General features: G+C 31.2%; 1 protein-coding gene across 2 annotated transcripts; it reads right to left on the reverse strand.

Annotated features, from left to right (window-relative positions):
• Window positions 1-17,692: 17,692 nt before the first annotated feature.
• On the reverse strand, window positions 17,693-24,461 carry LOC111384560 (ER membrane protein complex subunit 10). Of its 2 annotated transcripts, XM_023008847.1 has the most exons (8): window positions 24,066-24,460; window positions 23,359-23,421; window positions 23,170-23,265; window positions 22,386-22,433; window positions 19,049-19,120; window positions 18,835-18,893; window positions 18,258-18,342; window positions 17,693-18,142 (listed from the first exon to the last, which is right to left on the reverse strand). In XM_023008847.1, the coding sequence occupies exons 1-8, from the start codon at window positions 24,399-24,401 to the stop codon at window positions 17,984-17,986; spliced, it is 918 nt and encodes a 305-aa protein (XP_022864615.1). In that variant the 5' UTR covers window positions 24,402-24,460; the 3' UTR covers window positions 17,693-17,983. The 2 variants fall into 2 exon arrangements, with proteins under 2 accessions (XP_022864615.1, XP_022864617.1); XM_023008849.1 differs by lacking the exon at window positions 22,386-22,433 and having other exon boundaries at window positions 24,066-24,461.
• Between the last annotated feature and the right edge of the window lie 33,215 nt (window positions 24,462-57,676).

The following is a 57,676-nucleotide window of genomic DNA, read 5'->3' on the forward strand; positions in this document are numbered from 1 at the left end:
ATAATTTGGTTCAGATATCGTCACAATATGCACCGGTTTTGTTAGAACTTTATAACTTGCTCGATAATTACTCGAGTTAAATTCAAAGAAAATGGTATACTATTTGGAAGATGTGTATGCTACAAGGCAATTGTAACCTTGCCAGGTAGCTTAATCTTCAGTATAAATGCGTAGGAATTTTACTTATGGTTCGTTTTAAGAGTAAACTTGTATCCATTCATCGTTAGGTTGAACATGGTGGCACTCTAACTTATCATCGATTTCATTCTGTTTTGCAGGATGAACTTTGAGAGTGCATCGACTTTTCTTTCTCTTTCGAATTGGACTATACTTTTGTACACCTCCCAACTTTATTTCTTCGTCACCGACCCAAACCCCACCTTGCCCCTGCCTACGCCCCAGTTGCCCATGAAGAAACATGTGGTGAAAATAGTATAGGTAGGTGGGTCTATCAAATTAAAGTAGTTTGACATGTGGGTTGGAGGAGTAGTTTCCATTCGAGTTCAAATCCAAACCTTCGTATAACCAAATTCCCCACACCTCCATACATAAAACTGAATGGAGTAACACATATTTATAATCTACTAGTATAATTGAGAATAATTTTATGGACGATTTTATTCAATCTATGTTTAAGAATACTTCATTGGGGTACTTTTTAATTTTTTATTTATTTGGTTAACCCGTATATTCATACATTTATTGAAGGGTTCATTGAACATTAACATTTCAGTTAGTTATCTTCTAATGAACTTTGAATCATCATCAGATGATAAATACGAGAATTTGTTATGATTCATGTAGACACGTATATTCTTACACGTGAAATCTTTGTCTAGAGATTCAGATTGTAAGGGGAGAAAAGGAACCTGATCAAAACAATGTATTTGACTAAATAACCTTCTAATGTTTGTTAGTCAAATGGCCTTCAATTACAAAATTCAATAAACAAATAATATCAATATCCAATACACCCTCTCTGTTGGAAAAGATCCTAATACCTCTATCAATTCAATTAAATTTCTCAATTCATCTCCAAAATTGCATTCCCCATGTTCTCTCATTACTATGCTTGCTACCCTAAAATATTTTTATTTATTGTATAGTTCCCCTATTTTTGGATATCTTTTGAGCATTTGAACAATAATTTGGTTTCTATTTTATCTACATTGAAATCTCTACTATATTTGAAGAAAAAGAAAGGTGCTTTTAGAAATCTTATGTACGTTGATACTTTTATTGTATTTCGTTGATACTTTTATCGTTAAATACAATATGAATAATATTTTAGGTGGCTTTATTTTTTGTATTTGGTGTATTTTTGTAATGTCAACAACTATTGGATGATAACAACAGTCCAATCGTTATCTGCAATGTAAAATTGCACTCCAGCCGTTATCGTCCATGTAAAACAACAATAAAACTATTACATGTTATGTTTTGTCCATTATTGTTAATACAATGTGGTTATTTTGATAATTTAAAATTGATAATTATTTTTTCATATATATATATATATATATATAGAGAGAGAGAGAGAGAGAGAGAGAGAGAGAGAGAGAGAGAGAGAGAGAGTAAACTATATAACCTTTTTATTTTAAAATCTACATATTATCATTTATTCACATCGTGTTTACACATGTAACGGCACCCGTGTGCCGTTTTCATCATAGTAACAGTACTTACGCCATTTTGTTATTTTTATGTTGATTAAATAATGAGTACTCTCAAATTTTGAAAGAGACATGTCATTTTACAATTTAAATGAGTTTAACTTATCGATTGTCGGGGTACGGACAAGTAGTGGCTATTTATACTGGTGTTTATAGACGGAACAACACAAAGTGTCATTTCATTATCAATAACAACACTTGTGCTGCTTTGTTGAATTCTCCAATATTTTTATTATTTTTTAAGGTAAAAGTCTAGAAAGGTTGATCACGTGACTAAGAACGTTAAATTGATATAGATTATAAGATATTGAGTTGGTGTAAGTTATTTCAATTCATTAGAAGATATAATTAATGAGCACATCTCTCAATTTTTATAGACGGCATGTCTATCTTGCAACTAAAATGAACTCAACGTATTGGTTCTCAGGGAAAGGATGTGTTGTGACTGCTTATACTAGTGTTTATAGACAGAACGGTACAAGTGTCGTTTAACGGCCCTTGTGTCATTCTGTTGATTTCTCTAATAATTTACGTCTTTTTCAATGTAATGACATCAAACATTGGATCTTCCAACTTAAGAAAGTCAGATAGTTTGATCACATAACAAATAATGGTTGAATTGATTTAAATTATATGATATCGAGTTGGTGAAATCATAAGTCATTGTATTGATCCGTTAGAAAATATAATTAATAAGCACATCTCTCTACCTTTGTAAACAGAATGTCTATCTTACTACCGAAATGAGTTCAACTTATTGATTTTCAAAATATGGATCAGTCGTGGTTGCTTATACTCGTGTTTAGAGATAAAACAACACAAGTGTCATTTAACGGCTCTTAAGTCGTTCTGTTGATTTCTCTAATATCATTTTCCTCAATAAAAAGCTATAAAATAATTAATATACCTTTCTATTTAAATAAAAAAACAAAAATAAAGAACTAATTGCAATCATAGTCCCAATTTTTAAAAAAGTTCAAAAGAGTCCCAGATTAAAAAAAAAATCTCCACCACCACCATCAATTTTCGTTAGCTGCCCTGGCCAAGCTATTTCTCTTCCACCACCTCCTCCACCACAATTTATAGCCAATTATGAATCTCTGAAGCCTAATACACTACAGATTCTCAGTTTTGCAGTAATTATTATTTCAAGCAAATTGATAAATATAGATCAAGAAAGAAAATGAGAAAATGTGACAATACCCATGAAATTTGAAGCAAAAATTGCATCAGTACAACACAAGCCCTCAATGGATACTCCTTTGGTATTACCGTGTGACGAATCCTGAGGAGTCCCACGGACGATTCATTAGTGGGTAGAACAATTTTTCCATTCCATGCTTCACCATATTTTACTTCTTCATTTGAACTAGTGGTTGTTTCAGCAAAATTGGTTGCCACGGCAGAGATATTCGCGTTGGATACTCCACAAATCCTATTTCCATAGCGAAAATTATGGGAATCACAAGATAGGTATAAAGCAAATAGATTGAAATGGCGCTTAGCGATAATGGAAGAGAAAGTAGTGTTGAAATTGGGAGAGAAATTCGAGAGCTTGGATGGAAAAGTAAAGAAACGATGCTTAGATAAAGATACTGTCATTGCTATGTTTCTGTAAAGGTTTAGTGCTTAGAAAAGTAAAGAAACGGTGCTTATAATTTGTGGTGTTATGGGGTTTTCCACCACCTCCACCACCACCACCACCACAATCACTTTTTTATTTTTTTATTTGGGACTCTTTTGAACTTTTTTAAAAATTGGGGCTATGATTGCAATTAATTCTTTGTTTTGTTTTTTTATTTAAATAGAAAGACAAATTAGTCATTTTATAGCTTTTTATTGAGACAAATGATGAAAATGATATTTTACACAAGAAAAAAAAATTAGGAATGAAATGCGTCAAAAAACGAAAGATGGGGATGTTTTTCACAAAAATCATAAAAGATAAGGACATTTTGTGCTAATTATCCAAGGAAAAACTATTCATTTCCTTGTTCACCCCACCCCACCGGAAAATTGAATAATGGCGGATACTCACCGGCGGCCACATGTGGAAATCGGCCTCATTACCAATGGGTCTCATCACAGATTAAAGCAACTAAGTTGTACAGATACAAACGCATACATCTCACCCATAAGCAGCTGAAGAATTTGCCCAAAAATACCAGGAGGAAAAGCTAAGAGACTCCACAGGAATTTTGCGTTGTCCGCCACCATAACTCAGTCGAAGCCTACTGAGGCTCTGCCCTCCGTTAACAGTGGCATTGGTTTAACTACTCAGACCATTTCCTCCAAGTGTCAGGCCCAAGAAAGGCCATCTCTGGTGTCATTTCCTCTGATACACCACAATGGACCATTCACAAGGTGTGTTGAAGGTAGAGCCAACGTAGTGAGTTCGCATAAAAACCTCAATGAAGAAAGAGGAATCGACTGAAGTGAATGAAAATTGGGGTGGGTGGCGGGGAGTGGGGTGGAGTGGAGTGGGAGATGAATAGTTTTTTTCCTTTTATTATTTTTATTTTGTTTTGATTATTTATTTTAATTATTTTATAGGGTTAAATAGCAAAGTTACCATTTTATCCTTTTAATTTGGTCAAAATTGCTCAAAGTTCAATTTTATTGGTCAACTAATGATCAAATGGACGGTTTCCATCCATTTGGATCCTAGATACATATTTCCTGAAAGGTTAGGAATATTTGCTAGCGCAAATTGAAAGATAGGGTAAAGTCTGCAAAAATTGAAAATGTTTGGGACCGCTGGTGCAATTTTCCCATTTTAATATTAAATTTTAGATTTTGACATTAAAACTGTGTTTGATTTTGAATGATTATTAGGAGCTTAATACATTTTCAGTTACTTTTATTTTATGATTTCTATTGGCAATCGAGAGAAGTAATAAAAAATTTACCATGTAATAACAAATTGTATGCAATAGGGGTTTGAGATATACTGTTATATTTTCTATGATTCTATTGAATGTTCTTGTGATTTAACGAATCTTTACATATTTGTGCCCTTCATAGGTGATAATTGAAGCTAGATTAATACTTAGTCCTTGTGAGATTGACTCTTGGGCTCACGTTCACATTATGACTTGTTTATGATACCATCGAATTGAAGAATTTTAGCCCAACACGCACATTCACTATGTTGGATTGTAAAGAATTTAATAAGATCTAAGAGGAAAAGTATTAAACATACCAAACATGTCGTATCGGATATTTGGGAGCTAACTATGCTGCTTTTATCAAGCACAATTAAATGAAAAATCAAAATTTATCTACTCTATTTCTACAATCTTGTCCAGTAATGTACAATAAATATATATGAGTTGTATAGTGGTGCAGATTTTGGCATTTACAGAGAGTATGCTCATGCCAGATATATGAATGGCAGGTGCATAATTTTGACAACTAGCTTTTACCTTCCGTTATCTGATGACAAAAAGTAACTTACCATGTATATTTACCTTGCCATTTAATTTTTCCCAAATATGGGTTTTTCTGAGGGATTGATCCTTGTATATAAAGAGGAAAGATGGTGAAACATTAGAAGACAGCTCTAAAGCTATCCACATTGTGTTTGTTTAAAGATCGACGTGACAGTATGGCATCGGAAACCAAGGAATCAGTCGAGACAAGAAACGCGCATTCACATGTGGCGCTACCAGATGATCTTATTGAGAAGTTGAAGGATATTAAGAGTTGGGACGAATGGCCTTGTCAATGGACATTCGACGAGGAGAAAATGAGCTTGGCGTCGTTAGGGTACCCTTGCATGGACCATAGGAATGTTGATTTGCAGGTTCATAGAGATGATTTATCGGTTTGCAAAGAAAACAAGAAGCTTCCTGAAAATAAAGAAGAAAAATAGGGGAGCATGTTTGGCTAAATTTAAATGTTATGTTTGGGGTTCTTCTAGCTAATTAGCTAAGTGTGACTTGAAGTTTTCTGGTAAAAGAAAGGGGATATGTTTCGCTTTTCTTTCTGGTAGAAAGACATATTTGGAAACAGCTTCAATGGAAAAATCTCTTTTCTGTTTTCTAAAATTATTAGATATATTTCTAATTTCTATCTCCAAACATGCTTTACATTGATGTGAGATCTTGACTACATCCCCTTGAAATACTACGGCCTTGTACGATTAGATCGATTCTATATCAGTCGAGTAAAGAGAAGTTAAAATCCTGTCTACTATATTGGCCGATGGTGGGTACCAAACAACTATTTGTCAAATATTACGCATGGAACGTTATACTTCAGACATATTTTGAGTTCTCTCAAGAGCTAAACAATAAAATCCTTGGACATGAGCAGGAAATTCTAAAGTGTCCTCATTTGTGATCACACGAACGAGGCCAATAAAACAAAACAATATGAGATGAACAATCTCAGATCTGTAGTGAAACTTCTTAACTACATGTTTGATTAAGCGTGCAGGAAATAATGTCTAGCAGTTACAAATGGAACAAGCTTTGAACTAGAATGGCAAGACCATCTAACTAGTCAATCTTCTGTCACTGTGTCTGTCCGAATACAAATGTAAAAGAACACTTTCCGATGTAGGCCGACCTACACCCTGGCAGCATTCATGAGTCGATCGTTCAACTCAGAGACGGTCAAGAATTACCATGTGCCCCCGTCCTTTCTTTCCATCGGTCCCTCCGAGCGAGAGATGGCTGAAGTTTTGAGAATTCAAGAGAAGGTCAATGCGACAACGCCCTCTAGTGGAACGCCAGTTACATCCAAGATGCCAACTCTGGTTCCTTTGATTGGTACCAACGGGGTCCTGTGCTCCGCCCTTTTGTTCGTAAATACATCTCTCCTACTCAGGGGCGGACCCACATGGGGTCATATGGGGTCAAATGACTCTACAAAATTTTGCCCCTTTTTTTTTATTACAATCTATTTGATCCACTCGTCGGGATGTCAAATGAAGTCAAAATATTGCATTCTTAATACCATTTCAAAGTGCACATGGCCTAGTTTTTTACTTATCAATGGCATGCGAAGTGGTCCACTATAGCAAAAGTTATGACATGTTAAAATAGGGCGTTTGAAACTAGTATTTTAAGGATTTCGATAATATCCTAATTTTAAAAATTCGTTTGCGATCATATGTTATCTGAATCCACAAATCGTTTATGCCATGTAAAAGTTTGTTTCGAAAATTACATCGTTTTCATATCGAATGGTCCAAATGGATATCGAAAATAGTTAAATATTTATCAAACATACACCTCAAAAAAGACGTCTAACTTGTTTTTTCTTTTAAAAATTTCAATTAATTATTATTTTTGCACAATAAATTTTTCAATATAATTTATATCGTTTCATTCGAAAGTCTTACATGAAATATGACGTAAATTTTTTAGGGTCGTTAAGGATTAAATGCAATTTGAATTACTTTCGAGTTATATTTGCTTTAAATTTGAATTTCATTTACTTCCTGAACTAAATTTGAATTTTATTTCAATTCAGTTAATTTCTATATTCAATTTAATTCACTCAATGTTAGCTCAACATTTGCTAATAAAATGATAAACAAAACTATACAAGTAGCAAAATTTATTTAATAATATTAATAACGATGTAATTATACGACGTTTTCAAAGTGTCAAAATACATATATACTTATTTTCATTGATATTATGTTTTTTATTAAAAAAATTATTTTTAAAATTTTGACCCCACAATACTAAAGGTTTGGGTTCGCCCTACTCCTACTCTCTGTCATCCGGACAAAGTCTCCACGGCCTTTTCACGCAATGGAAGAGTAGTTCTTCAACACTGGTGAGAGTGCAAGAAGAAGATAATCAACTTCAAACGACTGCAAAGATTGCTAAATCCAAAAGTTTTACTAGAAGACACATATCCAGTAATAAATCCGATGTCGAATGATTATAAGATCTAAAACTCCTAATTTTAATGAAGATTTTTAAGCCTTGTAGAAATTAGTAGAAAATGTAGTAAAGAACTACAAAGGAGGAAATGAGTCCTTGATGGTATCTTCACTTGATCATACGAAAAAGTTAGGATCACACGATCACCACAAATGATTGAAAAATCAAATGAATTAATGACTATAAGAAAAGATTATGCTTGTTCCAATCAAGAAATGGTTGTGAAGGCAAGATCAAGAGCTAAAAATAACTTTATTCATCGAGAAATATTTAGTTACAGACATCATTTGCAAGAACACACAAGTATTATGGGGAGTTTTTCAATTTTATCTTCCCAAGCAGTGTATAAAAACAGCGTCTTCAGGGATTTATAATGCAAATCGTCCACCAAATCTGCTCCACATCAAATGTCTATGGACGAGGCCACCACTCCCGAATAGTTATGTTCTTTAAAGTATCAACTAAGACAAGGGTGTACGGTATCGCAAATAAATAATAAAGTGGTGAGTGGGATATCATTCACTCAAGGAATATGTACTTAATAAAGGATCGATCGATTTCAACTTTAATCAAATAGCAAATTGTGTTTGAACAACTTATACTAATTAACTAATACTAACAATTCTTGTGATCAAATTTTAAAGCTTTTGTAAATTTAGATGAGAAGGTTATTAAGAACTTGAATCCACTTTATTAATATGTTTCAATGCAATTTAGTAACATGACAATATGTGCATATTCTTGCTAATCAATATTCCTAAGTTAATTAAAATCATATCTCGGTATCAATTAAATTATTGATCCCATGTGACCTTCCTATATCTTTATAAAAGATGCGAACATGAAAGCATACATTAAAAACGCTAGAACATCTATAGAAATCATGCAAAGTATAGCGGTATATCTCTATTCTCTATCGAACTTTACAATTGTTGTTATAATGTGCTATATATCCTATTGTTTCTCTCAAAATCATTCAAACTCATAATCAGTTCAATTAGTGATCGAGTAATTGAAAAGACATTAAATCCTACAACAATCATCCAAGAATAAACAAATACAGGATGTCAAATTATCAAATTTATATTAAAATGTTATAATAAAGGTTCATCAATGTCTTGGTAATTAAAACACTAGCCTAATCACAAGAAATCATAATTAATTGGACAAATGAGAACAAGAGGATGAATCTTGATGTCGTTGAATTTCTCCAACCGTATCTTGATTGATTCCTTTAATTCTTCTTCTTGTTCCCGAAAATCAAGGTTGAAACTTCAATGAATGATAATTTTTGCAATTGCCCTTAATTATCTTTTTAGAACAATGGATTGACCTCTCTTTAATTATGATTTTATATAAATAATGGTATATGAGATCTCAACTAAAAAACAGCTTTTCACCCACGGAAAATTACCAACGGATTGCATCCGTTGGTGATTAGAAACTGATTATCTGTTAGTAAAAGTAATTCACTTTTAGCTACGATAATTAGTAACGGACTTTTCGTTGGTAAAGATGATATCAGTTTACCAACCGATATTCCATGCCTAATGTAATCGTTTAATATTTAGATATTTCTCCAACGGATATTCCGTAGGTGATATATTGAATATTACCAACGGATTGCATCCGCTGGTGATTAGAATCTAATTATCTGTTGGTAAAAGTAATTCACTTTTAGCTACGATAATTAGTAACGGACTTTCCGTTGGTAAAGATGATAACTCTTTATCAACGAATATTCTGTGCCTAATATAACCGTTTAACATTTTGATCTTTTACCTATGGATATTCCTTTGGTAATTAGAAACGAATTATCCGTTAATAAAAATAATATCTCTTTACCAACGGATATTCCGTACCTAATATAACCGTTTAACATTATGATCTTTCAACAACGGATATTCCGTTGGTAAAAATAATTCACTTATCCCACACCGAAAGTTTACAACAATATCTTTGTAGTTACCCTCTATAAATTTGTAGTCCCATAAGGAGTTAAACAATATTTTGGTCTTTCAATTCAGTTGGTTAAAAATTAAAAAAAATATTATAATTATTAAATAAATAATAATAATAATAATAAATAAATAAATGACTTTTTTTACCATACGGTTATTTACAACATTAATTTTTACTAATTTTAATGGTAGACATTTACCAACAGAAAGTCGGTTGGTATTGGTTAAGACTTTTCGCAACGAAAATTTCGTTGGTAAAAGATTTACATTTTACCAACGAAAAATTTGTTGGTAAAATATTTACTCTTTACATACGGCATGATCCGTTGGTAACTGTCAACGACCCTCAAATTACCAACGGATTTGTGGTTGCAAATATTCCGTTGGTGAAGATTATTAGCAATGGATATTGAGACTTTAGGAACGAAAAATTCGTGCCTGAAACTCTATTTTTTAGTGGTGGGTGTCCTTTGATGTATGAGAATGTCGTGTATTTATATGGCTCAAAAATAGGTTGACAATCACATCAAAAATTGAATTGGAGAAGAATTCTAATCAAATTCAGAATCTGCATCAAATAGCCTAAATTTAGCATGGGCGGTCACCAAGTGTGAACCAGGGTGATCGCCCAAGCCAATAATTTCGCCCCTACTTTGGTTTTCATAGGTTGGGCGGTCGACCAAGCTTATTGTTGTGCGATCGCTTAGTGTAACTTCTTTCTCAAAATTGCACTTTAGTCCCTTAATTCTTCTTGAGTCCTTTCTTGTCCTTTTTTCTCTTGCAACTTCAATCCTTTAACTTGTAATTGCCAATTGAACCCAAAAATTCTTCAATCTTCATTTTGTTGTTGGAATCAACTATTAAAAAGTTGTAATTAGGTCATCAAACGTTAGATTTCATCATTTTTAGTCAAATTTTCGCTTCTTTCTTTCAATTTAGCTTTCAATCATCAAGTTTTACCTAATAAATAAAATATACAATAAATTAGACTATAATTAATTAAAAGAACTATCAAATGTCTATATTTTTAGTTCTACAAAATAAATTTATCAAAGGCCCTATACTTATACATTTTTTTGTCCTCAAACAAAATTATAGCCTAACTCAATAAACAAACAAATATGCAACAAAATTTTGGTTAGATAAGCTACCATTCTATCCCAAGATTATAATCATTGTATTAAATCTATAAACAGTTTCAAGGTCACAATACCAAAATCAATGTTTAAGTTCTCCAAAGCGAAACTGATATGTGTGAGTGAAGAATTAAGTGTAATATTATAAATTTGCGAGTTGTTTCAACTCTAGACCGCAATAGTCAAATGTGTCATTTCTTCACTCATAAGATTCACACATACTCAAACTTTTTTTTTTTTTATTCTTTTCTCAATATGTGATCTAAGGTTGAACTTTTTTTATTTTTTATTTTTATTTTTTGCTAATACTCATCCTCTCTAGATGAATTTCAGTGATTGCAAGTCAATATATCAACAAATAAGGAGTCTTCATATTTTTTATTACTTCAACTTCCTAGCTAGACTCAAATAAGGTAATAATACCTTGTCCAAGATCTGATTCTCTCAAACAAGAATTTTGAGCGTAATCAAGGCATGTAGTACGTAAATTTTTTAATTTATTTTTTATCTTATGTGCGGATTTCTCTCCATTAAACTTTTTAAATTACATTTTTAATGAGCGTTTAGCCGATTACTTTCAAGTCGAACGACTATAAGGCACCAAATTTTAAATATCCTTGCGGGATTAATACCTTGTCGAAGATCTAATTCTCTCAAAAAGACGTTTCAAAGTGATGCAACTTTTTTTGCCATTATTAGTACAACACACACCCTTAAAAACTTATTCTAAAAAATCAATCCCTAATTTAAGATTTTCACCTAACTTTTATCTTATAAGCATTAGACGATCTACACAAATTTACACACATGGAATTCCCATTCATATCAATATCTTCCTACAAAAGTTCAATTACCTCCAAACTACTCTAAATTTGGTCTAAGAATGTATAATGTAGTATTGTTTTGGATTTAGCATTCTACTATTTCAACCTGTCAAGCATTTGAATCAAGACATTCCTTCACCGTGCTAAACTTAATCCATGTTCTCAAAGAGTTTCAAGTTTTACATGAATAAGAATCAATTAATCTAAGTATGTAACATATTCACAATTCATAAATCAACACATAATTTCAATATATTTTTCATTGCCAACAAAGCTACGTAACTCACACAAGCAAACAAAATAAAAAAAATTATTTTTGAAATTTTTAAGATTTTTACAAATCTCTCTCTCTCTCTCTCTCTCTCTCTCTCTCTCTCTCTCTCTCTCTCTCTCTCTCTCTCTCTCACTCATATAATAAAGCAATAAGTACACAATCACATATTAATAATAAAATTAAAACTCAATATTTTTTTCGCCCCTAAACCTAAAAGTAGACATTGTTTCTCAATATCTGAAAATATAATCTAACAACATAAATGGACGGAAAGAAAGGAAGAAGGCACTTCTCGAATTTTTGTCTGATTAGACGTAGCTTGTTGGTTAAGTTTGCCTCCTGTTTGATATCCTAGTACCTTTAAAAATAGAAGAAAACACTAATATAACAGTTAGAAATAATTTAAAAGTTGTAATGTTGTGTATATGATAACCAATTTTTTTAACGTCTCTAGAGCCTTGAAAATCGTGCCATATGCTATTTTTACTATTTTTTGTACCCAAATAAAAAATGCTTTATTTGGGCTTGATGATAACCCTTTTATTGAAACAAAACAATCATAAAACTAATGAAACCTAATAAACTACATGCAATACAAATATATCAAGTATAGTAAATAATATGGTCAAAAATTGGGTTGTCTCTCAATAAACACTTAATTTAAAGTCTTTAGCTTGACTATGTAGAGGAGTTAATCATGATAATTCAAAGTAGATTTCACAAACAAAGCTTTGATCGTAGCGTTCAGCATTGCCAACCCCTTTTTTTTAATTCTCAACACTTTACGAGCTCCTTTTTCATTCTTGAGGCTCTCAATTGTTTCACCAACTCCTTTTTTATGTTGGCACTTTAAATTTTCTTTTACTTCTTCATCCTTAACCTTTCTGTTATTCTCTTCAAGTGATAGTTTCTTGATAATGGTATTGATTTTGAATTTCATCATCCACCCTCAAGGTCAGTTTGCCTGCTTCAAAGCCCATTATTGCCCGACTTGTTGATAGGAGAGATTGACCCAAGATTAGTAGTGATGCATCCCATGATTTTTCTCTATCTAAGACAACGAAGTATACTGGGAATATGAACTTGCTTACTTTAATGAGCACGTTCTCAACCACTTCTCGAGGGATTTGATCGATCTTTCCACCAGTTGAAGTGAGATAATTGTTCTCTTTAGGAGTCTCGTACATAATTTGCAACACATAAGTCTTACTTTGAGGGTAGATGTCTTTTATGCCATGAATATTCATTGTACAAAGAATATGCATTGTTACAATTTTATTAGGAAAAATCATATGGAAAAATCATAATGAAGGAAAAATAGTGCATTATTTTTTGAATATGCCACAATAGTTATCTCATTAAAAACTTTGCCATGAAAATTCAATCGGATAAAGCACATATTTATTCCTCTCACAATACCATCACTTGAACCATATGCTTCACACATACAAAATCCTTTAGGAATAAATTAATAGTGATGCCAAATGAGTTGGCTATAATTTCATTTCATAAGTTATGCATAGTCAGGATAACAAGTTATGAACTTGTGATTGCATCCACCACAATTTTTGAGATATTTATTATTTTGAGAGTCATGCATTGCATGTTACACCCTCAATTTTTCCATTTCCTTTTCGCGCGCACATTTAGAATTTTGGACCGCAGGTACAAACATTTCAAATTTCTTTAGTAAATTCAATTTTTTCTATGATTTCGTCCCCTTATTTGGCCAATCATTAATTCGATTAATATATTTCGATTCCTCGCTATTCATAATATAATGCTATACAATATGTACAAAAGTGTTGTGGACAACTTTTTTCAAATATATTTCTTCTTATAACGACATAACTAATTGAGATATCTTCCTTTCAAAATTTCGAAGACTTGTACATAATCTGGGATTTTATAATTAGTTACGTTTATATGTTCTCCAAGACTATACGCCTTCTCAATGGTACCATATTCCTTATTTGCTTAGTTTTCTTTTGAATTTTTTTTCTTAAAATCGAATGTTTTCACGCTTCAAACGTGCCAAATATATCAATATAATTTTTACAAATTTTCTTAGAAATGTCAATGTGGGTTGTAGCATTTAATGTCGGTGTAGTAAGATATTATTAAGCTCTATGATCAGTAAATGCATCTAAATAAATTATTTTACAAACTTCTAATTCAAATTATTTTTTTGCGATGATCTAGATAATATAATGATGATTTTCAACTTCTTAGTTCATCATCCTCTAATGCGAAGAAAATTGTTTAGTCAAATTGATAATCAGCAAACTATGTTGTAAAACATCACTCGTTAGAGTTTTGAGATATTGTATAAGAGTTCAAACTACGCAAGTATTATCAGTATTCTTTACTTTTTATTCAGTGTATTATAATGAATTAATTGTACACTTATTGCACTATCAAAATAATTAGATAAATAAATTATGCTCTGATCATAAGTCAAATATAATAGGAAAAACTTTGATATTGATATGATGCTGATATCATTCCATAGATAGAACTTGAAATAAATTTGTTCTCAATAAAAATGATTTAAAAATTAATTGAATACGTCTAACAAATAAAAATGTTAAATCATTTATTTTCATCCCAGCTAATACTGATTAAAATGTTGAGATTTAAACTCATTAACATTAACAAAATACACATTTTTTATTGCATAATCTGAAAAATATGTCATAATTTAAAATTTGAGCAGTAATTTTGTAAACTTCAAATTGCAAACACCATGCTATCATCTAGGAAACATATCATATCTATTAGATATAAATAATATTTAGATTGTCAACATGAAAGGTGGTTAACCCAATTTATCACCCTAATTAATTTTCAAAAACATAGGAATTTAATCCAACCTTTAGCTAGTGATGATCAATGACAAATTTATGATACAGAGAACAACCATTATATGTGAATTCAATGAATTAGAAAATCTTCTTGTTCTTCAATAAATGTTCATTTGAATTCTCATTTTGCATTAGTATTGATTGATCAAGTAAAGATATAATTGGACATGCTAAACAATAAAATATAAGAGTTATTGAACTTCTAGTTCAATGCAATGTTTGTCACAATTGTATTAGTATTAATATAATATATCAATCAGGAAACATTGTTAGAATCTTAGCGAATTTCTCTTTTTATTTAATGGAGAACAAACTACTAGCAATAGTAAGTTTGTCCCTTCATATTACACAATATTGACTCTTTTGGAGCTTGAATAAGAATTTTGCATCTTATAGAGCAACACAATATTTTTTCTAAAATATTAATTTGTATAAATTGATTCAAACAAATCTAAAATGTTTAAATATGTGGATCATGTTACCTTCAAGAACAACAACTAATTATTCTTAAAATTTATTAATTTAATATAAAAGTATGCTTCTTCCGAAGTAATAGATCAATATTCTTAGGTAATATCCTTCCAAAATAGTAAAATGTTGTGTTTCTTCGGAGCAACAACAAACTAAATATGTACAACTAATATATTTTGCATTTTGATCAATTATAACATGGAAATTGAATATGCAAAGTGCAATGATTTTAATCTATAAATAACAATCAAGTAAAGAAAATGTGGCAGTTTATCGATTGGAATTGATAGGTGAATAGGAATTGATGAGTTATGTTACGTGACGTTCCAAATATATGTTTTAACAGTAGGACCATCAACGATTTTGTTTTTTGGAAAGAATTTTGCGATAGTTACGTATAGATTTCTTACGAATGAATTGTTAAATTTTAATTTTAATTGTTGAATTTGAAAAACAATGAGTTGTAAACGTCCTGTCTAAATTTCATAACAATTGAATAATGGAAGGCTTAGGTATCAACATTTTGATTAAAGTTGCAAACGCTATCCAAATCCTGCAAATTAATGCAATGTTGATTTTGAATTTTCACTCTATTTTGAGTGAGCTTATTCGTGCTGATGAAGTGTTATAAAATTTAAAGAAACAAGAGAGAAATGTGAAAGAAGAAATAGAGAGAGTAAAAATTCAATTATGTATTTTATTGAGAATCAAAGCTCTAAGGGTGTGTTTGATACACCAAAATTTTCCATGGAATTCCATTTTCCAACTTTATGGTGTTTGATAGAGTTTTATTTATATGGAATTGCTTTTTCTTGCTTATCTCAGGAATTGATGTTTTCTTGGTTTTAAAGAAAACCAAATGGTGAGAATTGGAATTACATGTTACTGTAGCATTTTATTTTTATTTTTATTTTTTGTGTGTGTTGGTAATGAAAACAAATTCTAAGATTTATTGTAAAAAAATATTTCCTTTTAATTGACAATTTCCATGTAAAACAAAGTCAAACGAACACCCAAAAATAGATGATTTTCTTGAATTTTTTATTTTATTATTTTTTTTGGTTTTGGCAATGGAAACAAATTTCATTCCCAATACCAGTAAATTATATCCTTTTAATTGACAATTTTTATGTAAAACAAGTCAAACGGACATCAAAAAATACTTTAATTTAAACATTTTTCACGTGAAAAATTATACCAATCAAATATAATAATTTACAATTTCTAGGAAAATAATTTCCCATCAATTCAATTCTCTAAAATTCGTTTTCTTTCTACTCAAATTTCATCTTTGCAATCAAATGGACTCTAAATTTGTAAAGTTTAAAATAAGAGTTACAAAAAGAGTAGAATAGAAACTTCTAGAGTAAAGATGATTTAAATATGTATTCTGATAAGATCAAAAAATAATAATTATCTCATAGTTTTACTACAAAATAAGTTTAATATAAAATTTTGAAAAATTATGTTATGACATTTTTTTAAAATTAATTTGAATTTTTTAATGAAATAGAACAATTTTATGCTAATATATTATCAATTAATATATAGAACTTAAAATTGATGAATCTTACAATAATTTTTCGACTGCAAAAATAAATAATAAATTGAGCTAACAAAACATAGAATTTTTTATCCTTTTACATTTATATTAATTTTTTAAGTTCTTTAATTAAATAATCAATAAGGGTCCATTTTTAAAAAATAAAACTCATTTTTTTATTTTTTTAGAATTTTTATTAAAATGCTTATTTCTCATGTTTTGAGTACTTTTTGTGTTTCCAATGAAAAAAAAAATTGGAAACATGTTTTTAGTTTATGTTCTAAGTTTAATCATATTTTAAAAAATGCATTTTTCTAAAATATCAAACTAGACAACTTTTAAATGTTTTCCAAAACTAAAAACTTGAAAACAATTAACCTACGAAAATAAAAACAATTTGAAAAAAGCAAACTTAACGTTCCCTAAGTTTCTCTCATTTGAACTGGAAAATTACATTATTTGGTCCTTTTAAGTTCTGGCCCCGATAGTAAGTCTTCAACTTCTAAATCAATCAAAATATTTTGATTCTCATCCTTTTATCCGTATTGCACATATAATTCCAAACAACCAGGTTTAACTGTCCATTAAAACTTGAGTAACGAACGTTTATAACACTATTTTTCAAAGAAAGCCAGTAAAAATATGGACTATGCTAACCTGTCAAGATCATTTGCACAGATCCTAACCAAACTATGAAAGGGTGAACTTTTTTTTTGTCCTTAAAAAATGGGTGTGGGCTCCCTTGTTTGAGAGATAGTCTGGCCAAGGTCTGTGCAAATGACTCTGACAGACTATCATTTTCCTAAAAATATAGATTGACCATTTTCCTTTCTTTTTGAATTCCTTTCTTTATATTTTCTATTTAACTTTTATAAACATCAACCGGTTATTGACTTTGCCCATCAAAAAGTAACAATCACATGTTCCTTTTGGTTAAGCAGATGAATTCCACCTATTGAAAACTAACTTACTCAAAGCTTTAAAATTTGAAGACGTCCCACCAAAAATTCACTCGACGGCCAATTTGTTACATAGCAAATTGGTTGGAGACCGACAACATAATTTTCCCATAAATAACAGATATCAATGTTCAAGAAAAGATCAAATAAAAAGTAAAATAGACCCACAAGCTCAAAGTGGTACCAAGTTGTTTCCCTATGTGCCATTTCAGAATTCTAGAATAATGGTCATACTTGTATACACTTGCCCATTGCAAACCCCAAACAGGTCCATAATCGAAATCCAGGGGCGGGGTGGGGTGGCGTGGGGTGAAGAACTAAAGGATTAAAGTACATAAGATTAGATGGGTTTCGCTGAAGATACATACTCAAGAGTTATCTTCTTCGCACTGCAGCAGTCTGACCACGTTGAGCTCCTGCCACCGCCTGCTGCGTTTGAGCGCCCGGTTGCCCATTGCCCGGTTCCTCAGCCATGTTCATGGCCTGGGTGATGGCATTCATGACAATAAGCCCAAGAGGGATCAAGTACATCCACTGCGATGAATAAAATAAGATGATAAGAAATATATGATTGGCTTTTTTCATGCTTGAGCAATTTTTTCGAAGAATAGAGAGGAAAATATGATGGTAACTCTAGATTTGAACTCACGTATTTAGCCCAGAAGGACCTCTCCGGAGGCGGCAATTCACCCTCTGCATTCTCGCCAACTACTTCTTCAGTAAATACTGGAGTTCTGCTTCAAAAAATTCTACTCCAGTTAAAATATGATCAACTTGGAAACCGTATGACTGAGTAAATTCCTAAAAACTGAGGGAAGATTTATCATTGATTCTCCCACTAAAATTAAGAATATCTCCGGATAGAGAATAACTAAATCGTTTGGATTGTCAGTTGATCTAATTCCAAACCAGAAAAGAAGTCAATTCATGTCGCTTGAGTCTATGATTTATTGAATGATCGACCATAGCAACACAAGAAGCAGTTCACGACACGTTTCTAGCGGGATTTCTTTTTCTTAGTAAATAACAAAAAATCAATCAAGTTAATCTAGTTATATATGTCAGGCATGAATTTTTTTTTGGTAATTGATGCAAAAAGATGATACGAGGATCCTGTAAGGGTATAAAAACTTCCAGGGGAAAAATAAAATGACTTTAATTATCTCAAGATAAATCACATTCCACGGGAAAATGAAAGGTCAAGAAGGTAAGTAAACATAATTCACCTTGGTGCCTGTTCACTGTTCTTCAAGACTGTGTGTGACTTAAAAGACCACTTAGCTGGCTGACACGAAAACAATCAATGAACAAGTAAATAGTACATTTGTGGAGCAGCACAAGTAAAAATTGTAAACTCTCAGACGTACTATAGATATATCATCGTTCAAAAATATTATATATATATATCATCGTTCAAAAATTTTCCAAGTGCAGACATACAATTTTGAATTGTCGTGGATACGGGCATGATCCTGGAGAACCATAATTAACAGCCAAGATATTCACGCCTTCCTGCAATTCAAATGCAACAGACAATTAAAGAAAACTAGAATATGAACAAAGTGAAGCTATGCTAACTCATGTAACCAGAAAGACCACCATACACAATAGACACGGAACACCCAGAGTCGTTATGAAACCAAATACAACAAAAGCTAGGTCTTGTTCCAAATAAATTTGGGATCAGCTAGGAAAATTTAATTTTGCAACATGGTTGAGTCCATCCCAACATCTATCGGAAGATCCAATGAATTAAAATTTTGGCAACCACATCAAGCTGTATTAATGTTGATCTACTTCTCACTCTTCCAATCTATTTTAAGGTATTGTACAACAGAATCTTAATTACGTCGACCAACACATGCTCTTGTCATCGTCGTTTCATCATCCTGTCACCCTGTACATGTTCCAGTATATTCTCATTTCTCATTTCCTATATTGTCCATACAACTATCATAAATTTATCTTAACATCTTCATGACCAATACATAAATCTCATGGACTTTGTTATTTAACAAATCAACTGACACAGGATGCGAAAGTAGAATTATAGAAGGGGAAGAGAAAGGAGGTGAAAAGAGAGATTTTGAGGCAAGAGGAAATCAATTTTATTTCATATAATCAGGTTTTGAATTACATTGCATAAGACCCCCTTATTTCAAAAGATCTTATTTTAAGTAAGAAAATAATATATAATCAATCCTTAATTATGTTTTCCTAAATTAAATATCAATAACAGAAACTAAATATAATTCTCTCTCTCTCTAATATTGCATCACCAACGCTTAAAGCATCTATAAGACTCCTTATTTCTCTCACTCTCTTTATAGAACCAATCTTCATTTTACCAATTCCAACAATCTTCATTTTACCAATTCTAACAAAGTCTCTATCTTAAAAAAATTAAAGAAGATAATGGATTTGGTTCTTCAAATGTAGAGAACCAAACTCACTCCCTATATATTATTTTTAATGCTTTCACATGAGATTACACAACTTTCTATGCAATTCTTTGAAGGGAAGCATGTAAAGAAAAGGAAGAAATATGTTTGGTCATAATTATTTATAGGAATTAGCACAGAAAAAAATTAATTATAGAGAGTGTTATTGACTACTCATTCTTTATTTTTTCAGAAGTTTCAAGATGCTCTTTGTGCGTGAAAATATCCTCTTCAATATGGAGAGCATTGCTGGAGATGTTCTTCGTATTATAAAGCATAGTTGGTCAAACAATTATTGCATTACACTTTCTTTCTTTCTTTTCATTTTATAGACACCTTCAATCACATAGAATCCTTATAGCACTTTTCCACTTCAACCAACCAGCAATAATATTAAGCATTCATCCTCCACAAACATGTAATCAAGGAATAACATACACTAATTGACTTCCATCTCGGATGTAACTCTCAAGTCCCTCTCAATTGAACTGAAAAGAGACAACTTTCATACAAGCTTATTGCTGTACTAAATTCTCTACTACTATTGCCATTAAATCGTACTAAATTCTCTACTACTATTGCCACTAAATCTCGCTTGTGATTACTCCGTCACACATATCCTTTATAATACTAATACATGTCATGGAAATTCATTTTCCCCTTGCACCCACCACCATATTTTTATAGTTGAACTATACACTAATTAAATCAGGAGAGCCCTAAAAAGAATACAAATTAAAAATTTTAATTTAAAATTTAAAAAAAAATAATAAATAAAAATAAATCCTTTTTTACTATTATTTTGGGTTCAGAGCTATTGCAATGATGGCCTAAGATGTTAAACTACTGAGCCAGGTATTATTTTTATAAAAGCGCCACAGAGCCCTCGAAGGAAAGAGAGAAACGTACTTAAAGCTGATAATATAGCGTACTATTATTTATTCAAAAGAGAACATAGAACAGGAAATAACTTTGGCTCCTCAAAATCTTGTTTCAGGAATTTATGGGTCCCAGGAACAAAACTCAAATCATTTTGATAGATTTTTCGTCTTCAGAAGCTTTTTGTTAAACATTGACCAACACATTTAAATACATTTCATGTGACACGAATAAATACACAAGTAAAGCTATTCATATTCATATCTCTTAAGTAGAGTAAATGTTAATAGATAAAGTGGTAACAACTACGTAAACCCATCAAAACCTTTCCTCGTTCCACTGCTAACTAACTCCTGCAAGGAGAAAGTTTGGCAATTGTTTATTCATAAATGCCAATCAATTTTTAATACAAAAATAAAACAGTTGAGTTTCCCATTATCCTTTGAACGCAGAATGTTAGCAAAAAGAAGACGCTAGATCCTCATCAGAACCTTACCCAGGCCCGCAAAAGAAGCAAAGAGAAAACTGAAACTGCAAGGTCTTAGCAATGCTAATGTACAAAGCTCCCAGGTTCACCACATCTCCCTCTCCACATCATTTCCTATTCTTGCATTTCAATTCCTTGGTCAAACATATCATAGAGCTCCAACTCTCTACTTTTCTCAGTCAAAATTGTCCATTTTGCAGTAAGTTCTATTCAGATACTTGCTAGCTACATATTAAACCCTAGAAAAGAGATATTTACACAATTAACAGGTTACAACTTCAGCAACTCTAAGAATCTCTCTCTTGGAAGGGCAAAATGATTGACCGAGGTCTGAATCTGATGTTGGAGAAATTTTTGGTAGACAAGACGGTATAAAATCGGTTTTGATGGAAAACTTCTAGGAATGGATTTCAGAATTCCCGATAAATTTCAGTATGGATGAGAAGTGAGAACAGGAATAATGCACATGTTCTAGTCTAAGAGAGGTGAAAGTAACAGCAGCTCTAATTTTTAAACAATTCCATCAATGATTGTGGTGTATAAGGGTAGTATCAGATGAGATGTGTCCAGAGAAGCGGGGAGGTATCAGAGAGAGGATCTGATTTTGCGTCTGAAATAATGACGCTGTTTTTGCAAGGAGTCTTATTGGTTGGATATAGTGGTGGTTAGTTGGCCATAGACTGATATCATAATCTGTGTATCTTACTTTCATTTGTTTGTCTCTTTTGGGTGTGACCAAAAAGAGAGAACCAAGTACGTCGTGGATTGAAATTTTTCATGTTCAATGACAAGCAAGGTACATTTGCCCTAAAATGAGGTATCTAATAACTCTTAAGTTACAGGACTACTATAGAATATGCAGATGTCACAAGAAAAATAAAGAAAAACATAGCTTAGCCATTATATATTCAGGCTTGGAATGTGCATTACATTTTAGTACATAAAACACCATTTTTAAGGGAATTATTACCATGTGTATCATGAAATGCTCATCCAGACCATCCCTTGGAAGACATCTCTGCAAGCAGATAAACAAGAAATCGTAAAACTGTTATAACCCATTCTGCCAGTTATCACAGCATCTGACAAGACATGGTATAAAAGTATGAATGATGTTATCCATTCTGATGGCAATTAGAAAGTTATACAGAATACTTGTATCTACACTGTGTTGTTTGTATAGTTGGTTTTTGTGATGAAGCTAACCCCATTAAGCACGGTTTCACACAGAACACTTTGCAACACCAACTAAAAAGACAGAATTGAGTAAGAAGCGAGCACTTAATCCATAATTCATACTCAATAAAACCAACAGAATGTAACAGCTGCTATGTTCGGTTTAACGGAAAATAATGGAAAACAAAAGAAATTAACCTTCCAATGCTCAAAAGTCAATGAGACTTTTGTTACACAAAAATATACAATCACATTCTGAACTTAAAGAACCGCTTGAATGATATGTCAGAAATAGTGAAGTTCAAACTAATAGCAGATGAATGTAACTAGATATTAATATTTTGGAATTTATACTTTAATAAATCATATGGGTAAGACCAAATTTTCCAGATGATAAAAAGTTTTCAAACTCAACAAGCAGGTTAATATATATTTAATGATGAGTCGGCATAATTTATTCATGACACAATAGTCTTCTGCGTGCCACACCCAAAAATGCATGTATTCACATATGTTTTTAAACACATGCACATCATTTACACAAAAAACACATCTCACAGGGTTGACCCCAAACGTACCGCCTTCACTGATGAGATAATGTACTCTCTTCCAGGTGGACTTAACACGTTTGATGGTACTCTTATTCTGTAGAAGTCATCACCTTCCAATAGTTTCTGCAAGTTTATTTCAAAAGGTTTCATCAAACTCTTCTCAATATGACTCCCATATTCAAATTATATTGGTCTGCAATTGCAACAGAAAATTACTTTGAAATTCTCCTTCTCTGTCTCACTAAGGCCATTCCTCGAGAACCGAAGCTTTGTAAGTGTCTGCATGGCATCATATATTGTCCATGTTTAGAGAGAGAGGTGGGGGCACGAAATCAACCATTGATGAGCATCTTATAACTATTCGACTCAGAAGTTGGTCAATATAATGAATAGCTATATCCTTATACAATTACAACACATGGTCGAAAGCACTGAGCACCACTTGTTGTTACATAAAAAGGTCATAAACACAAAATATTATAGCACAACACTGCACTACTTGATCTAGAAGACTAGAACTTCTTCAACAGTGTTCTTTTGAACAAGTTCTTCAGCTAAAAAATTATTTATAAGGTACAACTTTAAATGCATGACATAACTGTCCATGAACATCCGTGAATTGCTTCAGTTTTTCCGCCAGAAGTAGTTTAGTAATCTATTTTGTTACTTTATATATAAAAACTCCAAACAGCCAAGATAAATTAATGGAAATCAAATAAAGCACATCTATTGAGCAGGAAGAACAACACATCGATGCACTATTTTGCCGTGGTGATAAAAAGAAATTCTCCATCTGTGTTATTCATATTATTTCGTAAATAGCAAATACAATTATACGTGTCCATTTCACCGCATATACTCCAAGACTACTACTCAAAATACTATATCTTCCTCAATCGTTGATGCATGAAGTACAACAGTACCTGACCACCATGAGACCACGTCTTAAGGCGAGCAGAGAAGGAGCCGGCTGGCGCGAAATCGGAGTCGCCGAAAGCGTGTTCAAGGGGAAACTGGATTTTGGAATCCAAATCGGAACCAAGGTCCGATGACCGCTTCCGGATCGACGGAGGTGATGAAACAGTTCGGGTCGGGAAGGCTGCGTCAGGGGATCGGCCACCTTCGATCCCGAATTCTTCGTCATCCGCAAGAAGCTCGTCCGATTGGAAAGCGAACGAATTAGAAATGAAAAGAGAGATATTCCCGAGAAGTATCGATAGGAACAAGAATTTGAGAGAAGATGAATATCCGGTCCTCATTGTTGGATGCTGAACTGAGTGAAACCTGTATTGGCTTTTCAGTTCAAAGTGGGTTGTCTTCGTGAATAAGAGTCCAAATCTGGGCCGGGTTTTCCTTCGTAGAACTTAGTCCTTTTTTTATTTTTTTATTTTTTATTTTAAATATGATCTCGCTTCACAGAAAACCTAGAACCTTTTATATATATAGAATAAAAATAAATATTCAAAGTCTTGTTTCTTCGTTTTTGTCATCTATTCCCTTTTCGAAAAAATAAGACTACATTCGTGTACATACGCCAAGAGCAGTTTCCAGTTATTGACCTTGAACTAAAATATGAAAGTGTAAAAGGATCACACCCTCTTTCTTTTCTTACCTGTCCGGATCCATCTACAGCCCCTAGATCTAGGTTGGGCATTAGCACTTTACTCTTCGGCCTTGCTAGCCATTCGCTTGCTCGAGCTGTACACATTCAAAGAGGGGAAGCTAAACGGGCTAGCAATCGTGAAATAATGCTCCTTTTTTGATATGGCTTCCGAGTTACAGGTTGGGGAGAACAAGACGAGTCTATATCTCTGGTTTTCTCTTAAAAAGGTGTATCCTCCTCTACTTCCCAAATGTATGATTCCCTCATTTAGAAGATGGTTTCCAGTCATTATCATCAATAGCTAAAGCCCTCGGTTTCTTCCATGCCACTTGTGTCTTTGCTCTTGCCCAAAAGCGAGAAGCAAGTGCGAAGATGCTACGCATCAATCAGTGCTTTAAGGAGTTAAAACTTGCTTTTAAAATCAAGTGCCTCTTTGATAACTATTAAAATATAATAAAAAATTATCAAGCAAAATTTCAATTTTTTTATCACACTTTCTCCAACAAATCACTATTTCAAAACTCATTTTCCCAAAAAAAAAAAAATTGCTTTAATGATTGTCAAACAATTTACTCCGAAGTGTTCAATCCTTTCATTGATTTTGACTATTTTTAATGTCTATCGTTTATAAGAGGTTGAAAAAGTTGGTGCTTGTTAGTTTTTTATAACACTGATTTTGGGTGAATTATTGGAAATCAGTGTTTGTTTGTTTTTTTATAGCACTAATCCATTAAAAAATAAAATAGTATAATACTATTAGTGCTAGAGTTTCTTCTATTTCTATTGTTAAAAAGGCATGATAATGTTTTTCTTAGAAGGATACATTATCATCTTATATTATTTATTGGCACTGCTTTTTAATTGCATTAAGAGCACGTTTGACACATCATATTAGATTGTATAAACATTAATTTAATCATAACTAATTCTTATCAAATTTTTGGAAATAATACCCGGATTAAATTACCCAAGGTGTTTATCCTCCTTTAATCAATAGTACAAAATTAATGCATATATGACAGGTTTAGACTGTATTATTTATAAAATGATTTATAAATAAAAACAAAGTAGTAAAATCAAATTACATAAACTTACTTGTTATTGAATAAGAGATATAAATTTCACTTATAAGTGGAAAATAACTTATAAGCAAAATCACTAATAAGCAAAAAATCGATTATAATAAAAAACCTCACTTATAAGTGAACATGAAATTTATGTAAAAACTTAATTATATGTAAAAAATTGCATATAAAAAACTTGCTTGTAATAATAATAATAATAATAATAATAATAATAATAATAATAATAATAATAATAATAATAATAATAATAATAATAATAATAATTACACAATTATAAATAGAAAAAACTAAATTTAAGGTTTAAAACTAAATTTTATATGTAGTCTTTATGTCTGCAATGATTTAGGGCTGTGTTCCATTTTTGCTATCTTTTACTATGTCCTTCCATAAAATCTTGAATACTCACTGAACAAACGGGAGATAATTATGAGTTGGCCAAAAACAAACAAAAATTTTTTTTAAGCATAAAACAAAAATTCTAATAATAATAATAATAATAATAATAATAATAATAATAATAATAATAATAATAATAATAATAATAATAATAATAATAATTACACAATTTGTATAAGTAAAACTAATTAGTTACAAGGAAAAGTTCACTTACACATATAAAAATTACTTATAGGTAAAAAATAATTATAAGTAATAAAGTAACTTATAACTACAAAATCACTTATAAGGAAAAATATACTAATGTAAAAAAAATTTCTTATGAGTAATGAAATCACTTATTAATAAATTCAAGTATAAATAAGAAAATTATTTATATCTAAAATAATTTTAATATGTTATAAATATAGTAGTATTTATAAATGATTTTTTTACCTCTACAACCCTAGTCATTATGATTATTGTATCTCTTGTAGCTCTAATTATTTTTTATAAATATGAGGCTTTGGTTATTAATAAAATACACAAATTTATTAACTTCTCTCATTTATTATCTCTTTTTCTCTAATTTATAATACTTTATTTGCACAAATTTCTAAAAATTAGAGTGAATTAGTTAGAAGGCAGTAATAATGATATTACAAAATCATTACCAATACACGTATTTGTCTTAATTGTGCGCTTGACCATTCCCAAGATGTGTAACCGCAACGTGTGAAATTTTCTTTCATGATTAATGATTGATATCCAAGGTTGTCGCCAACCAAATTTATCATTACTTCCTTCTGTACCATTTTTGGAGGTTCAGGCTCTTTGCTTAAATTTGTAATTCATCTTCTAAATCGAATAAGTTAATATCGATTTTAGAAAAAATTACAGTAGCGACTTCTAAACTTTTTAATTTTTGCAGGCAGACTCTATCCTAACATTTTATTTGTGCCAAGGATTATCCATAACTTTTCGAAAATATGCATTTAGAGTCCAAACAAATGGAATTCATCCATTTTCTATTTGTTGATCAAGAAAATAATTTTGACGTCATTATTAATTATTTACATAAGGGTAAAAAATGGTAACTTTATCTCTTTCCATATAAAAACAATTAAAATAATTATATAAAAAATATCATCTTCCACCTCTACCAAACGCAACCCCTACCTAAAATCAAACCCTACTACCCATTGTCACCCATGGCTATCCGTCCTTGTCGTCACCACCGCCACCGCCACCGCCACCAAATCCATAGCCACTAACACCTCCGCTACCATCTTTTTCACTGTTAAATGAAACCTAAATTAAAAATCGAAATATCAAAATTGAACTGTTTAAGAGAAAATATGACATTGCATATTAGATTTTGATTTTTATATAGAAGGGAAAAGTCACTGATGGTCCCATTTGGCTTAGAAATCAAGGTCAACAGCCCTCCATCTAAGAGAAACGGGTTCGTCGAGTCACCAACACAGATCGGGTCATTGTCCCGAGACTAATTAGTGAAGGTACGCTACTCAAAAGTCTCATCAATGGAGTGTGACTCCAACACCAAACCGCACTAGGAGCACACTGTATCTCCCGCCGAGTGATCAAATACCACATCCGTATTCTTCTTGTAGTCAGAACAATACGCATCTCTCATGCAAAAATTGAATTTGAGCTGAAAGTTAATTGTGAATGTAATTCAATTTCTTACAAAGCTAGGATTTTGAAATCGTGCAAGATCAAAAAGGGGAATTATGTTTTGTTTTGTTTTTCTATCAGAAGAGTCTAGTAAGTTTCATGATTGGGTGGAATTTGTCTACAAGCCTTGTTTGGTTTTGGGTAGGGATAGGGGTGGGGTTTGGTTGGGGTAGCGCAGGAGTGGAAGATGATGATGACTTTTTTTTTTTTTAAAATCTAATTATTTTAATTATTTTTATATGGAAAGAGATAATGTTACTTGATAAGTGTATTTCTACACTTCTGAATTATTGATGAAATTGAGTGGATTCATATTTATAATTGTGTAATTATGGTGTTTGTAGGCCAAAATTCCAAATTGAAGAGAAAAAGAGGTATATAAAAAAATAAAATAAAGAAAGAGAACCAAAAGTGCACAAAAACATGACTTTAGAGACTAAAGTGTAAAAGTTTTGAAAGTTTAGGGACCTAGGGTTACAATTTTTAAAGGGCTTGATTGAAAGAAAAGTCAAAATTTGAGGATCTAAAATGGATAAGATAAAAGTTAAAGGACTGGACACACAATTATCGGAGGATCGAATCTGCAACAAAAAAAAAATGTAAAGTGGCACCTAGGAGCCACTATAGCAGTGCCTAGGCACCATCTTGCAGGCACCATGACAGAGCCATGGCACCTAAGTGCCATTGTAGTAGTGCCTGGGAGGCCCATTTGTCGAGCCAGGACCTGTTCTATTATTTTTAAAAGGGCCGGACCATTTTGCAATTAATGGAAATGATATGGGCTTTTTTAAATGCATTTTGAACTCTTTTTCATTCATTCTTCATCTCTTAAAACCCTAGACTTGAGAGAAAAAGATGAGAGGGAAATAAGGAGGAAATACAAAGGAAGATTTGGGATTTCAATGTAAGATTCAAGATTTCAACCCTTCATTTCTTCAAGAATACATTCAAGGGACGAGTTTCTTCTATTATTTTGTATCTTTTCATTATCTCCCTCATTTTTGTAATGGATTTCATCTCTAAATCCATTTTCTATCTATATTTAGTAATGAGCTAAGTGTTTAAAGTTGATATTTATGATTTAGCTTGAACTAAGTTTTTCTAGTATCAATATATTTACTCTTTGATGCTAAAATTGTCATTGTTATTGTGCATTTTTTATTGTGTTTATATTTCCATCATTTTTTGGCCAATAGATTATTGGATTAGGTGGTTTGTGCAATTATTGAGAGATTGTTATACTTTTTAGACCAAAATAATCAATACCTTAGGTGGTTTTAGGAGACAGAGATATATTCCTAACTTTAGGTGACTCATTGAACTATTTTCACAAAGAATTAATGCGGTTGGTTGCGATTTTATCAATATGGAGATATAGTGGATAAAGTCAATCAACTAGAGTTATTTTTGCTCAAGAGAGATAACTAACTAAAATTGAAAAATCTTGTCTAACATTATAACTTGGTAATTTACATTTTCGATTTATTAAAATATTAATGAAATGATGGTCAAACGATATCGTAAATCCCAACCCATTTAAAATCCAAAATCTTTTTACTTTCACAATTGTTAATTTAATTAAAGTCAATAATTATTTTCTTTTCATTTCTAATTTCAAGAATTTTAATTGTGTGTATTTTTATCGTTAATTTAAATCAATTATCATGTAATTAGAAGAAACACTCTTTGAGGGATCGACTCGGACTCAACATTCACTTTATTACTTGAATGTGATCCATGCACCTGCGATTTGTACTTTCTTGGCAAACATTATCATTTTACTCTTATGGAAATAATTAAGAATGAGATCAAAATCATTTTCTTGGTCAACTAAGGGAAAAGTGGATGGATTTCATCCATTTGGACTTCAGTGCAAATTTTAGAAAGGTTAGGGACCTCTGTTGGCACAAATTGAAGGTTAAGGTAAAATCTGCAAAAATTGAAAAGGTTAAGAACCGTTTGCTACAATTTTTCCATTAATTGTGTGTGTGTGTGTGTGTGTGTGTGTGTGTGTGTGTGTAATTCTTGCAACAAAGATTCAATTTCAGATTTTGAAAATATTTTCTTGAGAGTATGGCAAAAAGTTTTGATAGAAGGATTTTGATCAGTTTTAAATTCATTTTTTCTATCAATTGTAGAAGAAATGACATTGCAGTGCTGATCTAATCTTTCAGAAAGAGATAACATATCTCGCAAAGCAGGTGAACTAGGTTGTTCTGATTCATTATCTTTTTCAGACATATAATGAGGTTTTGGAATGTTTGGTGCAAAATCAACTCCTTTGATTTTGTCAGAAGAAGTTGAAATCTCGCAGATTAAAAATGATTTCTAGATCTTGAAGAAAAGGACCTTCGAAGATTATATATATGCAGCACTTATAATTAGGTATGCATATATTATATTGTTTTGAAAGTGGTAATTATATGATTTATGCTCCTATTCTTTGATTTATTTATGATTTATGCTCCTATTCTTCAAAGATTATATATATATTTATGCTCCTATTTATAATAATTATTAAATATCCTTTATATCTTTAACTTGATTAAATATTTTAGATGTTCTATTATGGTAATATATCTCGTTGTTGCTCCCGAAGAAGCACTATTATGCAAAAAATTAATATTCTGCTCGAAAACATGCTTTTGAAGAGTTAATATTTCTAAATAATAACATTATAATGAATATTCCAAAAGAATATTACTTGCTCTTGAAGAGCATGAATCATAATTTTAAATGTTTCAGCAAAAATTGATGTTCCTAAAGGACAATTTGCTATATTAAATGAATTTCAAATACGCTAAAAATGTAGTTGACTTGTTGATTAAAAAGACTCCGTACCTCAAAAAAATATAAGAGAAAAATCAACCAGAAATTTCAGAAGATTTTATTTGCTCTGTAAGAGCACAATTAAACAAAATCTAATATAAATTATATTTTTACTTCTAAAAAGTAAATCCTTGCATAATTTATTATAATAATATTTGATTGCTTCCAAAAAGTATGAATTATAATTTTCAATATTTCAGAAGAATATTGACATATTGCTTTTGAGTGAGAAATAATAAAATATAATGTGTAGCACATGTTTCGAAGAATATATCATTTTGAATTTATGTTTATCCCTCGAAAGAAAACATATAATTCATATTATATGGACATTGATTATTATATAACTATATTATAGTTAATATATTTTCAGGAATTAACTATATCTTTTGTATGATTGAATAGTTATTCAAATTACAAACATTGTATTGACCAGAAGTTCAATAACTCTAGTATTTTATTGTATGACATGACCAATTGGACCATTATTGGATCAATAATTATGCGAAACTAAAATTCAAATTGATATTCAATGAAGAATCAGAAGATTCTTCAATCAATGAATTCTTATACGTTATTTGTTCTCTTTATCAAAAATTGGTCATTGTTAGCTAAAATCGAGATTGAATTTCTTGTATTCCTAATAGTTAATCGTGATGATAAATGGGCCCATCATCCTCCATGTTGACCATCTAAATATTATTTGTATCTAATAGATTTGATACAAAACTAGATAATTACATGATCTTCGTAATCTCAAGTTTGCAAAATTTTGTTCAAATTTGAATTTAATTTTCAGATTATAAAATCAAGACCATGTCTCGTTAAAGCTAGTAATCCTAAATCTCAAAATTTTAAGAAGTGTTAATTAGGATGTTGATAAATTGTTTAACACTATTGTTTGTTAAAGCTTCCAATTAATTTAGGCTTTGTTTAATTTCTATTTTTTTATAAATATATTTTTCTCTCTCTTCTTTTCAACCTCACATTCTTCATTAAAATAATATTACATATAAATCAAAAACTTTTTTTATTCTTCAACCACACATATTCAATCAATCTACTATTCTAAAATGCATTTTTTTCCCCCAAAAAAAGGGGCTGAAACACCCTCTTAATTGATAACAAAGTACTTCCCATTTTTGTTTAGAGAATGCCATTATGCATCAGATTAACATTACAGTTCTCCTTATTATAATTAGCTTATGGTCAGTGGCTATTTTTTCATCTAATTGTTTTGAGAATGCAGTATATGTAAAACTAATCCACCACAACAAACTAAGATAGAAAGTAAAGAATGCTGGAAATAAATGTGTAGTTTGAACCCTATCCCAAATGGGTGATATCTTATAACACTAGAAAAATGATTGTTAATTTGATTGGATAATTCTCTCTGCATTAAGGGAATGAAAGCTCGAAAGATAATTTATTTATATGCACTTGCTGACAAAAGATATCGATAATATCTCACACATCAGCTTTAAATGAACCAATTCGAATTAAAGTATTAGAAGACAATTAGTTAATACAATACTTGATGACACGACTAAAGCATGATGATATTCGATTTTAATACAAAATCTCCGAACGAAAATGGAACAATTAGCGAAGATGGTTCCATTAAGGAGAAATAAACTTTTGATGAGTATTTAAACATGACAAATATAAAAATCTAAAAGAAGTTCAGGTACCTGATTTTTTGAAAATTGAGATATCTCAATAAGTTATATCATTATAAAAAAAGAAATAGAATCGAAAAGGAAATCTGTCGACAATAATTTTACAAATGATGTATTATATCATATTATGAATAGTGAAGAATCGAAATATATCGATCGAAGTGATGATTGGACAAATAAAAGGGACACAATCCTAAATTAAATTTACGAGAGGAACGTGAAATTTCTAGATATACAGCCCGAACACTGAAATGTGTATACTTATGAGAAATGAAAATGGAAAAAATAAAATCATGATATGAAATATACGTCTCTTTACGTAATGAATTTCGCAAAGACATATATAAATAGATAAATTACTATGTGGTAAATGTAATTAGAAGTCTCTTTTTTATTAGTCTGACAATGCATAAAATTTGATATGTATATTATAAATTTGATTATAGCTAACTCATCTGGCAGGGTTATTAATGTTACCTTAAAAGATGTAATATGTCTGAAGCATATAGTTCAAGTAATATTATCATAGGAAAAATAAATATGCATTGTATTCTTTTTTCCTTGACTAAGGTTTTGTCCCATTGAATTTTCTCGACAAGATTTTTAATGAAGCAACTTTTGTAGCATACTTAAAAGAATAATGTACTCTTTTTCCTTCATTAGAATTTTTTCCAAAGGGTTTTTCCTAATAAAGTTTTAACGAGACATATTATTTTTGTAATGAATGTCCATAATCTAAAAGTCATTTACCCTCAAAATAATACTATATATAGAAATCAACAAAAGCTATTGAAGACGTTTGCATTTGGATTTTCTTGAAGACATTGACATACAAGGCATCAATATTGAAGACGTTGACATACAAGACATGGATCGCTTGATCCAAGAATTGAAATCAATGGGAGTAGCTCTACTCTTTTTCTTTCATCGAGTTTTGTCCTATTGAGTTTTCTTGACAATGTTTTAATGAGGCCCCATTTTATTACTCCAAATTATTTTTACTCTTTTTCATTTGTTGTCATTTGTTGTCTCATTGGATTTTTGCTAAATAATATTTCAATGAGATAGTCATTCTGTAAATAGTTAATCAATGGGGAGTGTTGTAAATATAGTAGTGTTTACGAATGACTTTTATACCCCTACAATCCTAATTATTATGACTATTGTATCCCATGTAGTCCAAATTCTTTCATATAAATATGGTACTTTGGTTCTTGATAAACAAACAAGTTTATTGGCTTCTTCCTTTTATTCTCTAGTTTATGACATAAAAAAGTTTTTATTTTTCCATACTTGTACTTTTTTCTAATATTGTGTAATATCAAATGACGTATTAGAACAATCAAGCTTAATCCAATCTCTTTAACCATATCCTTAAAATTCATAGCCCTCCGAATCATATCCCTGAATCCTATGGTGTACTGATGTCATATTTATGTCTTTAATTTTTTTGTATTCTTATACTCAATATTTTACTTATTAATACTAATACTATGTATTGCATTTATGTAGGTCCACATAAACACTTAATGACTTATCTTTGTCTATATTTCTTATCAGTTAAGATTTAATTGAAACGCATGCGTATATTATGGACCGTTTGGTATGCCATTTGAAAAGTCAAAATGAGCTTTTTGAAATTCAAAAGTTACTTTTGGACCAATTTGAATAATTTTATGAATGTACTTGTGAAGGTTAGAAGAGTTTATAAAGAAAATTGGTCTAATGTGCTTCTTCTAAAAGCACTTTCGGAATCCTCCAAAAATTATTTCACATAAAGTAAAAGTCATGTCAAACAGGTCCTGAATCTATAGGTAGTACCAACAAGTTTATATGTAATAAATGAATCGTGATATAAAGAAAAACATTCAACATCTCGAAACTTTTCCATGCCCAATATCTATTAAGCGCCTTACTATCATTCGATGCAAAACAAGAGTGAGAGAAAGTTTTGCCTTCTATTCTCTTCAAGGAAAAGAATTCCAACCAAAGGAAAACAAACCTACTAGCCTTCTTTAAGAAAAAATCTTAATACTTTGCTCATTGTTACCCATCAATAACTCGGCGTTGTCTCTAAACTTGTGAGGCCGAGTTTCTTGCATATTTAAATAAATCTAGAATTGTCTTAACTCCTACAAATTTTCATCTTTTATTCCAATCAAGCTCATCATATATCCAGATTATTAAGGTAAAAACTCTGTCAAAATATGCTAAGGCTTTTTTTATCCTTAGAGCATCAAATTAATGTTTAAGAATATGAACATGGATTTTTCGTTGTATTTTCTAAGCCTGAATTTCCATCGGTTTCATAAGTTTCCACACTTGAGCGTCAAATAAACACGTTTAAGAAGATGTTCCTAAGCTTGAATTTTCATCGGTTTCATAAGTGTCGACACTTGAGCATCAAAGAAACACATTTAAGAAGATGAACATGGATTTTTCGCTATATTTTGTAAACTTGAATTTTCGTCGGTTTCACAAGTGTCGACAATTCCTAAGCAAATGTTGACAATTCCTAAGCAAGTGTTGACACTCATGACCATGTTCCTGTAAGGCAAACCTTTTCGAATGGTAAATGTTGACACCTTCGTTTTCCAGTGTCTACACACTTGAGCTTGTTTCAAAAAAAAAAAAAAGAGTCATTGCATCTAAAGGATCGACAACTTGCTTTTTCCAAGTGTTAACACGTCTGCTTGTTTTGCTCTAAATATATTCCTTTGTGCATAAAGTATCGACACTCCAAGAGACACCCACTCTTATGTTCATTCTTTCAAACATGAAAAAAAAATTATTAATGCCGCTTTTATGATTATATCTTACAGCAATGATCAACTACGGTAACTTAAAGTGATCTTAGCCAACTAGATATGTTTATATGAATATATGCGACGTTCTTTAACGTTGCTTTTGTGGGTGAAAATGGTATATGGAAATATGTGAACATGTATTATAATTTTATGTAAGATACATGTTGAATATCATTCAATAATCATATTTTTGGTTCTGTTAATGAAAATGTTGTGTTTAACAAGTTGATGAAGAACGAAAATAAAATCATCAATAGGAAATCATCAAAATGAAAGGTTTGAAAATGATTATGAGTCACTGTCCTTAAACGATATTTGTCGCCACCGGAATGAGTGTATGAGACAAATAATTTGTAAGGGTAAACAAACTTTAATCCAAATTTGAATCAAGCAAACAAAATTTTAAAAAATAAACCAAAGAACAAAATTATAAAAAACAAGTTAGGCTTTAGATTTTGGATGTAATGGAATCAATAATGATTATGATATGTTTTCAATTATGAAAACTGTAAGTATTATGCCCTAGTTCCAATCAACTTTGGACATAAATACTTTTAATGTATAACTAATGCAATTTAGTGGCAGATCTATTATTTAATTAATAGACAATTAAATAAATAATAGAGTCCGTAAATTCAAATCTTCGTAATTTGTTAATCACAAGGAGTTGTGATTGTGAGATACAAATTACGTCTGATTGAATCTTAAATTGTCCATAGTCGTAAGTAATAACGAGATACGAATATCGTTATTACGGATAGACCATCACGTGTAGCATTTCTTACTTGTGAAGTAAGTAGCTGATATCACAAGCTAAAGTGTGGTGACACTTAAATGAACACGTGGATGTTTTGTTATAAAACAAAACATTGGAGACCCGTCGAGAGATTCTACATGGATAACTATCTGAGTGTCAGCGGTTAATCTCTAACGTTCGATAGTGGAATTGGTCCTTTGACCTGAGGTCATCATGGTACCTTATATGAGGACAGTCATACTTTGGCGGTGTTGGATGTTGCTCTGCAAAGGGCCGCTAATACGACATCGTTCGGGTACGTCAAGAATCATATGAAGGTTGTGATGGACCAATAAAGGATTCGTTACTCTTAGATAGTAGAAGATTATGATCTGCATTTCATTCAATTAAGTCGATGATGAAATCCTTGGCCAAGGTGTACTTATAAGTCGAAAAGGAGTTTTCGACTTGTATTGACTTAATAGTGGAGTGAAAGATATGATCGATAATCGAGATTGACACACTTCCATATCTCGTAATTGATCGGATCATATTGACGAAGGGATTATAGTTTCACGGTAAACGAATGAGTTTGGTTTTGTCATACCACGTGACATTTCCTGTCACATATATTGCCCTGACACATTACTAGATGTCAATTTGGGACGGTGAGTGTGAATTGACGATAAATTAAAAGGGTGTTTTGATTTATCAATTTTGATTTGATCAAAATAATATTTCACGTCGTTAGGCATCGTGATCGGGAACCTGATGGGTCACACACAAAAGAGAATTGAAAGATTGTAATTTGTCAATTAATTAAATTAACAATCGTTGGATAAATTAATTAATTGGATTTGTTATTTATATTCTCGAATTAATTAATTGGATTGATTAATTCACGGACCGGGTTTAATTAAATGGATTAATTAAATATTGGACCGGATCGAATCGAGCCCGTTTGGGTTTATATAAATACATGGCTAGAGTTTGAGGTCGATATGGTTTTCATTCTCATAATTATTCTTGCTGGCACAAGAGGAAAACCCTAGTAGCTGCAATCTTGTTCTCTGTATGGATCACCGTTGGACGCTGGACAATTGGACAGCTGTGGGTGGCGAATCAAGATTGCTGGAACGAAAAGAAAAGCAAAAGGTTTGCATAATTCTTCAAAGGTATAATCTTTATCACGATTTCTATCTAAACACAAAGGGATTCTCGGTGGGAATCGAAATAATTTTAATTTTTCGCTGTGCATCTATAAGTAGATTCCCAACAGTGATATCAGAATGGTTATGAATTTGCAAGTTTTCAAAATGGTTATGAATTTGAATTTGGAAATGGTTTTAAAATTAATTTTAATTGGGTTCGACCCATAATTTTGATTTTGATCCAAATTAAAATTTTATTTAAAATTGACGACATTTTATATTTTCGTTAAAATTGGATTTTGACTTAAACATTAAACTATGACCCAATTGAATTTTTATTTTATTTAGGAGTGTTATCCTAGATTAAAATATTAATTCAATTTAAATTAGAGTTTGACTCTAATTTAATACTTAATTAAAATTTGATTTTAATTAATTATTCACCCGAATATATTCTTGTAATTAGGATTGGATTCTAATTTCACATTTAATCAAAATTTGATTTTAATTAAATTGTCTCACCCAAAATTTCTTCTTGAAATTAGAGTTGGACTCTAATTTGATATTTAATTAAAATTTTGATTTTAATTAAATTAACTCGCCTTAAATTTCTTCTTGGAATTAGAGTTGGACTCTAATTTGGTATTTAATTAAAATTTTGATTTTAATTAAATTAATTCGCCCTTAATTATTGGAATTAGACTCTAAGTTTGTTATTTAATTAAAATTTGATTTTAATTAAATTTCACCGCCTTAAATTGTGAAATTAGAGTTTGACTCTAATTTGATTTTTAATTAAAATTTGATTTTAATTAAATAATCCCGTCATATAATTGTTGAATTAGAGTTGGACTCTAATTTGGTATCTAATTGAAATTTGATATGCCCGCTAATTAAATAATTGATTAATATGATTAATTAATTATTTAATTGTTCCGATCCATTTGTCTAAAGGAGTTTAGACGACTTAATTGCTAGAGAACTGGAAACTTATTTGCATATAATATTAGATATTATATATAGGTATACATTTATGTGATGAATGTGTTATTAGTGGACGATTATGTACTCGACCATATGGATGTGTTGAATGATTAATTTTTATTCTTGTTGTTTTGTGGGCCTGCGAGCTCTTAATTGTTTTGGGCCTGCGAGCTCGTTATTATAGTTATTATTTTGGGCCTGCGAGTTTTTGATCATTTTGGACCTGCGAGTCCATTATTATTATTATTACTATTGTTGTGGGTCTGCGAGTCCAATTTCATTTAGGCCTGCGTGCCAACTAGTATAGGATACATGATACAACTAGACTAATTGAAGAGACAAGGAGAGAAGGAGACCATGGAGATGGTGCATTGATACTATTCAATGCTATACCCCCTACGAATTGACCAACTAATCTTCCTTATGGCTCGGGAAGACTAGATAGTAAAAGTTTATTATCGTCCACACTATTATATTATGTTATATATATTTGTTTGCATGGTAAATGTCTAATAAAATATATAAATAAATAAATAAATATATATATATATATATATATATATATATTTGTTTTGATGAGACTTTTGAATGCAAAATCCCTCCACAAAATATTAAGTTACATTTATGATTGTCTTCCATCATTATAGTGAAAAATCAGAGTCCCAAATCGTCTCAGCTTGTTGAGTACACTCAAGACTGATCTATTAGGGATATGTTTGACACTGTGAAATATTATATATTTCTGAATGATGGGTTCGACTTAACTAAAATTTATCTTTTGTTGAGTACACTCAAGGAGATAAATTTTAAGAGTCCCATCATTATAGTGAAAAATCAGAGTCCCAAATCGTCTCAGCTTGTTGAGTACACTCAAGGAGATAAATTTTAAGAGGCATGTTAAGCTAACACATAGGATGTGTGAAAACAAAGAGTTGTCAGCTTAATGATCTGAGAGTTGTATGAAGATACAATTGATAATAGTATCTACCTAAATGTTATATTAAGGCTTGTTGAGTACACTCAATGTCTTAATATAATAGATGGGATCCCAGCCCACTGGGAGTCAAGTATGGACTCCATAAATTTATGTAAGAGGGTCATAAATTTTATTTAAACAGTGGGAGTATAATTAATTTAATAAAAGTCCCTGTTAAATTAATTGATGCATTTTATATATTATTCTTTTTCTTTTCGTCATTTATATTCATTGAATCGTGAGTAACAATGTGTATTTGAAAGGCATATTAGATGCCAACAACCAAACTAGTTTTTCTTAATTGACACCGCAATTTGAGAATTGTTCTCATGCATGAGAAAATTGGTCACGTCCTTGAGTAGCCCTTTTCAAAGACACTTGGTGATGACTCGATTAAGGAAGTGGTGGCTGCTATAATAAACGCAGTGATGACAATAGTACTGCAACGTATGTGATACTTGCAATTATGTCATTGAGTTACAAAAGCAACTTGAGAGTATAGATGTTAACACATAATTATTCATTACAAAGAGTTGTATGATAATAATCATGTGTGGAAGGATATGAGACTTCCAAACAACTATACCTGTGCAAAATGACAGAGTAATCTTCAATCGTTACTTAGACACTGAAGATGATTGACATTGAGAAATGTCTCAACTGAGTTCAATCATTAACTATGAATGTAAGTATTGACTTAGCTTTACAATCTCTGTCATAGAGTTATTCATACTAATTATGAATTATAATAAGAATAAGCTCGAATGCATACTCATTAAGTTACTTGACATGCTTAGGACTGTTAAACCCTTTATCAAAGTAGGTAGTGGGCAAATCATTGATTCCTCTAAGGGTATTAAGAGGAAGTCTAAAGGGACTTTGGGAAAGCACCCAATATGGTTAAGACAGTCTAAGTGAAGGACAATATCAAATCTAATGACCCTTGATTTCATTATAGAATGAAAGGTCATTGGAAGAAATATTGCGTGGCTTACGTCTACTTCACAAGTTTCTTAGGTATTTGATACCAGATGTAGATCTCATATTTATACAAATATGGAGAAACTAAATAGAAATAGACCACTGCGAAAGGGAGAAATTAACCTACACATTGGAGATGAGCAAAGGTTGCTGCATTGCTTGTAGGAATATACTTCTTGTCATTGCCTTTTGGTTTAGTATTGGAATTAAAGAAACGTCGCTTTATACCAACCATAGCTGGAACATTAAAATGAATTTCATGTTCCAACATGAACTATTTTAATGTTAAGGACAATAGTTGTTCTTGTTTATCTTGTTAAAGATCCTAACGGTTATGGTAAATTACAAAACGACATTTATATTTTTTTAATACTAAAGATTCTAAAATGAGTATAAAAATTATAAGACATAAATACTATAATCTAATTATTACCAAAATCTGGCATGACAGACTTTGTCATTTAGATGAAATGTAATTCCAAAGTTACATAAAGATGTATACTTGGGATTAATTGATTTTGACAAATACAAATTATGCATGTCTGGCACAATGATCAAATCTTCTTTTACTTGAAAAGAAGAAAGGTCAGCATAATTGCTGGTCTAATGCATGGTGATGCATATGGACTCGTGTCAATTAATGTCGGATAATATTTCTCTTATTTTATCAATGATCATGTATACTTGATGAAAACTCAAACATGAAACTCTTGAAAAGTTCAAGAGATTCAAACTAGAAGTAGAAAAACAAATAGGTAAAGATACCCTCACATTAATATTCGATCAAGTGAGAGTATCTTAAAGATAAAATCTAGATTATATAAGAGAGAATGAGATTCTCTTGCAGTAGACTCCTTCATATACACTGCAGCAAGGTGGTGTATCTAAAAAAAGGAATCGTTAATTATTAGATATAATACGATTAATAACAAACCATGCAAATCTTCCAAAATTGTTTTGGAGTCATGCATTGATTGCAATGTGCAATACACTAAATCATGTCCCATCTAAATTGGTTAACAGACTCCATACGAGTTATGAAAAGACAATAGTCCCAATTTATCTTATATGAAAGTTTGGGGCCATGACGCCTATTTGAAGCGTCTTGAATCAGATAAGTTTGAGACTAAATCCGATAAATACATATTTGTGGGATATTCAAAGCAGATATTTGAATATAAATTCTATTATCATGAAGAAAGTCTTTGTCTCATGATATATCATCTTCTTAGAGAAAATGTTTACTTTAGGAGAGGATAGTGGGAGCAAAATAGAAATTGAAAGAGTTCAAGAGTCCACAGATATAGTTAACCAAGTAGATAAATCTGAGTTTGATCCCAAATCTGATATGGGACATACTCTTGATCAGGAAGTAAAAACTCCTAAGGACATGACAGCTCTATATGAATCTAGTAGGATCATTTGACTTTCAAGAAGGTGCGAATCCATGATTATTAATCAGGTATTACTGATCGAGGATAATGAACCTGCTAATTGCACCAAAATAAAGTCAAGTGTTGACTTAAAAGAGACGACAAGAGGCCATGATACTCGAGATGAACTCAACGTATGTGAACAAGGTTTAGATCTTGGTCGAGCCTCCTGATGGAATAAAACCCATAAGTTTTTGTAAATAGTTTACAAGGAAAATGTCGATATGGATGGGAATATCCATATACACAAAGCAAGGCTAGAAGCAAAGGTTAAGTGTTGACCTTAGCGAAACCTTTATCCTATAGCCCCTCCATTCGGATTTTGCTTGCAACAGTTGCATACCGTGACTATAGGTTAAGAGAAGTCTCTTGGAGCTGCAATCTTCGATTTAATGGAAAGGTCAAAGTTTTTGATTTTATCAAATTTGAAGACGAATTGTGTGTTTATAAGAAGATAGTGAGAGCATTGTTGTATTGCTAACATTATAGAAAACGAAATCCCTATGTTTCAATCGTTGAAATAATGGTTGTTAAAGGACTTATTCTTGAACAATATGGGAGAAGCAACTTGATCTATAGAGATAGATCTAGAAGGTTGCTTAACTCGTCCCAATCTATATAAAATATTGAAAAGATTTTATATGGAGAAATTGGTTTACTCTTAAAAGGTATGTTGGAAAGGTTCCGAACGTGAATCAACCGTTGATTCAATAGTAGAAACCTACTACATGATTATTTCAGAAGTAGCAATGAGTTGCAATCTGGATCATGATGTTCATAAATGAACTTGGAGTAGTTCCTGATATTGTTGATCACATGTCATTGTATTGTGATAACAATAGAGCCATTACGAAAGTAAAGGAACTAAGGTCTCATCAATGATCCAAACATGTATTAAGGCGGTATAATCTCATCAAAGAGATAATACATAGAAATGACGTAAAAAAAAGAACAAATTCCCACATTTAACAATATTGCAGATCTACTGACAAAGAGTTGTCGTAGTATAAATATGATCGTTATATAGACTTATGATATTGGATACATAAGTGATTGAATTTAGTGCAAGTGGGAGTTTGTAAGTATTATGCCCTAGTTCCAATCAATTTTGGACATAAATACTTTTAATATATAATTAATACAATTTAATGGCAAGTCTATTATTTAATTAATAGACAATTAAATAAATAATAGAGTCCTTAAATTCAAATCTTCGTAATTTGTTAATCACAAGGAGTTATGATTGTGAGATACAAATTACGTCTGATTCAATCTTAAATCATCCGTGGTCGTAAGTAATAACGAGATACGGATATCGTTATTACAGATAGACCATCACGTGTGGCATTTCTTACTTGTGAAGTAAGTAGCTGATATCACAAGTTAAAATGTGGTGACACTTAAATGAACACGTGGATGTTTTGTTATAGAACAAAACATTGGAGACCCGCCGAGAGATTCCACATGGATAACTATTTGAGTGTCAGTAGTTAATCTCTAACATTAGGTAGTGGAATTGGTCCTTTGACTTGAGGTCGTCATGGTACCTTATATGAGGACAGTCATACTTTGACGGTGTTGGATGTTGCTCTGCAAAGGGCCGCTAATACGACATCGTTCGGGTACGTCAAGAATCATATGAAGGTTGTGATTGACCAATAAAGGATTTGTTACTTTTAGATAGAATGAGATTATGATCTGTGTTTCATTCAATTAAGTCGATGATGAAATCCTTGGTCAAGGTATACTTATAAGTCGAAAAGGAGTTTTCGACTTGTATTGACTTAATAGTGGAGTGAAAGATATGATCGATAATCGAGATTGACAAACTTTCATATCTCGTAATTGATCAGATCATATTGACGAAGGGATTATAGTTTGATGGTAAACGAACGAGTTTGGTTTTGTCATACCACGTGACATTTCCTGTCACATGTATTGCCCTGACACATTACTAGATGTCAATTTGGGACGGTGAGTGTGAATTGACGACAAATTAAAAGGGTGTTTTAATTTATCAATTTTGATTAGATTAAAATAATATTTCACGTCGTTAGGTATCGTGATCGGGAACCTGATGGGTCACACACAAAAGAGAATTGAAAGATTGTAATTTGTCAATTAATTAAATTAACAATCGTTGGATAAATTAATTAATTGGATTTTTTATTTATATTCTCGAATTAATTAATTGGATTAATTAATTCACGGATCGGGTTTAATTAAATGGATTAATTAAATATTGGACCGGACCGAACCGAGCCCGTTTGGGTTTATATAAATACATGGCTAGGGTTTGAGGTCGATATGGTTTTCATTCTCATAATTATTCTTACTGGCACAAGAGGAAAACCCTGGTAACTGCAATCTTGTTCTCTGTATGGATCACCGTTGGAGGCTGGACAATTGGACAGCTATGGGTGGCGAATCAAGATTGCTGGAACGAAAAGAAAAGCAAAAGGTTTGCAGAATTCTTCAAAGGTACAATTTTTATCACGATTTCTATCTAAACACAAAGGGATCCTCGGTGGAAATTGAAATAATTTTAATTTTTCACTGTGTATGTATAAATAGATTCCCAACAAAAACAACTTAAATATATAAAATTACAATCACAATGCACAAAAAAGTGCAAAAACCAAGCCAAATAGTGTCAAACACTTCAAAACAACACAAGAATTCAAAAGCCAACAGTTAGATTTTTTGTACTGGGGCCGTCCAGTACAAAATCGGGTGGCTGCCTAGTTCAGCAAAATGGCCATTGTAATTGCAACCTCGGCATTGAGCCTGGGCGGACCATTTTTTGGCCATTAGTGTTTTTGGTTCTAGTTTTGTTTTTTCTTACTTTTCTCATGGTTAACCATTTTTATCATTTTCAAAATCACTCTTGATTGTTAATTGGAATAATATCCAACAATCCTCTATTTATTCAAATATAAAATGAGTACAAACTTTAGTTCAATGACACTTATGCATAAAGTATGGATATCTTGCAATTTAAATCCAACCTTAGTATAAATCTCGCAGAGTAATCATTGAAATCCTAAGTAGCATAAAGGTTTATAACCTATTATTCCTTCTGATGATACCGGTGAAATTATAGACACAAATTTCAAGTGTTTCAAGTTTCACACAATCTCGTTTAGTGCTTTTAAGGCTTCAGACTTCTCTTATTCATGAACTTTTAAGAGCAAAACTCCAACTCTCTATTGAAGTGATACAACCTCGAAATTTATATAGGCAAAGTGCTTGCAATATTTGTCTCTTTTAAAGATATTTGATCCACCGATCTGAACTTTATTAAGAGTTATAGAAACATAACTCTTCTATTTGTCACTACCAGCACTTTTAAAATAAAAATACTTAATCTATCAACTAATTGAATGACTTGTTAATCTTTGAACTTGAAGTATATATGTTAGTATGGTCAGGTAGGGTTACAGTCATTTGTGGATTTAATTATGGAGTTTTTATCCTCATCCTACTAGTTGTTGTTCGCACTAATTTTCTTGTGAGTGGTTTAGTGAACAAATTAGCCAAATTCTCATTTAACTTCACACAAGCAAGTGAAATTATTCCATCTTTGATTAATTTCCTCACCTAATCATGTTTTAGACTCATATGTTTAGACTTAGCATTATACACTTCATTGTATGTTCTACCTAAAGTGGTTTGACTATCACTCAAGATAGATATGGAAGAATTATTGTTTTCTCCTAGTGGAATTTCATACATTAAATTCCTAAGCTATTTAAATTTTTTTCCAATTTCAGCCAATGTCACAAATTCAGATTCCATAGTTGAGTGAGTAATACATGTTTGTTTTAATCCATATAAAGATTTTATTAGCTTGCATACTTTATCCCCATTTTCGGTTAGAACAAATCCTTCTGACTATTCCATATCAACCTCTTCATCGAGATCTCTGTTCAAGAATACCATTTTAACATTCATTTGGTGTATATGCAAATCATAGATTGAAGCTAAAGCGAATATAATCTTAATTAATGTTATTTGTGCAACTGGTGCATACGTGTCAAAGTAATGTAATCCTTCTTTTTGTCGATATCATTAAGCCACTAACATAGTTTCAAAGGTATTAAGAGTATCGTATACATTGTATTTCCTTCTAAATACCCTTTGTAGCCTATGGGTTCTGATCCAGGTGGTAAATTGACTAATTTTTAAGTGTTGTTTGACATTATTGAATCAATTTCATCATTTACAGCATCCTACCAAAATATGCTATCAATAGATGACATTGCTTCTTGCTAAGTTATAGGATCGGTTTCCACTTGAAGAGCATACAGAGTAGTTCTCGTCATACTCTTCTTATTTCCCTCAACTAAATAAAAAATAATAATTTGAGAGTCTAATTCATCCGATCCCAGCACATTCTCCTTTTGAGCTCTTTTGCGTTTAAGAAGTTAACATGTTTCAATATCATCAGAATGTGTTTCTATTTGTGATTTTTTAGAGCTATGAATCTCCATTTGAAATTTATTTGAAGCAAACATATTCTCATAGAACTCTATTTGACGGGATTCAATAATAACATTGGTTTCTAAGTTTAATAAATGATATGCCTTGCTGTTTTGGGCATATCCTTAAAAAACACATTTGATCTCTTTGGGACTCAACTTAGTATTTTTAGGATCTGTGTTCTTATCATAAGCAAGCCATCCCCACATTATGAAATTAGAGATGGCTCGGCTCGACCCTTTAACCCTCGAGCCCGTTACAAACGAGCCGAGCTTCTACTTTCGCCCCATGAGCCACGAGTTTGGGCTCGCGAGCTCACCTATTTTTTTATTTTTTTCTTGCAGAAAATGATAAAACAAAAACTACGTTTTTTTTTTAACAAAAAATAAATCAATCAAGAAAAAAGATTTGATTGAAATGATTTTTTTCCTTTTTCTTTTTAAAATAGATAAAACATAAACCCTCATCCTTTATCCACGTTTGGGACCGGCTACTTAAATTTTGAGTATGCAGAGTTAAAAATGTACTCGAACAACTTGTGACGTGCATAATTTTTTTAAAATAATTAAAATAATATTATAAAATAACAAATTGTGATTAAACTGGTGTAATTAAATATCACTTAATTGACGATATGCAATTTCGACATATTTATATTGTATTCAGAAATGAACGTCCCGCCAATCCTTCATGCACATTAATACTTCTAAAATATCTTCTTTCAGTCGGCTCTTGATCTCGGATAAAACCCTCTTACCTGCACTAAAAGCGAACTCTGAAGCTACAGTGCTAATCGGAGGTATTAGTAAATCTTTTGCAATTACGAAAACTACTGGTCATCGTCGTTTTTACCTCTACCAGAATTCAATAACATCTTCGAAACTTTTTTAATTGTTTATTAGTAGGCATATTATGGTTAAAGTAATCAATTAATTCAGCAGACAAAATATTTGCCTTTCTTTCGATGTTTGAGCCGATGGAGATGCAGCAGACAAACTATTACTAGATGAAGATGAACCTATTGCATTTGAATCATACATATATGTGCAAATGCCTTGAAATAAATTACTATATTTTAACATCGTCTTCTTCAAGTTTAGCAGAAGGAGTAGGCGCAAAGGGTACTCGACTAACATTTATACACATTAGTTCAGCATATAAATCATACATTCCACTTAAAGTTTGTTCTAAATTTCTATATGTGATAGGTGTACCAAAAGTTAAAGTTTTAGAAATTTGATCGATTATATATTTAGTTCTTGGTAAGTTATATCGGGCTCCATTATGTATGCTAAAGGAAATAATATAGGTAAGTCTTCCCAGTATTTTCTAAACTTCAATTCTATAGAGTATATAATTGCAATGTATTTATGAAATACCATTGTAATTATATAAAGACATTCTAACATCATACAGTTAGTGGAAGAGTAAACTCCAGATAAAATATTTGTACTGTCTAAAAACTTGTCAAAAATCTTTTAACCTTTAAAGTTAAAACCAATCAGATTCGTTCAGAATAGTTTCGTCATCGTTTCTAATATGCCAATTGTTGTAAAACTTGGTTATTAAATATTCAAAACCTTCGTATGACTTTAACAATAAGTAAGTAAAGTTCCATTTATGACCTACACCACTAACAAATGTTTTAGAATTTGGCTCCACATATTCGACACAAAATTCCTCAAATGCTTGTTTTCTACTAGGGGAGATCGTGATATATATATTAGTGTATTCCTAATTTTTTGTATTTCATCTTTAATGTGTTTCAAACCATCTTGCACAATTAAATTTAAAATATGACACACACAACAAATATGAAACAAATAACCACTGAAATCAGGTTGCAATACCCTACACCATTTATCGATAACTACTTTATTGACACTTGCATTATCAAATTTAGAAGAACGAATTTTACTTTCGTAACAATATTCTTTAATAATAGTCATAATCACATTATATATATTATTAGCGTTATGTGGAAATTCAATAATTTTAAAAGCAATAAATTTTTTATGCATACAACAAAGTGGGTCTATGTAGTGTGCAGTTGAAGCTATATAAGCTCTTTTATTGATCCTCCCATATATCTAAAATTAAAGATATAACACCACCATATTTTTGCAAATCCAAAATTAGTTGTTGTTTTGTTTGAAGAAAATATTCTATTATGTTTGAACGAAGAGTGTCTTGACTTATCCCAACGTATCTTGGTTGCAGATATTCATTTACGTATGAGACGAAATGTTGGTTGTTTGCTATTATAAGAGGTAACTCAGCACCAGTATTAAGTTCCACCATTCCTATTCAAGCATTCTCCTCAAAATACATCCACGTGATGAGGGGCGAAGTTGTAGCCCGACTCCTAGACTACCAAATTGCGGTTTGTATTTGACCGACTTAAAGAAGTCCATATTTAGCAGCACATGCTTTATAGTAATAGTTGAGGTGGGTGGTACCAATACCTTTTTGCCATACCAATCTTTGTTGGAAGTATTTACATACTGCTTTGGTCTCCGGAACTCCATTGACAACACAGCCTATCGAAGTCAATTTAAAGTGATCTCAACATTTTGCCTTTTTTCCTTTCGCTTTCCTCTAGCATCGGGAATGTTTAATTCGTGTTCCTCCTCCTCTTGTTCCTCTTGGGCTTCGAGAACATCGATGTCATTCAAATCAATTGGATAATTTGGATTATTACTGGGGTTTGCCCCCAAATCCAAATGTGGAATATTTTCAAGAATTGATACTTCATTTAGACCAAAAAATTGATTCCAATATTGACTTTGCAGCGTCGTAGATGGTTCGCCTCCGACATTGACATTGAACAAGCCTTCAACAAATGAGCGTGGATCCATTTCAATTTGTGAATTGTGAAGATAAAATATAGAAACAATAGAAGATATAGGAAGATAATTGAATTGTAAAAATGAATTGAAATTGAAGATGATTAAATTGAAAAAAAAAAATCTATATAATATGACTATATTGTATAATTGTAGACTAATTGAGAGTTGAGAGAAAGAGTGTAGAGAATCTTGAAATAATGAGAAATAGAATTGAAAATTGAGAGAGTTTATGAAAATTTTTGGATAAATTGTTGGGCTATTTATAGAAGACGGAGGGGGGGGGGAAGGGAGAGAAAATACAAAAAAGTGACTGTTTTGGTCACTTCTATAGTTGAGACCCGCTCGTGGCTCGTCATGAACGAGCTGGGCCATGAGCCAGGCTCGTAGCTCGTGGCATATGAGCCGCTAACCAAACAAGCCGATCTACTCGGCTCGGGCTCCTTGTTATTTTACAAGCCTGAGCTGCCCACGAGCCCCGTTTTGACAAGCCGCTCAGCCCATTTGCCATTCCTATGTGAAATAACCAATGTTTGATTTTCTCATTTTCCACAATTCATATAGAGAAACCTTAAATCTTTATAAGGAATACTATTAACTATGTGACACGCACTTAATAAGGCTTCACCTCATAAGTTATATGGCAACTTAACATTTAATAACATAGCATTTATCATTTTAACTAGTGTCTTATTCTTTTTCTCAGCCAAACCATTTTGTTCAGGTGTTTTAGGTGCACAATATTGATATATTATGCCATGTTGTTCACAAAAAAGATTAAATTCACTAGAGAAATATTTATCTCCCATATCACTTATGAGAATTTTAATATTTCTATTTAATAGATTTTCTACTTCGACTTTGTATATCTTAAACATGTTAAATGTTTCGTCCTTATGTTTCGTCAAGTAGATAGAGTAAAACCTAGAATGATCATCTATGAATATTATGAAGCATCTATTACCTCTTCTAGTTAACATTCCATTTAATTCTCATAAATCAAAATGAATTAAGTCTAGCAAATTAGATTTCCTTTAAAAACTATGAAAATGTTTCTTAGTCATTTTAGACATAACAAATAATTCACATTTATTATATTCTATATTTCACATGAAATCATTCCGATTTTAATTATTCTTTTTAAAGTAGAAAAGCCACATGTCCTAATATATCATGTCATAAAGAAATATAATCAACGATTACATAATTTAAATTTGTAGTTTTATTGTTATTATTGTCAATAGTAGAAAGTTCGACCATTCTATTACTAGAAAAGCCTTTTCCAACAAATACACCATTCCAGGAAAGTACAAGTTTTTTCGACTTATTTGTGGACTTTATTCCCGATTTTTCCAACACATCATCACTTACAATATTTCTATTCATATTTAGTACATGAAATACATTTATTAATTTGATTTTCTTACCGAATGTAAATTGTAAGTCTATACTTAATTTTCCAACAATCTCTGATTGAACTTTGTTCTCCATTTGAATGTGTTCGTCATCCACTTTTTGATAGATTTTGAAGAGTTTAATCTCTCATAGCACACTTGTATGATAGCATAAGTATAATATCACCATCCTTGAACCTCTCTTCTGATCAAATTTACAATGCTCACGGTATCAATTATGTTGTCGATGGAGTTCACTTTACCTTCTTGCATTGGTTGTTTGCGATGTAACGTCCGAATTTGCCACATACGTAACAATAAATTTTAAATTTCTATTTGTTCTTGTTATCTTTGTTGGGATTTGTGGATTTTGTCTAGTTGGAATCCTTGCTGTATTTGTTTTGTTAATCTATGACATAGGCTTTGAAAGTGCTCTCATAAGAATATCCATTCACATCTCGTGCCCTTAACTCTTCCTCAATTCGAAGTTGTTTTTGAATTTCTTCCAGAGAATAATAGTGTAAATTGTGAAGGATTTTCTTCCTATATCCTTTTTGTGAAGATGGTAATTTCAAGATGATTGTACCAACTTGAAACTTTCATGAAGATCTATCTTCATGGCCTTCATTTTATTGACAATGATTTAAAACTCATGGACTTGTCCTAATAAAGATTAGTTATCCAAAAACTTGAAATCAAAATACTTAGAAATTAGAAACTTTTAGGTACCTTACTCTTCGACCTTGTATTTGGTTCCCAACGATTTCCATATCTCCTTTGCCGAGGTATTATTTGTGTCGAGATCATAGAGAAGATCAGAGAGAACATTCAGAATGTGTCCTTGTTTTGTCGGTGTCATTTAGGGTTGATTCCGGCAACAATGTCAAGTCTAGATCCAAGATATAAAAGATTTTTAATGTTATAAGAAGAAACTTCAACTTGTCTTTCCATCATGTAAAGTTCGACTCGTTGAATCTGTCCAGCCTTATAAGGTCTCGATTCATCATTTCTATCTTAGCATGGTTGTCTCAGTCTTCATGTTGAAACTATCGGTTGAGATTGTTGAACAAAATTGATAAAGAACGTAAATAAAACCAGCAACAAGAAGGTTTGAGAACTATTATAAATCACTGTTCTCAAGTGATATTACCCACACCAGAGTAAGTGCTTGAAGGCTTTATGACAAATAGTTTGTAGGAGTAAACAAACCTTAAATTAAGTTTGAATCAAGTGAACAAAACTTCAAAAAAAAAGAACTAAAGAACAAAATTATAAAACACTTAGTTTAATCTTATATTTTGGATCTAATGAAATCAATTTGATGTTTATGATATGTTTTCAATTATGAAAACCACTTATATATAGTTCAGCAAAATGACCATTGTAATTGCAATACAAGGCTAAGCGCCCACCCATCCTTGGACGCTCAGTCCATTTTTCAGCTATCACTATTTTTTTTCTCGCTTTGTTTTTGCTTGGTTTTCTCATATATATATATATATATATATATCAATCAACAAGGTCAAAATGTAATATGTGTTTATGTAGCTATTGGTCAAAAAGCATCTTCTGTGGCAGCGAATCACGAAATCTTGGTGATCTTCTCTATCTAATGAATGGGGAGTCTCCGGATCTATGCTTATTTTCAACTCCCCGAAGCATTTCGTCGATTACTACGCCCAAAATGGGTACATCGGGTCGGGTGAATTCAATAATAGACGCCTGTTGGCATTCCAGCCTTCCTCTTATCCCTGTCCCTTGGCCTGTAGGTCCTGACACAAGGTTAGAATTCTAGCTCTTCCAGAGTGGTATCTCACTGATGGCTCGGGCCCCGTATCTTCCAAAAGGAAAAAAGATCTCTGAGAGTTGTTTCCTGAATCCGAAAGAGAGAAATATATATATATATATATATATATATATATATATATAACACTAGGTATTCTTCTTCGTACACCATTTCTGTTAATTGTAATGATTGGGAGTAGTCTTATGACTTATGCGGAATATTAAATGAACAATGTATCTAATGAAATTGTGAAGTTCAGGTAAGGATCGACCGAATTTAGGATACACTTATATATTTAAATGGATTGTGGTGGGAACAATCTAATGACAATGAAATAGATGATAGAACACCACAATCGACGTATATCGAGATTTCTTGATAGGGCGACAGGATGGTATACAATTTCTTATTATTGGCCAATTATTTTTTATCCATTTTGTTTATTAGGCTCCTGAGGTATGATTTCACATGCACACTATATTTTGCTAACTCGACACGTATTTGTGTATTCCACATTTTTCACCATTTCAAATAACTATAAATATTAAAGAGTTGTCATAAGTTCTTAGATGATGAGATATATGATGATGCCTAAATGATGATCTTTGTTATGGACTAATCGACATAGTAAAAAGGTTATTATTTTCTAAAAGTTGGGTGTTTATAAATAATAATATTTTATTAGTTAATTTTTATAATCCAAGTACTTCTATAAAAGGTAGGTGGAATTCAATGTAGAGTAGGTTGGTGTTCGGTGCATTGGGTTCTACCTTTGGATCCCTTGCCTGCTTTGTCCTTGGCTTGGCTCGATTTCTGATTGTTAAGAGACATGACCAAGTGGCCTCATACTCAATCTCATAGATACCCAAAATGATTATTTTTAAAAATAATTTTTGCATCATATTTTATTATTCTTAGTTGACACATATAAATACCTTGAAATATTTTGGGGCGACGTATCAAAATAAGTATATTGCTTATTTTAAATGTAAAAATTTTGGAAGTTCGAGAATCTTTAAAATAAATTACATCAAGTGTTTCTTAAATTAACAATATTGTTGTAAAATTATGAGATAATTATTGGTGTCTGTTTGATCTTATCAAATCCTTGAATGAGTCATATATACTTTGAAAAGGTCTATTCTACTTTGATTGTAGCTTTCATTTTGATATGGGGCTTTGGTTTTCAATAATATATACAATTGAGTTTTGACTATCTCTATATCTCCTCTTATATTTATTTCTTATTTCTTTAGTTTTACAACATGTTATCAGCAGGAAGAAGTTTACCGAAAATAGAGAAAACTCGGAATCAGTAATACAAAAATCCGCAGGATCTGGATAGCCTCTCAACAATGATCTAAACGATGCATGATCCAATCATCATGAAATTTGGAGAGGACGTTCATAACTTCTTTTTTTTTTTTTTTTTTTCAAATCCAACAGTTAAGATCAAAATCTAACATTTCATTTGTGAAAAATAGCTACGTGAACAAAAACAAATTTTTAAAATACTGCAAATTTTTTCAAATTTACATTTTTGAAGAATATGAAATTTGTCAACTGTTCAATATTTTATAAAGCTTTCAAATCCCATTAAGTTTATTCTTTATAAGGCTTTTTATTTTTTATATATCATATTTTTGAAATTTTTGAACGGATAAATCTTTTGAATTAACTAATGAAGAAACTATGTTTGTATTATCATATAGTATAATATTACTACTCCTAAAGATCAAGACATTACAATTTCAATTTTTCAAAAGAATATTGATCTATTATTCCAAAACAAGATGCTTTTATATTGAATTAATATATTAAAAGAAAAATCATTTGTTTTAGAATGAAACACAGTTATGATATTTAAATAATTTAGAAGAATATTGAAGAATTGTTTGAACCAATTCATACAAATGAATAAATCAAAAGAATATTGTAACATTGCTATTGAAATAGCATGATTCTGCACTTACTAATATTCTCGAAAAATATTATGGTGGTATTTTCAAAGAACCGCACTTTTCAAAAATTATAGAACCATTCGAATCAAAATTATCAAATATAATATTGAATTTTGCAAATTTGATTGGCTCTTGAGCAGTGAATACTTTGTTACTCGTATTTTCTTAGTTTTTATTATGCAGCATTCTTACGATTAAAGCGAAAAATATATCAAATCAGAAGTTCAATGCCTATAATATTTTTATTATTTAATATGTCCAGTTAGATTATCACTGGATTCGTAATGTGTAAAATGAGAATTCAAATGGACATTCAAGTTTCAAAGAAGAACCAAAAAATTCTTCAATTCAATGAATTCTTATATGATATATGTTCTCTTTTATTAAAGAGATTGGTCATTAATCTTACTAGTTAAAATATGGACCGTGTTCTTTATATTTCTAAAAATTAAATAGTGTGATATATAGGGTCCTACCACCCTTTATGTCGACTATCTATATATTATTTGTATATAATGGATATGATACATCTAATAAATGATTGCATGATATTCGCAACCTGAAGGTTGAGAAATAACTGTTCAAATTTTAAATTATTGGCATATTTTTTAGATTATATAATCAAGTGGCCTGTCTTGTTAATGCTAGTATGACTAAATCTCAACCTTTTAATAAGTATTAGTTGAGATGATGAAAAATAATTTAATATTATTATTTGTTAAATAAATTCAGTTAATTTCTAAACCACTACTACTAATAATAGAGCGCTTCCCAACTCTTTCAAGGAAATGCTATTAGAATCATGTTAATATCAAAGTTTTTCTCACTATATTTAGCTTATGGTCATAACCTAATTTTTTTTTCTTGTGATAGTGAAATATACGTATAGTTGATCTAGCACAATGTAATGAGATGCGAAAGTAAAAGAATGTTGGACATAGATGTGGAGTTTGAAATCTCATATAATATCACAAGCCCTAACAGTTGATATTTTATTATTCGATTTGCTGATTGTCAATTTAATTGAACAATTGTTTTAGCATTAGGAAGGAATTGAGGAGTTAAAAATAATGTAAAAATACGTTATTATATTATTTAGATTCTTGCAAAAGATTATTTTAACTAGAAACTTGAAAGATAATTCATTTAGATGTATTTAATGATAAACAATATATCACATACACAAACTTTATATGCTTCAACTCGAATTGACGTTATGGAAGGACAATTTGTTAATATATTTTTTGATATATCTATGGTACACTTGAAGCGATAATACATTCGATTCTAAGACAAAAATCTCCAAACTTAAATGGAACAAATAAGTAAGATGGTCCCATTTAGGGGGGGCGTATATTCCTGGAATACGTATAGATATAACTAATTATAAAACTCCATAAGAGAGTCCAAATACTTGAACTATTGAAAGAGGAGAATCTAGTAAGTTATATCGTTATGAGAAAGAAATGGAATCGAAAAGAAAAAGTTATTGACAATACTTTTGTACATAATATAACGCTTTGTTTCATTAATAACGAGGATATCAAAATAAATTCATAGAAACATAACGATCAAAGAAATAATTGGCTAAATAAATGGAAGCAATCCTAGTAAAATTAAAAATTTATAGACCTATAGTCCGAAAATCTAAAAGTGTATACTTATAAGAAAAGACAATGAGAAAACAAAGTCGTAATATGTAATGCACAACTCTTAATATAGCGAATTTCTTAAAGATCGTTGTGAATGCAATTACAAGTATATATCTTGGTATCCTGACAATGTATAAAATTTTAAATGTAGTTATAATCAATTTAATAGGTATGACTATTAATGCTATCTTTAAAGGATTTAATATGCATGATGCATATAATTCATATGATAGTATCATGAGGGAGACTTTGTTTCGTTAAGGGCCATTTTTGGCTTGTAACGAACCGAGACTAAATAAAGGAATAAATGGAATGTTTGATTCCTATTTTTCCTAAAATACATTTTTCTTTAGCTCATTTTTCGACCACATGATCTTCATTAAAATAATATTACACACAAATCTAAGGTTTTTCCTTCTTCTTTTTTAATTATACATTTTCCATCAATTTACTATTTCAAAATATATTTTTCAGAAATAATGTAGCTCAAACACACACAAATTTTGCAAAACTTTAAACAAAAAAATTGCCGCAGCAACAAGGAAGCGATACAGAGAGCTATTTTAAGGTAGAAAGGTATCTGTATAGGCAAAAAAAAAAAAAACCTTGAACCATTTTTATTCGAGTCGACCCCAAGTTTCAGCTTGTGAGCTGCTTGATTCGACTCGTTAACATCCCTAATTCATGTTTTTCAAGAGAAATCCCATATTATTATAATAATAAATTATATAAGAATTTAATTTTCAAGGATAAAAACATAATTTACGTTAGATCATTTTTAATTATGTTCATCAAGAACACGTATAACATAACTAAAATATCAATATATAAATATATATACAGAAAATGGACAAGTAAAGAGTAATTCAATTCGTGCTTCTACCTAGAAATCGATCAATATTCTTCTACAATATTAAGTTATGTTGTTTCATGAGCAATAACAAACTATTTATAGACATATTTACGAGTATTTCTTTTGGAATGTTAATTAAAATATTATACCACTTCCCAAGCAACAATATAATACATTATTAATAATTTAATATTGCACACTTTTTTTTTTGTACAGACCTATTATATATAGATACAAACTTGAACACACATATTGATACACGTATCACTACTATATAAAAAGGGCAATGTTTCATTACTGTAGAAAGAACAATAGATTCTTCCATTTTGTCTCACTGTAGCTTTTTTTTAGAGAAGGCAACGACGTCGTTTATCTTACGTGTTTGATACAGTTACTTTGTTGCTTTTCCTTAATTTACGCGGCGTGCAGGATTATGTCATAGAATCCTCTTTACTCTTTCTCCATTTTTACATGCTACAGTCATGTCTCTCTATTTTTCCACACTAATTCAAGAGCGAAAGTGTGATTCCATAAATATATGATTGAAAACATATTTGAAGAAAATTGCGGTCGAGGTACCAAAAATTTCGTTTATTAGCAAACTTTGCCCAAATCTTTAGTTTGTGTCACTAGAGGTACCAAACCTTTTAAAAATCTGCACCCGAAGTTCAAATAGATGGAAATCGTCCATTTGACCGTTAGTTGACCAATAAAATTAAATATTGACCAATTTTTGACCAATTGAAATGGATAAAAAGGTAAAAGTTATTTAACCCTATAATAAAACAATTAAAATAAATAACTAAAAATAAATACTATTCATCTCCTTCTTCACCCACAACCTCCCCACCCGCACGCCACCCTACCCCCAACCTCCAGTGTTAAAGAGAAGCTGTTGGTGATTAGCAAAAGCCACTACATGAGCATAGTCAAACTACTTGGCGTTTCAATTTTCGGTGAGCATATTTACCTAGTCTACGATTTTGTATCCGGATCAGAATTGAGCTTGTGCTTGAGGAACCCTAGAAATCCCTATTTTACTGTGCTTTTGACAAGTTTGAGGGTGTAAGAGGGAGGAGGACTGGTCGCGGCTTCCGAAGTTGAAGTCGAAGAGGCAGTTTGAGGGTGTAAGAGGGTACATTCGCCGGAGTTCAAGGCCACCGGGATTGCTACCCAGAAATTCGACGTTTACGCATTTTGGGTTCTGATTCTTGAATTGCAAA

Source organism: Olea europaea, unplaced genomic scaffold (assembly GCF_002742605.1).
Source record: "Olea europaea var. sylvestris unplaced genomic scaffold, O_europaea_v1 scaffold294, whole genome shotgun sequence".
Taxonomy (NCBI): domain Eukaryota; kingdom Viridiplantae; phylum Streptophyta; class Magnoliopsida; order Lamiales; family Oleaceae; genus Olea; species Olea europaea.

What these genes read in the sequence shown, in the direction of transcription:
- LOC111384560 (XM_023008847.1), bottom strand. Translation starts at nt 24,401, where the DNA reads ATGAGGACCGGATATTCATCTTCTCTCAAATTCTTGTTCCTATCGATA. An exon ending in CGTGGTCTCATGGTGGTCAG is followed by an intron (nt 23,422 to 24,065) that starts GTACTGTTGTAC and finishes GATGCCATGCAG; the next exon opens with ACACTTACAAAGCTTCGGTT. An exon ending in ATCCACGACAATTCAAAATT is followed by an intron (nt 18,894 to 19,048) that starts GTATGTCTGCAC and finishes TTTTCGTGTCAG; the next exon opens with CCAGCTAAGTGGTCTTTTAA.